The sequence below is a fragment of the Diabrotica virgifera genome, chromosome 5, assembly GCF_917563875.1.
Source record: "Diabrotica virgifera virgifera chromosome 5, PGI_DIABVI_V3a".
Taxonomy (NCBI): domain Eukaryota; kingdom Metazoa; phylum Arthropoda; class Insecta; order Coleoptera; family Chrysomelidae; genus Diabrotica; species Diabrotica virgifera.
In genome coordinates, this window is record NC_065447.1 from 199,054,330 (window position 1) to 199,126,418 (window position 72,089).

A 72,089-nucleotide genomic window follows, 5' to 3' on the forward strand; every position below is an offset into this window, starting at 1 on the left:
GCAGAATACTGTCTGAAATCGTGTTATTTTTTTGGTGAAAAATAAACATTTTCAATCGCAAATAACTCGAAAAGTATTGACTTACTTAAAATATCTATTGAGCGACAGTTGCTTAGAATTAGTCAGTTTATCCATTTGCGGACTTATTTTAAACGCGCTTTTTTCACCCACGAAAAGGGGCGACTGTCACCCCCCAAGCAAAAGCAACCAGAGGCACAATTTCAACTTTGAAGTGGAGGGTAAGTACAACCTAAATCCAAATTTTCATGCAATTCGGAGTTGACCCTGAAATTTACCCGATATTGCCGTGTTTCCTGTTCATTTATTGGGCTAATATATTTCCGCCTTTATTCAAAATAAAATTCTTCGTCACTGGTTGATGGGATTTCGTTGGGAAATAGAAAAGTAGAGGAAAGTAGAGGAGTATTGGGAGTATATAAATAAAGAGAGCACTGAAAAAGGGCTGAGAAAAAATTTGGTGTTAAAAATTTACATTATTTTTATTTAACTACATGTTACAAAATTAATAAATAAAATATGAAATTATCTGTGACGTTTAAAAAAATCGGAACATCCACAAAAATAGTAGTCCGCGAGTTTTTATTTTTGTTGATTGGAAATTATTGGTTGTTATAACAATTAATATAATTTCTATATCAATGTGTCTTTATGGCATCGGTATATTGCAGGACTAGCAACTTTAAGTTTCTTTAGAATAAATCATCAGCGTTTGGAGTTCTGGAATGAGTCTTATAGGCCTTAATAAATTACTGCTTTCAGAAAAAAATATATTTGTGAGTACTTTACTGATTTACCATATAATCTAATTGAAAATATTCCTCAATTGACCTGAATTGAAAAATATAAGTAAATAATTATAAAATATATATGTAAATGATTATCTAACGAACCGACGAAAGGGATATTATATAAGATAAAATTATGGGAGTACTGGCCAGAGCGCAGTAAAGCAAAGCAAAAACTACACGAATCGGGTAGTAGAGATTACCAGTAAAGAATGAACTATGTAAATGGAAGAAAGCAAAAGGTAAATGAAAAAAAAAAGCATTCTCAAAAAACTACATTAACATGAAGGCAGGGATGAACCGAGGTAGATGATTTGGCACGAAAAATTTATATAAAAGAAGGAAAGCGAAACACAAATTAATAAAAGTAAAAATTAAGTCACGAAAGAACTGGTAAAAAAGGCTGTTTAATAAGAGGGGGCAGCCACCAAATGATTGTATTTTGAACTGATTCAAAAACAAAGTATATGGAAGGGACAAGTAAGTAATTTTTTCCAGGGCGATATAATATAACAATGGCAATATAATAGAACACAATTTAAGTTCAAAGAAGTTGAAAAGAACTTGAGTACTTAGCAACTGTCGTTATAAAAATAGTACCAGTAAAGAAGGAATACAGAGAAAAATTATATCGGGCAACTACGTCACATATGTTTTCAATATATAAATAAATCAACAAAAACTATTTCGATAAGTAAATCTAAGGACCTAATAAATCGATATAAAATTTACCATGAAGTATGTTGGGTCTGCTTCTGAAATATGGGTCGCAACAAAAAATACCCAAATTGGTTATTGGTGTAGGTGCAAAAAATACTGCGCAAAATCTTTGGTGAACAAAATTTAAATGGGCAATAAATAAGAAAAAAAAATATAGAGCTTACTGAGCTCTATCAAGATCGTAATGTAGGTTTCTGAACAGAGTTTCTTACTAAGAGTGGTTATTGGTTTAGGTGCGCAAAATGCTTAGAAGAAAAACTTATATGGACAATGGATAAGAAGAACCAACACAAAAGAACTAACTGAGCTCTACCAACAATCTTACATGATAGCAGTAATTAAGGCACACAGTCCTAGATGGTTGGCCATTTTCAGAGGATGGTTCAATCTAGAAAGACGGAGATCAAAATGGTGCAAAGAAATTAAAGAAGATTTTAGGACTTTACTGAGCTAAAATATTATTTTTAATATTATAAGGCAATATGATAACTACTTAAATTATATGCAAATTAATAAATTGATCAATGTTGGGATTAGTTTAAAATGTCATATCTAAATATTTACAGCAAGCCATATTTTTTTAAAATAGGTTTTATCCTTTTAGTCAAATCAGTATATAAGAATTTTAATTTGCAAATTTCATTGAAATTTAAATTTGAAATATCATCAAAAAAGTTTTCACAATTTTCTTGTACAATATTTTGTTCCTGGATACTTTTTATTTTCTCGATGTCATATAACGCATGTTTGCAAAATCGCTGAAAATCAGATTTAGTTGTTACGAAATTTTCGAATCTCTTATCTTCTTCTTTCATTTTCTGTGAATCTTCAATACACATTGTAACTTTCCTGTTACTAAGTCGAAACTCTTTCATAAGTACTACAAGTTTTTTCTCTATACCTGACGAAGACTCACTTGCAGTAACAGTAAGAATTCCGTCTCTATCCAAATGGAAACTGACAGTAACCCTAACTCCACCTGCTTTTTTAGGAGGTAGGTCGGTTATAATTAATTCTCCTAGTTTATTATTATATAAAGTGTTTAATCTTTCTCCTTCAAAAATTGGAATTAACATTAGGTTTGGTTATTATTGACTGTTATTAATGTGTTAGTTTTAGTAATAGGTAGTCTACTATTACGCGGAATATAAAACGTCATGAGAGATCTTAATCTTTCTAATCCAAGAGATAAAGGTGTAACTTCACTTATTCTAGACGATTCGACTCCTCCTTGATCGTATTTGTATCGAAAAGCTTGAAGAGAAGCTCCTGCAGCTACTGCTTCATCTGGATTAAGATCTGTTGTAAAATCCACATTATTAAAAAATTGCTTTATTCTTTCCTTAATTTTTGGTATTCTAGTTGTACCCCCAACCAACAAGACTCGATTTATTTCAGTCATTTTAAAACAGGCTTGGTCTAAGGCAGTAATTACAACATTCATTGCTCTATCCAGAAGATTTTTGTTTATATTTTCAAATTGTTTCTTCGTTAACGTAATTTTGTAATCCTCACAGTTGTCGTAACCATCAACAAACATAGTAGCAACTACATCACTAGAAAGTTTCTTCTTTAATTTAATACAAGCTTTCATTAACTTGTTAATGGACCGTTCTTTTTTAATACGTTTTTTATGAAAATGTTGAAACAGTTGATTATCAAAATCTCTTCCTCCTAGTGATGTATCTCCGTAAACAGATTGTACTTCAAATGCTTTATTGTTAACACTTACTAACGAAACATCCAATGTGCCACCTCCCCAATCAAAAACCATTATATTTCCTTGTACGTACCGGGTGTCCCAATAAGAATGGCTCTCGGCCATATCTCAGGAACCGTTTATAGTAGAGCTTTGAAATAAAAAATTTTATAACAAAAGTTACCTCAGGAAAAGCCTGGAAATTATTTTCATAATTGTGGGTCCACCGCTAGAGGGCGTAATTGAATATCAAAAATAAAAAAATCTAAATTTTACAAAATTTTCCTAATGAAGGGGCACTGGAAATCCGATTATTGTATTCTTCATCAAATTCTGCGCATATTTGATTTAACAAGTTTAACTCTACCTTTGCAAATAAGAGGTGGGGGTGAGTGGGAACCTTGTTATGAAAAAATGGCTGTAAGTCCGGTTCTGCTAAATCAAATTTTGAAAACTGGGTCTTGTTGAAGACAGATCTTTTTCTTCAATGTAAGCGTGATAATTTTGAACCATCCTAATAAGTAATAAGCCAGCTGGGAGGCGTTATTTAAATTTTTTCAGAAGTCTAGTTTTCTTTGGAAAATATTAAATACAAGTATGCATTTTTAATCATACTTTATAAAATTAGATTAAATTAACAATAGAATAGCGAAAACCGCATGTCGATACCTTTTTTCTTTCTCAAGATATCTCGAGAAACGTGTAAATTTTATACATAATAATTGTTACTATCACCGGTAAATTAAGTTAATGAAAAGTAGTGTGCTGTGGAAAAAAAACAAAATAACATTTTCCAGATGTCAACATATAAAAATATAATTAATTAAAACAACAATATAAAGAGAAATAATGCTATAAAAATTAAATATAACACAGAACAAAAAGAACTACTTAGTGACGACCTAAATATTCAAATTGTTGCCCATCATACACTACTCTGGAATACATTATCCAGAGAATACTAAACGCCATTCAAAGCATATCGAGAGCAGAAATTGAGACTGCTGTTCAATCTACTCTTGAAAGAGTAAATGTTTGCAACGAAAATGATGGGCAAAAATTTGAACGTTTATGTCATCACTAAATAGTTATTTTTATTTCTTTGTAATAGGGCTTTTCAACGCTTCTCATTTGTTTCGAGCCTCTGTCATATGCCGTATAATCCGTGTATATTATTAATATACGAGATATGAACGAGGCTCGAAACAAATGAGAAACGTTGAAAAGACCTAATATACGTTGACAGCTGGAAAATGCTTCTTTGTTGTTTCCATAGCACACTACTTTTAATGAATTTCGTTTACCGGTGACAGTAACAGTTATGTTTTTAAATTTACACGTTTTGTAAGATATCTCGAGATAGAAAAAAGGTATTAACATGCGGTTTTCGCTATTCTGTTGCTAATTTTGTTTAATTTTGAAATATGTTATTAAAAATGCATGTTTGTATTTAATATTTTGCAAGGAACACTAGATTTCTGAAAAAATTAAATAACGCCTTCTAGCTGGCATATTACTCAGTAAGTTGGTTCGAAATCATAACTTTTACATTGACGAAAAAGATCTGTCTTCAACAAGACCAAGTTTGCAAAATTTGATTAAGCAGAACCGGACTCACAGCCAGTTTTTCATAACAAGGTTCCACTCACCCCCACCTCTTATTTCCAAAGGTAGACCTAAACTTGTCAAATCAAATATGCGTAGAATTTTATGAAGAATACGACGATCGGATTTCCAGTGCCCCTTTATTAGGAAAATTTTGTAAAATTAGATTTTTTAATTTTTGATATTCAATTACGCCCTCTAGCGGTGGTCCCACAATTATGAAAATAATTTACAGGCTTTTCCTGAGGCAACTTTTCTTATAAAATTTTTTATTTCAAAGCTCTACTATAAAAGGTTCCTGAGATATGGCCGAGAGCCATTCTTATTGGGACACCCGGTATATATTGCCAAAATAATGTACACCTGCTGCTGACGGTTCTGAAATAAATCGTATTAAGCTTAATCCTGCCAAGTCCACAGCTTTTTGTGTAGCTTTTTTTTGGGCGTTGCTAAAGTTTGCAGGTATCGATATTACTACTTTAAAAATTTTTTTGCCTAAAAAAGATTCTGCCATTTCTTTAAGATGCTTTAATATTTCAGCACTAACTTCTTCTGGGGTTTTTGTGACGCTTTTGTTATTAATTTTAATCTTAAAGGCAGTCTTCTCATAAAGTCCCTTTTCCAGTTTGTATTGAACATATTTTCTGGAAATGTATTCTTGAACGAAACAGTCATCACATTTTCGACCAATAATGCGTTTTGAATCTGAAAAAAAGTGTAGGTATTAAGACAATTAGAAAATTCATTTATTGGGAAGTATTTCTTTAAAAAACAGACCTACGCCCACACAAACACGCACATGTATTCGTTATTTGTCGCTCCGAGGGGACCTTAAGCAGTAACGCATACTTCAAACGAAAAATTTTATTTAGGGTGCTAAATATTGAAGATTTTTGCGATTTTTTTTTTTACCCAAAAAAAAAGAGCAAACTTTATTTTAAGCTTAACTCGCTTAGTTTTGATGCTAGAAACATGTATAAATAATCAAAATAAAGCTTTTTTCTTAAACACTTTAAAAAAGGTTTTAATGGGTTTTTCCAGAAAGTGCTTTACCTTTTGGTGATTTCACTTTGCTTTTACTGGGTTTATAGACTTTATTAATACACCTCTTTTTTCGTTTTTGTATGAGCTACATTTTTGCTAAGAATATTTTTTTCGATAAAGTACATACTTACTTTATCAGTCGTTGGCGATAAACCGCCTAAAAACGTGATTTTGTTGTCAAAAAATAATCAGTTTTAATCGAAAATAACTCGAAAAGTATTGACTTAAAAAAATCTATAGAACTTGAGTAAAAGCAACCAACGGCACAAGTTCAACTTTAAAGTGGAGGGTAAGTAAAACCTAAATCCAAATTTTCATGCAATTCGGAGTCGACCCCAAAATATTACACGGTATCGCCGTATTTCCGGTTCATTTACTGGGCTGCAGGTCTAGACTTGGTATTTGAAAGTACGTACCCTCACTGATTTTGAAAGAACATATTTTGCAATTGAAAAAGAACCACATGCTTTCGTTTAAGCATTCAAAAAATGAACACATTATCTGATGGGAAGGCTGATCTATCATAAATCAAAAATCGGTTTCATTTATGTTTAATACAAACCATACAAGTAAAATCAAAAATTAAAAAATTATGCGTTGGCATTTGGAGCTTACTTGTTTTAAATATGATTTTATTTATCTTCCAGGAAAAGCTAATGATGCAAGTGATGCACTGTCAAGAATATGCAATAATATAAATAATCTTCTTCTTTTTCAGCTTGTTTGCATCCACTCTTGGACAAAGGTCTGTATATGAGTTCTCCACCCTTCTCTGTTTTGTGTTATTTGATGTCAGTTTCTTCCTATGTTTGCTTTGATGTCATCTAGCCACCGTTGTTGTGGTCTTCCTCTACTATGACTGTGCTCGCGTGGTCTCTAATGTACAATGCTTCTAGTGGTAGCGGGTGGGTACCCCTCTATAATCCCGATAGAGGGTAGACTTACTTTGGTTAGGTAGCGTCCCTGCCCACGCTAGCTCCTGGTCTTTCCTCCACTCCCTTCTCAGAGGAAACCAGGCCCAAACCCCAGTATTATCCTACCCAAACCCAAAATTCCTTCCTTATACCCCTCTCACACTCGCCAACCCGTCTTGCCAGAGTGGTTAGCTATGGCTAACTCACCCCAAATGAGTGTTAAAACGACAGGATCTGGTCCCCAGGTGGGTGCTCAATCCCACATCTCTAAGGAGGTCAGACTCATAGAATCTGTGGGAGGAAAAAAACTCGTTAAAACACCTAAAGCAACATATTTATATTGCTAGATTTAATGCCAGAACCCTCAAAGCATTTGAACGAATGGATCAACGGCAAGAAGAACTAACTAGGATCAAGTGGGATATAAATTATACAAACAAGTTATATCAATTATTACATTAAAATTTATTGCATTTTGTAAAAATTCGAAATTTACCTTATTCTCTAGATCAGCGGTTCTCTAGATCAGTGGTACATGTACCACTGGTGGTGTATATCAAAGGCAGCATATATACAAAGGCAGCAAAAATCAGCACAACTGTTATACTTAATTACATTATCTAGCTAGATAGGTATTTCAGGTAGGTGGTACCCAAAATATTAAAAAGTATTTTGTGGTAAATATATGACTCAAAAAGATTGAAATCCACTGGTCTAGATGAAATTTGAAAAGTACCTAATTACCACTTATCCAATCTGCAAAAATTAAACCCAGGTTTTATAAGAAAGAAGAATATAAACATATAATTAAATCAAGAGCTCCGTTCGAAATATTGAACATTCACTTTAAAAGTCCAATACCCAGTTCTTCTAGAAATTCCTATATGCATACCATCATTGAAATATTTTCAATTTCCATGGGCCTTCCATGGTCAGATACATTTAGTCAGACAATAGATGAATACCGGTATCAACTCATCATTCTCTCTTTGACTTATCCCTATGCGGGGTCGGCTTCCCTAATTGCATTTCTCCACACAATTCTATCTTGGGTCATATCAATGTTAATCCCCTTTACCAACATGTCCTGCCTTATCGTCTCCCCCCAGGTCTTCTTTGGTCTTCCTCTCCTACTCCTTCCAGGAATCTGCACTTCAGCTATTCTTCGTATTGGGTGATTAACGTCTCGACGTTGAACATGACCAAACCATCTTAACCTATGCTCTCTCATTTTGGCATCATTTGGTGCCACACCTAGACTTCCCCTAATATACTCATTTCTAATTTTATCCTTCTTTGTCACTCCACTCATCCATCTAAGCATTCTCATTTCCGCCACATGCACTCGTTGTTCCTCTTTCTTTCTCACTGCCCAACATTCAGTTCCGTGCATCATAGCCGGTCTTATGGCTGTTTTATAGAATTTAACCTTCAGCTTCATTGGAATTTTTCTGTCACACAACACACCACTCGCTTCTTTCCACTTCATCCATCCAGCCCTAATTCTACTGCATGCATCTCCATCTATTTCTCCATTACTCTGTAATACCGATCCTAGGTACTTAAAACTATTGCTTTTCACAATCATGTCACCATCCAAAGATACCATTTTATTTGTAGTAACTCCATCTTTAAATGAACACATCCAAATACTCTGTTTTTGTCTTACTAAGTTTTAAACCTTTTTCCTCCAGAGCTTGTCTCCACTGTTCCAGTTTTTGTTCTAAGTCTCTTTCACTATTTCCTATTAACACTACATCATCAGCATACATTAGGCACCATGGAATACTACCCTGTAGTTTCGCTGTTCTGTTCCAAAATTAATGAGAATAAATAAGGACTAAGCACCGAGCCTTGGTGCAATCCTACTTTCACCTGAAATTTATCAGTCTCTCCCACACCTGTTCTAACACTAGTCGTTACTCCCTCATTCATATCTCTCACAATCTTTACATATTCGCCAGGGACTCCTTTCTTATTGAGTGCCCACCACAGAATCTCTCGAGGAGCTCTATCATATGCTTTCTCAAGATCATTGAATACCATATGAGCGTTGGTCTCTTTATTCCTGTATTTTCCATCAGTTGCCTTACAATGAAAATTGCATCTGTTGTTGATCTGCCCTGCATAAAGCAAAATTGAATACCGAATATTTCGGTTTCTTCACGTATCCGTCTATCAATTACTCTCTCCCATATTTTCATGGTGTGGCTAAGTAGTTTTATAGCCCTGTAGTTTGTGCATTGTTGTATGTCTCCCTTATTTTTGTAGACAGGTACCAATATACTGCTTATCCATTCGTCTGGCATTTGTCCAACTTCCATAACTCTATTAAATATACCTGCTAGCTAACGTGTTCCTGTCTCTCCCAATGCTCTCCATACTTTCCCAGGAATATCATCTGGTCCGACTGCTTTTCCTTTCTTTATTTTTTGAAGCGCTTGAGCCACTTCCTCGTTTGTCATTCTGGTAACCATTGCTGTTACTGTCTCCGTTAACTCCACAGGCTGTCTGTCAAATTCTTTATTTAATAAACTGTCAAAATACTTTCTCCATTTCTTTTTGACATCCTTTTCGTGAATTAGTATTTTATTATTTTCATCTCGGATACATCTAATATGATTAAAATCTCTTGATTTCTTTGCTCTCTGTTTGGCTATTTTATATATCTTTGCTTCGTATTCCCTGGTGTCAAGTTGATCGTATAGGTTTGAATACGCTTCTGCTTTAGCTTTTGCTACTGCTACTTTCTCTTCCTTTTTGGCGACCATATAGTTTTGAAGATCTATATCCGATCTGGTTTCTTGCCAATTTTTATATAATTTTCTCTTCTCTTTTATTTTTCCTTGTAATTCATTTGACCACCACCAAGTCTCTTTATCCTCAAACTTATTTCCTGACGTTTTCCCAAGTATTTCAATAGGCGTCTCTCTAATAATATTGGCCATTTTTCTCCAAATTGTGTTAGGGCTTCCTTTCATGTTCCAACATATTTTTTCTACTATTCTTTCCCTGAATAGACCTTACTTCTCATCTTTTAGCATCCACCACTTGATTTTTTGTGGTCCTCTCCGATATTTTTGTTTAGTTTCGCTTTTTTACTTCGATGTCCAGAACAAGCAGCTTATGTTGTTGACTTACTGTCTCACTAACTATTACCTAGCAGTCCTTGCATTCACGTATGTTTTCTTTCCTTATCATGAAGTAGTCTATTTGGGATTTATGTTGTCCACTTTTGTAGGTATTAAGTTGAGTTTCTCTCTTTTTAAAGAATGTGTTAACAATCGCCATATCCAATGCTGTTGCTAATTCCAGCATGCCATCTCCAGCTACATTTCTAGTTCCAAAGCCGGTATCAACTCTGTTGTTTTTATGGAATTCCGACATATATACTATTGTGTTTCAAATTATCAATCAAAGATAGAATAAAAAATTTATTTTTTATATAACACGGGCACATAAATTTGATCCACCCTGTATATTGATTTGTAAATATTTATTAGAAGTTAGCGAGCATGTAAGTGGATTTCTCCTTTAATGAGTTTTTCGATGAAGATTTAAAGACTTTTGTGAATAATTAAAGTGAAAGGAAGATTTATTTAGGATTATAATGTAAAAATATTGTTTATTACGGGAAAGGTAGAATCTACAGGTAAAGGTAATTATTAGTTTCTAGAAAAATAGTTTAAAGAAAGTTTGGAATTTTAATCCCTTTTTGTTTAACCCCGAGTAAATGTTGTAGAATTCCCCGAAAAAAATTATTATGATGGTAGGAATATTTTTGAAAGAATGACTGTTTGTTTTAGAATGAAAAGAGAGGAAGGTGGGGAGATAAATGTTTTTGATTGGCTAGGCACTTTGGAATGGGAAAAGAAAAGCTTGAAAGTTGAGACAGTTTTACCGCTGAAGAGCAGTAAACGTTTTCGTGGATAGTTAGAAAGCAAGTACCAGTGGTTCTTTGATAGTGAAGGATAGAGCTGAAAAGTGGAATGAGAGACAGATCAAATTGAGACGAAATACCTCTTTGATTTTGTATTATTGTGAGAAGGAGAGGAGAGAATTTTTGGAGCTGTTTGAATCGAGTGCTGGTTAAAAGAGTCCGGGCTCGTTGTTTTTGTTGGAGAATTGGTGCTGGTGTGCTGCTAGATTGAAACTTGAGAACGGAGAGGGCTTTGATGGGTAGCCTAACATAGTCAACAAGGGAGAGCTGCTTTGGATCAAGAGAAGACGTCAGAGTGAATGAAGCAAAAGGTCAGTCAATTTATGTGAAAGATATTTTTATGTTCGGAAACTAAAATTTTGAGTAAAAGCATATGAATTAAGATTCCAATATTTCAAAACTTAAATAGGAAGTATAAGTAATTTTGCGAATACCTAAATTTGTTTGTTTAGCTTGTTTTATCAAAGTCATCGGGAACAAACCGATAAATTGTTATTTGAACTAGAATAAATTTAAGTGGTAAAAATTTCATTCGGACAGCTGTGTCCACAGGTTTTAATTTGATCAATTTTTAGAGTATTGATTTTGATAATAAAAGACAATTCTGTATGCTTATTTTATATTTCGATATAATTTCTTTTCCTAATATTTTTCCCGATTAGAACCAACTAAGAAATACTGAAGCCACGAGAGAAGATAAGTATAACATAAGATAATTTAGATATTTTTTTTGTATTATAAAAAGGCACCCTGAGATTTTTTTTTTAATTTTTTTGTATGATTTGTGAAAATTGGATAATTGCTTAAATAATTAATTGGAGTAATCAAATAAAGACTAATTGATATAAAAGTAATAAAAAGTAGATCATAACAACATGGAGCCCAACGTGGGGCGTGAAAGTATCTCTGGTTGTGAATTTGAAAGGATAGGAAACGGAAAAACAGGTGAAGGAAATTTATTTGCCCGTCGGAAAAAGTTGATATATTTACAATTTATGAAACATTTTGTTAGAGTTATTTTTTATCTAGGTACAATTTTGCATATTTATTTTATTTTTGATTGATTTGAATTTTGATAAATTTGAAAATATATGTGATAAATTGATTATATTTGGGGAGAGGAAAATTTTCGTCTCTACAGCATACAATTTATTTTCGAATTTCGTATCAGGCGGGGAAAAAATTTTAACTACATGCCGACCACCAGAAGCAAAAGCAAAGAAAACAGAAAACAAGAGGAACATTTGGAAGGAACATGGCAACCGAAAAACAGGAATTATCAGGAATAGATAAATTATTACAACTGATGCAACTCCAGTCACAAAAAATGGAAGAAAATCAAAGGGAAACATCAAATAAACTGGATAAAACACAACAAAAATGGATGAATCACAGCAAAAAATGGATGAAATATAAAAAAAATGGATAAAATGCAAGAAAATCAGGAAGAAACAAAACGAGTAATGAAAGAAAATCAGGAGGAAACAAAACAAGCAATAGAAGAGAACAATAAGAAAATAGAGGAACGCATAGAAAAGTATGAAAAGGAAATTAAAGGATGTTTGACAACAATGAAAAACGAGATAGAACAACAAGAAATGAAAATTAAGGATCACATAAAAGAACAAGAAAAGAAAATTCAAATTAAAATGGAGGAGTTAAAAAATTGCCAGAAAAAGGAACTAGAAAATTTGGAAAATAAGTTGGAAAATGCTATTCAAGTAGACAGAGAAGAAGTGGAAAAAAGAATCACAGAAATAGAAAAACAAGTCACCGAAAACAGGACGCAACAGTATTTCGGAGAAAGAAGGGAATCGATTATCCATAGTACAGAGGATGTGAAAAGAAGATTTGGCGGGGATGTAAAAAAATTACACCCAGTAATTTTCATAAATAATTTAAAAAAGAAAGTAAAATACATCCGTAACTTCGAAACAGCCAAAGAAACGATAAGGAACCATCTTAAAGATGGGGCGAGTTTATGGTTTGATAGCGTTATATACCAATTAATTATTTATATATTTCGTTAAACGAAATAAGAATAAATCAAGAAGATCTGGAGGAAAAAGAAAAAAGAAGAGCGGAAAGGGAAAATGATATATTCTTCAAAAGAATCGATGGAAAGTAACTATATTTGGTAACACAGACATTGGCAGAGAGGATCATACAAAAATTACACGATGACAATGGGCATATCGGTAGCAGGAAGGTTTGGCTGGTTTTTCGAGAAAACTATAAATAGTTTAAATAGTTTAAATAATTAATAGGTTAAATAGTTTAAATAATTAATTGGAGTAATCAAATAAAGACTAATTGATATAAAAGTAATAAAAAGTAGATCGTAACAATACCTACAATCTGACAGATGAACTAGCTTTACTTCACAAGAATTTATTAATTATCTATACTCTAAAGGAATAGCTATTTGTATAACAAGGGAGGAAAGTGCTACTTTTCCTCCCGAGAATGAAGTTTACTGCCCGACGCGTAGCGGAGGGCAGTAATCATTCAAGGGAGGAAAAGGCACTTTACTCCCATGTTATACATATGGTTTTTCCATCTTCCTCAAATAGCAAGTCATTTTTTCATTTTTACTTAATTTATTTTTGTAACTAACCAACAAAATTTATTAGAACTAAAACTAATAAGTAGGTACAATATAACTGTCAACTGTCAAATATAAGTCAAATTATTAATGTAAACATTGTTAAATCGGAATAACAATTTACTGTTTTTTACCATTCTGCAAAATACAGAGTGTTTTTAAATAAACGTTAAAATGTATAGATAATTACGTAATAGAAAAAGATATTGTACAGGGCGTCAATAAGTTATATTTCATGAATGAAATACCATGACGTCACTTTTACTTTTCCTCCCTAGGGAGGAAAAATATTTTCCTCCCTAGGGAGGAAAAGTACAACTTTGCTCCCTAAAATCAGGCCCGGAAAAGTATACTTTCAATAGAGGTAGGTGGAAATACATATTTTCAAGTATTACAACACCACAACCCTGAACGATATAAACCCATTTATCTGCAACCGCGAGGAGAAGACACGATAGACGTTCGTTGATGCGGTACAAGTGACCTTGAGCGTTTCAGCTAAATCTGTTCAGCTATACCTGATGATAATCATGAACCACAATTGAAAAATTCGGATTTTCAATCTAGCCGTAAATCAGTTAGAACTAAAATAAACCAAGATATTTGCAAGATTTTGTTCAAAAATAAGGCAGTGTGAATGTTAAGTGTTATGCGAATAAAATACTAATTCTGCAAAAGGTATTTTACTAAAATACTTAGACCAGGCTGTATCGTCGCCCCCGTTGGATAAATTATTCTGATTTCTTTTTTTTTGCACAAACCTACTCAAAAAGAGGCATAACAAATTCACAGGGTTATAGGCTATTGATTAAGTATTTTAGAAAGGAACTACAACGTTAACGAGGTTTTATTGTTTCATATAGTCAATGGACCTCTAAATATGACAAATCCGTGGAGTAATACCATTTAAAGGGGTGTGTTTTTGAGAAAGGGGTGAATTAGTCCCTAGGCACAGGGCGATTTAAGGTGAGTTCTATGCACGTTTGATACAAAGACGTCTACTGGAAAATTTTTCCAGGTTACATTTACTATCGAAATATCATATTTTAAAGTCAAATATATTTTATTTTACAAAAATACATTCAAATGAAACGCAAGGAAAAAACTTGAAGAATAGCAATTTTGTTTCTTGCCCCATAACTTTTTTCCACGGAGATGTAGGTATAGGTATTTCTTCACAGAAAAAAACTTCTATCCATCCTATTTAAAATAACGTTTAGTTGAACTATCTATAGTCTACAGTTTTCATAATATGATTTTTCAAATTTCGCCACTCAAAGAGATTTTTGGCCATTTTCCTTGTTGTTTCGCAAACATTGTTCTGTAACTTTTTTTACGCAGCTTTAGGTATATGCAGTGTTACATTTAATAGGAACAAAAGTCAATTACCTTTAAAGCGGTCAATTGTAAACGACTGTATGACTATTTTTAAGCAAGATATGGTTTTTCAAAATTTTATACTTTTAATGATTTTTTTATATATTTTACAAGAATAAAAAACCGCCAAACGCCGTAAAAATGAATGGCGCATACAATATTCCAGCTACAAAAGATCTGATATGAATATTACGTGGCGCGAAAATGTATTTTCATTTTGATACAAAACAAAATTCTAGTTTTATTTTAAAAGATTTTTCCATAATATTTGCTCAATTTGGAGCAAAACGCGCCACAAAAGATTAACTTTGATACAGTTTGAATTTTGAAACTCTTTTGTGGCGTGTTGACTTAGCAAATATTATGGAAAAATCTATTAAAATAAAACTAGAATTTTGTTTTGCATCAAAATGAAAATACATTCTCGCGCCACGTAATATTCATATTAGATCTTTTGTAGCTCGAATATTGTATGCGCCACTCCTTTTTACGGCGTTTAGCGGTTTTTTATTCTTGTATCAGGTGTTTTTCAAAGTTATTTATAAATTAAATGTATGAAGCTGAATGCAATGTTTCTCGATTACACGTTAAGTTTTATAAATGGGCGCCTTTGTCGCATTATCTCCAAAATAATCTAGTGTCCATCGAATGTACCCTAGATTTTTTTCTATTCGAAATAGAAAAAAATATTGGGATGGCCGGTAAATGAACTCGGATTGCCCGTTGCCATCAAATTTAGCTTCGTAACCACCACAACTACATACACCATTTCGGTAATAATTGTTAACTGGGTTATATTTTGTAGCTAATAACTTCTAAACGGCTTAACCGATTTTGATCACTAAACATGAGTTTGAAACATATTGACAAGTAGTATCTGACGCATCTAAGTCCAAGTATGATTACTAAAGCTATTATAGGAATTATTGAGGTTGAAAAACCGTTTTTCCATAGAAAATAGATTTGATCATACTTATGAAGCCTATAACTTAAAAATTCAAATTTTTTCGGATATGAGGTATACACCATTAGATTTGTCTAGAGTACTTCTACAAACGCTTAGGTATTGGCGCAATTCGTAGGTGGAAATTTTGAGTAATTGACCAAAAACCAAAATTTTCAAGTTTAGTTTTTCAGTTTTTCGGTTATACTGAGCCGTGTGTAAGTGTATGTCTGATCCTGACGGCTTAAACACCGTTTTAAAGCTTAACTCAGCACTATTAATCTTGTGTACTTGCGGTTCTCCTGTCTCTTCTTGAACCGAAGATATATACCCCCAAGGAATATGCCGTTTTGTACCTACCAAGTCCTATATCTGGCGTATGGGTGGTCAAAAGTCACAAACTATTCCGGTTATGAATTTACCCTGGTCCCCTCTTCAATCACAGAAAAAAAATTCAGATTGGTTTACTTTTTCCACACACATACATACACTCATACCTACATCCACAAACATTTTCTCTCTTTTAAATAGAAATTAATTCCTATTTCTGAGCTCGGTAACTTATGAATGGTATAACCGATTTTCAAAGTTAGACATGCGTTGGAAAGGTAATGATCAGTACTATTAGAAGCTGCAAAGGTCGGACTTACATTTTTAAAGTTTCTGTAAATTTTTGGGACGAGAACGAAAAACAGACCCTAAATAAGAAGGGCAGTAAAATCCACACCCTTATACCAAAATGGATGATTGACATATGAGTGGGCGAGTCTTTTCCTGATCTTTAAGATGGAACTTGGCCCAATTTTCAATTCAGTCAGACTTAGAAAATCGAAAAATTCGAGTATATAGTGTCGCGTGTAGGGGGGGTTGTGCGCCACTGGCGAGAACTGCCGTTCTCTGGTAATTATTTTTAAATTTCTCATTACTTTTTTTATTGCATATTTAGGTATATTAGTCCTGTCACCAGTGGGGGTACAACGGCCTCCTTAATTCAGATGGACTTACCCTTACCTTAATTCAGATGGAAGTTTTTTTATGTATTTTGACACGTAGAATACGAATTTTTTAGGTAGCAGTTGATCCGGATGTCGATAAGATTGTTATAAACAAAGAACTTGAGGAATCACATAACAGCGATTTTTCGCAAAACAGAACATTTTTTTGTATTTTTTGGGTGATTCTAAGCAAAAAATATTTTTACAAGTTTTTTCGTAGGATGCATAGTTTTCGTAGGATGCATAAATGCCGTTAAACTTTCAAAAAATCGAAAAATTCCAATTTTTGAACCCGAGTAAATTTTGATTTAAGTGGCTGATTTTTTGGTGTAGGCTTTATTTAAGGGCAATTGCAAATTTTTAAATTAAAGGGTGTAACATTAAAAAAAACCTTTTTATACCATCTGAACCGCCTATGCTAGAGTAAAAAAACTCTCAGCGATTATCCAGGTATAAGTGTTATTTAAAAATTTCTATAATGCACCCACATTTTTTCTGGAACCACCCAAAAAAATAAGAATTAGTAAAGAAAGTGATTTTCTTGAAATCCTTCACACACCATGCCCTTTATTAAAATGCTTCATATATCATTTTGTGCACGTTCTTGTTACCCATGCATGGACAGCAAAAGCGATTTCTTGATACAACCCTTGTAGCAAAAAAAATAAATAAGGGGGAGGGGGGGTTGAAAAAAAATATTTTTTTGCTTTTTGACCCATATGGACATACGCTCCATCAATAGGGTTTTTCATAAACATATATGATTATTGCAACATCCCTGCAGAAACTACCCCTATCCCTCGGAGAGCATGTTTTTGCGATTTTCTCATTACCTATGCATTTTTTTAAAACAAAACTTATACAGAATTAAAGACCATTATTTTCTCTACAAATAAGGTTCTATGCATTTTTTTCGTATAAGCAACCGTTACGGCACAGTGGCGCCGTTAACCTCAGAAATGCTTTGGCGGGCTCCAGTTCTTGTTTTTTTTTCGTCACCTATTCATTTTATTGATAACGTACTTACGGAAAATAAAAAAACACACTGTCTGCTACACATTATGACCTATGCATATTTTATTTTCTTTGCACCCTAAAGCCACAGTGGTGGCCCAAAGTCAATTTTTGATTATGTTCTTTATTAATTTTCCTCTTTTTCTTTGGGGTGGTCCCGGGAAAAATATGGGGGTGCATTATACAAATTTGTAAATAACACGAGTAAATGGATAATCGCTAAAAGTTTTTTTATTCTAGCATAGGCGGTTCAGATGGTATAAAAAGGGGTTTTTTAAAATCTAACACCCTGTAATTTAAAAATTGCAATTGTCCTTAAATGAAACCTATACCAAAAAATCCGCCACTTATTTGTGATTAATTTCCGCAGGGTTTCTTCTTAATTTTCATTACAGTTAGGAAAAAAAAATATATTTTTTAAACACCTTTTTTAAAAATTTGTCAATTTTAGGGCGCCAACTCATAGACATATGCTGTCGGGAAATAAATAGTAGGAAATATAGTCCTCTTCATTATACTATTAAGTAAATTTTTTGCAAAACCTACCGGAAGGGCTACGTTTCGCAAAAACCACAAATTACCCCCTTTAAAAGGATGAAAAAGGGGGTTCTGGGACGAAATTTGTTAAGAAAAAAGTTAGTCTCATAATAAGCACCCTCTTGATATACCAGAAAAAAAAATAAAACCGGATTTGTGTCCATTTTGTAAGGTTCAACCTCTGTGTCCTACACTACTAAACAAGATACGCTTTTTCAAAGTTTGACATATACATACACATGCAATAGGTCCCACTAAATTGGAACCATATGGAAAACTTTTTTTATTATTAACTTTATGAAAAAAATTATTGTTTATAAAATTCTCTACATAGTCTAAGAGCTAAGATGTAAACATCAAATATAAAATTTTATTAATAGTGTACGAGGTGTGTTAAAAAATATGAATTTCGCTCAAGAGTAACGTACCTTTATTTTTTACAATATTAAAAAGTGTTATTAAGAAAAGTTATTTAGAATTAAAAATGATGTTATAATATGCAATTATTATATTCTTTTATTTGAAAAAAACGAAAAAATTTAAAATATTTCTCAAATTACGGATACTCTTGGATATCCTACTGATATCTTGTTTAAAAATGAGCTTTTTTATTCACAAGCTAAAAAAGAACAAGAAAATAATTTATAATGAGAAATTTAAAAAATAATTATAAAAAATATCAAAAATCATTAAAAGTATAAAATCTTAAAAAATCATTACTTGCTTAAAAATAGTCGCACAACCTTTAGACCAGGACTAATCTGTAAAAGAACGTCTATTGAACGTCTGCAGATAAAGTTAGGTGACACCTTCAGTAATAATAATTGACTTATGCTCCTTCTCAAATATGCCCGGAACATTAATAAAAAAATTAAAATATTTAAAAATTTCGAAAAACATCGATTTTTTTCAGTTTTCTTTGCTTATAACTTTAAAACGATTCGTTTTGTAACAAAGTCGTAGTGAAATAAAATAAAGATAATTGAATTTTGTATGACATACGACTGGTGAAAAATGTCTAAGGTATTACCTTTTCTGCAATATAGCAATAAATACAAAATAAGGGGGCAAAATTTGCCTGTTTTTATTCAATGTTTCTTAACCATTTTGGTGGCACTTATAACTTTAGTAATTCGCTTAGAAAATTCTTATGACTTAAAACGGTCTACCAAATTTCATTAAAATCGACCAAATAGATTTTGCATAGTACATTTGCAATCTAAATATTTTTAAAAAAGTTTAAATTCTTAAAATCGTTCTGAACAAAAAGTAGACCATTTAGAAGTTGGCTAATGTTTTTACATATAAAGAGGTGCTCTACCTATCTAATACACTTTACAGAATTAAAATCGGATTATTTAAGGGGCAACAGCAATGTTTTAAAATTATAAACAATTTTTGGCTTATAAACAAATAGCTTGGTTTAATAATCAAAAAATTAATTTTTAGCAAATCCAAATAATTAAAATCGGTATAATTTGGCTTAAACTTTTAAATGCTGTCAGCAGAATTGCTATTTTATTTTTTAATCAAAAGTTATTCGCGTTCAAAAATTGCAATTTTTCGATTTTTTGAAAGTTCCACCGCGTTTATCTCGAAAACTATGCATCTTACGAAAAAACTTTTAAGAACATCTTTTGTTCCTAACCCAAGAAATACAAAAAAATGTTTTATTTTGCGAAAAATCGATGTTATGTAATTCCTCAAGTTCTTTGTTTATAACAATATTATCGATGTCCGGATCAACTGTTACCCAAAAAATTCGTGTTCTACGGGTCAAAACACATAAAAAAACTTAGGTAAGTCCATCTAAATAAAGGAGCCCGTAGCACCCCCACCTGGCCACTGCACTAATTTGTTTATAAGCCAAAAAATTGTTTATAACTTTAAAACATTGCTGAGGCTGCTTAAATAATCCGATTTCAATTATGTAAAATGCATTATATAGGTGGAGTGCTTATTTATACGTAAAAAAATTGTATTTTAATCTTTATATGTTCTAGTTTTTGTTGTGCAAGATTTTATTATGCAAAATCTAGTAAGTCAATATTAAATTTAGTGGACGGTTTTATCACATTAATAAAAATTTTCTTAGAGGAGTGTATATAAATTTTCACTTCGGAAAAAATCAAACAAGATATGTAGTACTTGTTGTAATTTCATTAAGAAATGTTTAATAAACAACATATCAAAAAGTTCTACTCGAGAAGTGGGTGCTTCATTTTTTATTAAACAAATTAACTACGGAATTAGATGTCTTTTGAATAACTCCGAAAATATAAATTTTAGGAAAAAAACTGATTTATTTGACCATTGAAAAATTCAGAAAATTTTACAAAATAACTTTATATAAAGAATTTTCTAAAATTGAATCTGTATATTCTATAATTTTTTATTTATAACGCTAAAGTCACCCTTCTCACAAACATTGGCGCACTGTAAACTAACGTACGGCTAAGTGCATGGTTGAGTTATTTTAATATAATTCTTTAACTAATGGATCAAATGAAATTTTACAAATTGAACGTGAAAGAAGAATAATTAAGCTATCTTATGGTTATAATAGAAAGAAATAAAATATATGGGCATAAGTACGGTGTGGGCGAAAATGAGCCTTATATGAATTTTGTTTAAAAATTATTTAAAAATGTGTAACTAATACAATTTTTCTTATAAAGCTCTCAATTTTGCACAACTTACCTTTAAATCACCTTACTAAATGATGTTTCATTCAAAAGAAAATCTCAAAAATGTAATTCAAATAATATGACGTCCCAAAAAATGTAATTTTTGAGATCTTCGTAGTTTTATAGAATTACCACCAATTTAAAACGGTATTACTCAAGTTTGAAGAGATCTATTATAGTTTTGTAAGTGCTTTTTTAAAGCTTATGATGTAGTCTTTAAAATGCACTGAATTATTTTCCTTTAGAAATGAAGTAAAATATTTCTTTTTAAGAAAATTTAGAAAGATAACAAAAATGTAATACAAAAACCGAAAATTACCAGTTAAAAAAATGTTTATACCGAGTGATCAAAACATTTTTCTGTAAAATTTACCTAAAATACATTTAATAATAAGCTTCAACGATAATAAATGTTCAGCAAAAAATGTTTTTTTTAGCTCTTATACAGTATGTCTGCGTAACTTGGCACATATTGATAACTTTTTTATTATCAGTTTTACGATAAAAAGTTATTCCTTATAAAATATTCTACATCTTATATAATCTAAGATGAAATCATCAAATATCAAATTTAATTAATGTTATACGAGGTATGTCAAAAAATATGAATTTCACTCAAGAGTAAAGTACCTTTACATTTCACAATATCGAAAATTGTTATTAATAAAAGTTGTTTAGAATTAAAAAATGTGTTTTAGTGTTCAATAACATCCTTATAATTAATATTTTATGAATAATAACGGCACTTAACTCTTAGAAATTATTTACATACCTCGTATAAAATTAAATAAGTTTGATATCTGATAATTGTATCTTAGATTTTATACCAGGTCGAGCATTTTATGAAGAATAACTTTTTTTCGTAAAAGTGATAATAAAATAGTTATGATAATTGAAATAACATGATGATGAGTATCCGTAATTTGAGAAAAAATTGAATTTTTTTTTTCGATTAGAATGATGTAATTTTGTATTTAGACATAATTTCTGATTTCAAACAACTTTTCAGAGCAGCATTTTTTGATATTCAGGAATATAAAGGTACTTTACTATTTAACGAAATTCATATTTTTGACATAACTCGTATAAAATTGATAACATTTGATATCTGATGGTTTAGTTTTAGATTTTTGACTGTCCAGAGCATTTTATTAAGAATAACTTTTTGTCGTAAAATTGATAATAAAAAAGTTTTTCATGTGGTTCCTAGCTACGCAGACACACTGTATAAGAGATTCTGTATAAGAATTTTCAAGTTTCAATGCCATATTCAGATTCAGCATAATCAAAAACAAAATAAAATCATATTTGATCAAAGTAAACTAATGAATTTAACGATATTTTTATAATTATTTATACAAAACAATTGTTATTGTTTAAACAATTAATAAACAATTAGAGGCCAAATCTGCGAGTAGAACTTTTTACTTTAACATGTATATAAAATAACAAAAAAGTTTTAGAAAAATATAAGCTTGTTTGAATTTTTCCGAAACAATGCATATTTTCGTTCTAATTGCACTCCCCTATCTAAGCGAATTAGGAAGGTTCCAAGTGTAACCTAAGTGATGGAAAAACATTGAATAAGGACAGGATTGCTTTGCCCCCTTATTTTATATTTATTGCTATTTTGCAGCAAGGGTGATAATATAAAACATTTTTAGCCAATCTTATCTGATAGAATATTTTTAATTATCTTTGTTTAATTCCTATACGACTTTGTTTCAAAATGAATCGTTTTAAAGATATAAGCAAAGAAAATAGAAAAAAAAAACGAAATTTTTGGAAGTTTTTAAATATTTCATTTTTTTTTTCTATTAATGTTCCGGGCATATTTGAGAAGAAGCATAAGTCAATTATTATTAACGAAGTTATCACCTAACTTTATCCGCAAAAATCCGACTGCCACCTCTCACATCCACCTAAAAACAGATCATTCCTTGTCTAATTATGCAACAGACCATTTTAAAGGTTATTGACTTTGCTTTCTACTAAATGTACCATGTACCATTGCATATACCTAGAAATGCGTAGAAAAAAGTTACAGAACAATGTTTGCGAAATAATGGAGAAAATGGCTCAAAAATGCAGTGAGCGGCTAACTTTGAAAAATCCTATTTTGGAGACTATAAACTCTAGAGTCTTCTGCCAAACGTCGTTTTAAAGAGGAAGAATGGAATATATTTTTCGCTGAAGCAATGCCTATACCTACATTCCTGTGGAAAAAAGTTATGGGGCAAAAAACAAAATTGTTTTCTTTCCTGTTTTTTTCTTGCCATTTCAAAAATTACCTTAAATAAAATTACCTTTGACTTTAAAATATGATATTTCGACAGTAAATTTAACCTGGAACAATTTTATTGTAGATGTATTTGTACCAAAAATGAATAGAACTCACTCCAATTCACCATGTGCCTAGGGACTAATTCACTCCTTTCTCAAAAACGCGCCCATTTAATGGTGGCACAGCGGTTTTCTCAAATTTAGAGGTCCATTGACCATATGAGACAATAAAATCACGTTAACGTTGTAGTTCCTTTTAGCTCTCTTATTTTGAACATAATCAATAGGGAGGTAGCGCGGTCGGGAAATTGTTTAAACAATTTTTTTAAATAAATTCAAAAAATCTATTTTTTACTTCGTACAATTTTTTTTAGATTCTTGTGGTCAATACGAGAAAAAAAGTTCTCTTGTGACTTTTCTCTAAAATAGGTCATTGTTAGTTATTGTTAAGTTATACGCGATTTAAAATTTGAAAAACGCGAAACTGGCCGTTTTTAAGGCTTAATAAGTTAATAATTATCATTATGAAAGTCAGAAGGTGACTAAGTTTAAGTTTAAAGCTTTCTCTATACGATACTGAAGAAATGTGTGTCTTTTAGAAGACACATTTGTGTCTTTTAAGAAATTAATTTATTACTAAGCTGTTATTTTTAATTATTAACAATGAGCGCTAACAGCGTATTGCCGTAACCGTCAATGTGAGTGTGAAAGAGATGAACCATTCCCGAAGTCCAATGGTGCATCGTACTCGCACTCATATTGACGGCCGCCTCAATACCCTGTTAGCGCTCCAAGTTACCCATTAAGCCTTGAAAATGGCCATTTTCGCGTTTTTCAAATTTTAAACCACGTAGGTATAACTCGACAACAATTAATTTTAGAGAAAAATCAAAAGAGACCTTTTTTGCTCACACTGACCCAAAGTATATAAAAAAAATGTACGAAGTGAAAATTTTTTTTGTTGAGTTTGTGTGAAAAAAAATGTTTAAACAATTTTCGGACCCCGGCACGTCCCGCACCCTGTGGATTTATTACGAGGACCTCTTTTTAAATAAGCTTGTCAGTTTACAAAATGTTAAAAAATCCGATTTTCGAGGAACTGATTATTTTTAACAGCTGTATCTTAGATTCTACTAGTAGTAAAGTATAGTTGATCCAGAAGATAACCCAGACATCCAAAATGAAAGTTATCTTTAAACACCAAATTGTTCTATATGGTCAACACAATGTCCAGAAAAAAGTCACACCATTTTGAGCGTCAGGTTTGGGGGGGGGGGGGGGAGGGGGGAGAAATCGGTAAATTCGTAGTTTTTTAAGTTTTTTGTCAATATTTCTAAAACTATGCTTTGGCGTAAACAATGTTATACACAAAAATGTTCTACATGCAATTTAAAACAAAAAATGTTCTACACATAATTGTTATAAAATCAACGGTTCCAGAGTTACGAAGGGTGAAATGTCGAGGTTTTCGATACTTTTTATATTTTTTGGGCAATATTTATGATATAACTATACCAAAAACCCAGACACCCAAAGTAAAAGTTATTCTCCAACACCAAATTGTTCTATATGGTCCACATAATGTTCAGAAAAAAGTCACACCATTTTGAGCGTCGGCTTTAGGGGGGAGAGGAGGGAGAAATCGGTAAATATAAAAAGTACCGAAAACCTCCACCTTTCACCCTCCGTAACTCTGGAACCGTTGATTTTATAACAATTATGTGTAGAACCTTTTGTGTTTTAAATTTTATGTAGAACATTCTTCTATAGAACATTCCTTACGCTAAAGCATAGTTTTAGAAATATTGACGAAAAACTTAAAAAACTACTAATTTACGGACTTCTCCCCCATCTCCCCCATCTCCCCCCCAAACCGGACGTTCAAAATGGTGTAACTTTTTACTGAATAATATGTGGACCATATAGAACAATTTGGTGTTGAAGGAAAACTTTTACTTTGGATGTCTGGGTTAGGCCTTTTTTGGACCAATTATACTATACTACCTCCGTAACTTTGGAACCGTTCATTTTAGAAGGGTTATGCATAGAGCCTTTTTTATTTCAAATTTAATGTAGAACAATTTTCTGTAGACGGTTGTTCATGCTAAACCGCTTAGTTTTATAAATATTGACGAAAAGCCTAAAAAACTACGAATTTGCAGATTTTTCCCCCTCTCCCCCCAAACCCGACGCTCAAAATGGTGTGACTTTTTTCTGAACATTATGTGGACCATATAGAACAATTTGGTGTTGGAGGATAACTTTCACTTTGGATGTCTGGGTTTGGGTCTAACTATACCATACTATAGTATTTAATTTACAAAAAATGTTCATTTGAAAGGTTTTTATAAGCACTATAATTTGCCGGTTTACAATTTGTTTTCCTCAGTGGGTTAAATTTGGAAATAAATTGAAATTCGTCAAATTTTTTTAGTTCTTCTTGAATTATAAAATAAAACTTATCTTATTCAGTCTTGCCAGTTATTTATTAAAAATTTGACATTGTTAGAAGAAAAATGACATTTACCTCTTATGCAGTTTCCAATGCACCTCGGGCCCTCGTCTTCAGCAGCTTTGCCCACCAATATTCTATCTCTATTCTCAGGATCATAAAAAACTACAGATGGTACAAGCCTGTCGCCATTTTTGTCAGGAATAATTTCTGCTTTGCCGTTTCCATAAACTGCTATACATGAAAACGTTGTTCCCAAGTCGATACCAATGGGATCATCATCAAAAACACTCTAGAAATGAATGGTAATTTAATAATTCAGATTAAAATTGGCTGAAAATTAAAAGTTGAGTCAGTATGACATGATTTAGTGTATAATACAGATAGTTTCAAAAGTTAAGCATCACCTCTCTTATTCACGATGTTTATGCTTTTATAAATCCGTATCTTTATCACATATTTAATGGGCCTTTTTTATAAAAAATATACATTTTTTGGTTTTTTATTTTATTTGAATACCCATTTAATAACCCTAGTTTTGCCAAGGTGTAAACATTTGAAAATTTTATTCTGGTGAAATTTTTGAAAACGTGATTAAAAATGAATCGTACTTTAATTTCTAAGTTGGACCGTATATAAATTATCGATTTAGTTAAAGAAGGCCATTCACAGCGGTTCCTGGCGGAAAAAGTGGGTGTTTCTCAGAGTGATGTCTAGGGGATATGGAATAGGTTCCTGGAGGCAAACTCGATACGAAATAGAGCTCGGTCTGGTAGACCCCGAGTTACCAATGATCGACAGAATAAATATATCAGAATTTCCATCCGTAGAAATTCTTCTATGTCGGTGCCACCTCTCCAAAGATAATTCAGGCATGCTGCAGGAGTCAGAGTATCGTTGGCTACAATAAGAAGAAGAATTTTAGTTACAGTTAGAAGCTTCGAAATATACTTATTTTTCAATTTGTAATTTGCATTTTGCACTAATTTTACAATATCTTGAGTTATAATTGTTGGATTTAAGTTTAGTAAACGTTTTTTCTTCGGTTTTTATTAACGAACAAATTTTACTTAAAACATTCTTTTTTGTCTCTTATAGTTAATGAGCCAGAGCTTTATAAACAATTTATAAGCAATTAAATTGTTTATAACAATTTTTTGACCACTCGTATCGAAATTCACCCTCGAAATTCGTACTGAGCAGCCAAAAATCCATAGGAAACCGTTGAGTTTGTCCATCAAAATTGAAAAGGACACGGTGGCGTCTAGACTATATAACCTGTGGGCAATTTCTCAATCTAGTGTTCCATTTTTCGTTATGTAGGAGCTAAGCAATTGAAATTCTCCTACTTGTCCGGATTTCTATCCAGCAATTCCATGTCCCCAACCATTCCTGTTCGTTCCAACCACATATACTCCATTTTCGACCTGCTAACCTCAAGTCAAAAAATGGTGAGATAACAAGAGACAGACACAAAATACTAGATATAGTCGAAGAGTTCTACACTATATTATACACAAACTAAGTTAACAATGTCATAAATCCAGAAAATAGACACAAGGTACAAAATCAGAGATCTGAGGATATTCCAGAAATTACTCAAGATGAGATACAATATGCACTCCAAAAAATGAAAAACAACAAGGCTCCGGGAGATGATGGAATAGTTAGAGAAGCTATAAAACTTGGCGGAACTTCTCTTCTGAAAAAAATACAAGACCTCTTCAATCACTGCTTGTATAGTGGAAAAATTCCTATAGCTTGGAATAACTCAATTACAATTCTTCTGCATAAAAAGGGTGACAACATGAACCTAGAGAATTACAGGCCAATTTCTCTACTCAACCATTTATATAAACTGTACACCAGAATAATAACCAATTAACTGGAAGCAAAATTTGAGCTGTACCAACCAAATGAACAAGCTGGTTTTCGCCCCAACTACGGTACAAATAACCACCTACAGTGCACCAAGGTCTTGATTGAAAAATCAATTGAATACAATATACCTCTAGTTCCAACGTTTATAGACTTCTATAAAGCGTTTGATACTGTCGAACTACCCGCACTATTTAAGGCATTGGAAGAGTGTCGAATTGATCATAAGTACACCAATATTATAGAAAATATATACAGAAATGCTGCAACAACTATAAATCTACACGGTCCTACCAATAAGGTATATATCAGGAGAGGTATTCGACAAAAAGATACTATGTCGCCTAAGTTGTTCATTACTGTACTTAAACATGCTTTGAAATCACTGGAATGGGAAAATAAAGGAATAAATATTGATGGTGAGATGCTTAGTTGTCTAAAATTCGCAGATGATATTGTTCTGATTTCAGATGACCTAAAAACTGCCAATGATATGTTGAATGAACTCCGCGATGCAGCACGTAAAGTAGGTCTAAATATTAATTACCAAAAGACCAAAATGATGACGAATTTAGTTCCGAGCCATCCTTTAAAGGTAGAAGACGTCGAAACTGAAGTTGTTGACAGCTACATATACCTTGGACATACGGTAAAAATTAGCAGAGACAATCAAACTGCTGAGCTGCTAAGAAGAATAACTCTGGGGATGGGCAGCATATGGAAGACTACGTGATGTTTTTAAAGGTGATATACATATCAGCTTAAAAAGAAGAAACTTTAATCAATGTGTCCTGCCTCTTCTTACATATGGCGCAGAGACACTTACCCTAACAAGGACATCTGCACGAAAACTACAAGTGACGCAACGTAGAATGGAAAGATCATTGTTGGGCATAACGTTAAGAGATAGGGTAAGAAACGAAGAAATTCGTAGAAGAGGTGGTAGAAGACATGTCGCTAGAATGAAAGATGATAGGTGAGCCAAAAAAATCTTGGAATGGAGACCGAGACCGGATAGACGAAACCAGGGAAGACCACACACAAGATGGACTGACGACATAAAGAGGATTTGTACCAACTGGATTGCAGCAGCGCAGGATATATCTGAATGGAAGTTTTTCAAGGAGGCCTATGTTCAGCAGTGGACGACTATGGGCTGATGATGATGATGATGAACCTCAAGTCGCCTCAAGTAACCTCAACCCGCCTTAGCTCTCTTGTCAGTACATCCATAATGAGATTAAACACAATAATATGATAGTGTAATATTTGTGAAAAGTCAAGGACTGTCATAGTTGTGACATATCCAGAGACAAGAAAATGCTAAAACAGCAAAGAAAATATTACAATGTAAGCCGATAAGGAGACAAAAAAACGGAAGACCCAGAACGAGATGGTTGGATGACATGGAAGGCGATCTGAAAATCATGAATATAAGACAATGGAGGAGATAGTCCTGTCGCCAGGGAGGGTACAACGGCCTCCTTAATTCAGATGGACTTACCCAAGTATTTTGAAGATATTCTTCTTTAGCGGCGAATCGATTGAGGGTAAAATTTGATTGATCCGCCCGCATGCGCACACCGACAGTATGGTATCATTTGTTATACAGGCTCTGATTGGGTGTTGAAATTTTGAAATAATCTGTCAATAATTGTTCAATATGGAGGTTATCAGTAAACAAAAATATTGTATAAAATTAGTTTTTATTGATGTGTGGACAGAAATAAAATCAAATTTATAATTATAGTGAATTTTTAAATAGTTTTGAAAAGCTACAGGTACGTAATTCTAAATGTTTCAGTTGGAAATACCTAATAGTTTCAATACCTGTCTATTTGGAAAATATAAACAAAATAATGTAGTTACCTATTAGTGGGCAATGCTTTAATTTGCATAATCTGATTACGAACAAACTTTCTACAAATCTTCATCTTATACATCGTTCTCTTACTCTATATTTTGTTGTATTTTATTTCGACAAAAATCAAACTAATAATTTTATTAAATTCATATAAATTTATGGTGTAAACTTTTAGTTTGTATATATTCCCACATGACGTATACGAGAGTTTGGTGCAGTTTTAAATGGCGTCAACTTTCGTACGGCGCGGTAGACGTGAAATGGGTTCAAGCACCAAGCAAGCTATTTTTTTTTTATTTTTTTATGGATTTTATGATTGTAAGTGTATTATTATATAATTTTTGAAGATATTCTTCTTTTTTGAAAGTGGTAGAAAAGAAAGTTAGTTTGATTTTTAAATAAAATAAGTACAAATAACCTTTTATATATATTTACTTCGTTTAAATTACCTATAATATAATAGAAGAATATCTTCTTATGTGCGTACAAAGTACACACATATTCATTTTTTATGTATTTTGACCCGTAGAACACGAATTTTTTGGGTAACAGTCGATCCGGATGTCGATAAGATTGTTATAAGCAAAGAACTTGAGGAATCGCATAACAGCGATTTTTCACAAAACAAAATATTTTTTTGTATTTTTTTTTGGTCATTCTAAGCAAAAAATGTTTTTAAAAGTTTTTTCGTAGGATGCATAGTTTTCGACATAAACGCGGTTGAACTTTCAAAAAATCGAAAAAACAAATTTTTTTACCCGAATAAGTTTTAATTGAAATATAAAATAGCAATTCTGCTTACCGCTTTTGAAAATTCAAGTCATATTCTATCTGATTTGATTACTTTCATTGCTAAAAATTAATTTTTTTATTGTTAAATAAAGCTATAAACATATAGTGATTGAATGATGTTTTCAATGCATTTCTCATTTGAAATCGAACGAGTAGGCTCGCATACACACACATTCTACGAAGATTACGTACATTAAAACGTATGCATTGGGCACGCGAAACATTATGTGTTTATGGCTTTGTTTAACAAATAAAAACTTACTTTTTAGCAATGAAAATAATCAAAACCAATAGAACTTGAATTGAATTTTCAAATGCAGTAAGCAGAATTGCTATTTTATTTTTTAATCAAAAGTTATTCGGGTTCAAAAATTGCACTTTTTCGATTTTCTTTAAGTTCAACCGCGTTTATCTCGAAAACTATGCATACTACGAAAAAACTTGTAGGACCATTTTTTGCTGAAAATCACCCAAAGAATACAAAAAAATGTTTCGTTTTGCGAAAAATCGCTGCTATGCTATTCCTCAAGTTTTTGGTTTATAACAATCTTATCGACATCCGGATCGACTGTTACCCAAAAAATTCGTGTTCTACGGGTCAAAATGCATAAAATAAATTGGGTAAGTCCATCTGAATAGAGGAGGCCGTTGTACCCCTCCTGGCGACAGGACTAAGAAGGGCACGACAAAATATAATGGAAGGGCATAGCCAAACAGACAAATACCCAACCAAGGTTATGATGCCGAAAGAAGAAGAACAATTCTCAGTACAAGAAGTACAATAATCTATAAAGGAACAAAAATAAATATCGATGGGTTTTTGACAAAACATCGTAACCGACAAAACGCACATTTTACAGGAGACGACTTTTTCGGCTACCGACTTTTTGGTTAATATAATTAAAATTTAGAAACTGTGATAAATTTGTACATAAAAAAATTTTAAATTAAGAGAAAAAAAACTGTAATATAACATTTTTTTTATTAAATTATGTAACATACGATACTTTGTCAGACCTTGTCTGTGTAAATTTTAGTTGAAGCTTGTCGCTTAAGATAAACATACGATAGTTGCAAGGTATCATTATATAAATGAATATTCATAAATAACGTAAGTATCTTAACAGAAAAAATATTATTAATAATAAAAATCGACAAAGAAAAATAAAATTTAATACGTATGACGTGTATTAATCTGTGACATTGTACTAAATGATGTACTATTCACAATTATGTACTATTAAAAAAAATCTCAAAAATTTAATTCAAATGATACGACGTCCCAAAAAATGTAATTTTTGAGAACTCCATAGTTTTACAGAATTACTACCAACTTTAGAGGGTATTACTTAAATTTGAACAGATATTACAATTTTATAGGTGTTTTTAAAGCTTAAGATGTAATATTTAAAATGCACTAAACTATTTTGTTTTAGACGTAAAATAAACAAATTCTTTTTGAGAAAATTAAGAAAGATATAAAAAAATAATACAATAACCCAAAAATATCAGTTAAAAAACTGTTTGTACAAAGTCATCAAAACCTTTTTCTGTACAATTTACCTAAAATACATTTAATAACAAGCTTTTTTTGAGCTCTTATACAGTATGTCTGCGTAACTTGAAACCTATTGATAACTTTTTATTATCAGTTTATATAAAATTATCAGATATTAAATTTTATTAATTTCATACGAGGTATGTCAAAAAATATGAATCTTGTTCAAGAGTAAAGTAGCTTTATCAATATCGAAAATTGCTAATAAAAAAAGTTGTTTGGAATTAAAAACTGTGTTTCAATATTCGTTCTTTATTGACTCCCCTACATTTGTTTCAGGTTTCAGTGAACGTACTATAAGTTGATATATTTTTGTTGCAAATATAATATTTATGATATTTGCACAAGAACAACTAAAAATATAGGTTATGTCATTACCAAATTAGTAAATTAGACTTAAAATTCTATTAAAAAGACCATAAACCATAAAAACAAGTATTAAAACCGCATCTATTGAATAAGAGGATTTATCAAAACTACCACTATTTTCGTTTTAAATTGTTCTAGCGAAATAAAAAATTTGCACTGACTGAGTTCTAACACATTTAAGATAACACTGAGTAATCCTCCTAACGGTCATTTTGGTCATGAATCTTATCGTAAGCGGCAAAACATGCAAACGTAACCGACAAGATTTATGGCGCTTACTATAATCTGTTGGTGCTACCTTGCCGTTTACGATACCAAAGTCACAAAACGAGCTTGAACTGCGGTGGTTACGATAAAAGTTAAATTCAATTTTAGACACTTAGGATGGTATTATGGGAAAAATAATTTTAAATTAACTGTAAACTATCGTAAGGAACCATTTAAGATAAAAATCCCATTTTCGAAAAATTGATGCTTACGATAATTTGTCAAAAACCCTTCGATATGTATATAAAATGAAGCGGCACATACTATGGGTCTAAAAGGTAATATCTCAAAGAAAAAACACATAAAAACCACTCTGGAAAAAGTGCAAACGAAAGGCATATATCTTTGAGCGAGAAAAATTTTTTAAAACGTATACCTATTAAAACATTTCAAATTAATAGTTACAGAAGGAAAAGTGATGAGGTAGCAGCGAGAATTTCAGTTGGAAACAAATGCTTCTACAACCTAAGGAATACTAAAGTCAAAATTAATAGTAATAGTAGCTATTAACTCGAAAATAAAAATATACACGCCAATTCTGAGGCCCGTAGTAATGTATGCATCAGAAATATGGACTTTGACTAGTGAAAAAGAGGAAAAATTTCTTAGGTAGGAAGGAAAAATTTTAAGGAAAATATATATAGCCCATTAAAATGTTACATTTTTAAGCCCTACCTTGCATTTGTTAGAGGAGTCAATTTTATTTCTTTAGTGTGTAGGGGGATCAGCAGAAGCTTAAGTTCAAGTTTTTGGGGTCGCCACCCTTGTCCCTCGGCAGCCATCTTGGAAACGGGGTGCAAAGGGATTTCGCGCTATATCTCGTAAACTACCAACCCTACGGAAAATCTAATTAAACATAAAACGTAGAAAATTAAATTTTATACAATTTTATTTCTAATACTTTTTATCGTCATGTGACCAACAAAAAAGATGTAAACAAAAATATGTAAAAATTTTTTAACAAGTTTCTTTGGAGGTTATAACTGTTTTCAATTCATTTTAAAATAAAATAACATTATAAAAATGTTGTAGAGGGTTTTTCAGTGAACATTTTACACTATAAATTTGTTTAAGTTTATTTATTTATATAGGTTTACAGCGCTCCAAATTGACCAGATTCTCGAATGCTCATAGGGATAAAATAAAAACAAAAGTTAGGCTTACTTTTCTATCTATATATATTTTTTATTCATACAATTTATGATGATTTTAACATACCTATGCTATTATTAATCTGATTTCGACCTTTCTCCCCACTATAAAACTTATAACCCTAAGCATATATAAAAAAAGGCCTAAGAAGTTGTTTAAGGACAAATTCGCCGGTTCACAAGAAGAATGACGCAACCGCAAAATGCAAAATTCTTAAGAAGAGCAAAAAACGATTTTTGATATCAAAATCATAAAGCATGATCAAAATTAGCCATTCACCACACCGTGGTCAGGATCTCGAGATATATGCGTTTTTTGGGGTGTGCCGCTTGTCTATGAAGTAACATAACTTTTTTCCTATTGTATATTTTGACTTAAAATTTTCCAAAAACTTCTTCATGTACTATATTTTATTGTTGTGTTGGTTAAAATTTTATACTAAAAAGTTTGTTACTCAACTTTTTTAAGTAAACATGAAACTAACGAAATATGATGACAACATGTTTAGAAATTAGCAACTCCTTTTTTAATGTGCTTAAACATTTTGGACAGATTTCATTGTCATCTACATGCTTCAAAGATGACACAGTAAAATTTTCAAAAGGAAATTTTTAGAGCGACCAAAGATATAGCGAGGTAAATTTGAAAAATCATCAAAATTTATTTTTGGCATATTTGTATAAAATTTAATTTTTGAACATGTTCCACAAAATTTAGATAAAAATAAACTTTATATTCGGATTCAGCGACCTTGAAAACATAAAAATAGACCAAAATTGGTCATTCACCTTAAATTTGATTATCGTGGTCGGCATAACGGTTGATGCCGCTCGCCTAATACCGGGTGTCCACTTATATTTTCCCCCATTTTAACTGCCTATAACTTCTAAACGGCTAAAGATAGAAATATACGGTTAAGTTTTGTCTGAATGGATTGAATTTTTTATATCGCTTTCAAATACGAAAAAAAGGCGGATTTTTGAGAAAAATGTTGTTGACTTTTTTTAATGGAACACCCAGTATATTTTTTTGAAAGTTGAAAGAAAGGTCATTCACCTATCCAGCGATATAACGTTTTTCAAAATCGGTTGTCAAATCACTGAGTAATTAATTTTTAAAATGAGAGGTGCAACGTGGATATCACATACCTAAATAACATAACTAAGCAAATTGATATTATTTTATGTGATTTTCACATTGCATCTCTCATTTTAAAATTTAATTTCTCAGTCATTTGGCAACCGATTTTTAAAATTTTTATATCGCTGGTTAGGTAAATGACCGTTTTTTTTTAAGTTTTTAGGTAAATATCTATTTTCTATATCGCTTTTAAATAAAAAATGGCGGATTTTTGAAAAAAAAACGTTGTTGACTTTGTTTTATTAAAACACCAAGTATATTTTTTTGTATCTTGAAAAAGCGGTCATTTACCTATCCAGTGATATAAATTTTTTTAAATTGGTTGTGAAATGACTGAGCAATTAATTTTTAAAATGAGAGATGCAAATTTTAATTGCTTAGTTATGTTATTTAGGTAGAGTATGTGATATCCACGCTGCAACTCTCATTTTAAAAACTAATTACTTAGTGATTTGAAAACAGATTTTGAAAAATTTTATATCGGTGGATAGGTAAATTACCATTCTTCCAATTTATAAAAAAATATACTGGGTGTTCTATTAAAAAAAAGTCAACAACGTTTTTTTCAAAAATCCGCAATTTTTTTTTTCGTATTTGAAAGGGATATAAAAAATTCAATCCATTCAGACAAAACTTTTACTAAAATAAAATATTTCAACGAAAACCGCATGTTTCTATCTTGAGCCGTTTAGAAGTTATAGGCAGTTAAAATGGGGGAAAATATAAGTGGACACCCGGTATATAGATAGAAAAGTATTGTTTTTATTGTATTCCTATGAGAATTCGAGAATCTGGTCAAGTTTGAAGCGCTCTAAAACCTAGATAATAAATAAAATTAAACAACTTTGTAGTGAATATTTTTCATTGAAAAATCCACTACAAAATCACTATGATGTTACTTTATTGTGAAATGAACGGAAAAAAAGTTATAACCTCCAAAAGGAAACTTCTTACAAAATTATCTCTTATTTTTGTTTATAACTTTTTTGTTGGTCACTTGACGATAAAAAGTAATATACATAAAATGGTAGAAAATTTAATTTGCTACATTTCAGGTGTAATTAAATTTTATGTAGGATTGCTAGTTTAGAAGATAAAGAGCGAAAGCCCTTTGCACCCCTTTCTCCAATATGGCGGCCTGGGGACAAGGGTGGCGACCCCAAAAACTTGAACTTAAGCTGCTTCTACTGAACCCCCCACACATTAAAAAAATAAAATTGACTCCTCTAAGAAATGCAACCCTAAATGTAACATTTCAATGGAGTAACAAACCTTTACAGGAGAATGGGGAATGGCGTAAAATAATGAACCACGAAATAAATCGAATATTTAATAGACTGTCACAAAAGGAAGACGAAGTAAACGAATGAGTTGGTTGGGACACGCGGACACGTAGAAACGATGGATGATAGAAATACAAAAACAGTACTTAGGAAAGAATTAGACCGGAATAGACCAAGGCGTAGGCCCAAAACGGGATGGATTATTGGTACTAACCACACTAACAAGGATTTAAAAGAACTATTTAGAAAGACGTGAATATAAAAAACAATTAGGTACATTGTCAACTATGGGGCACCGGAGCCCTTTATGGGCTTTGGGCACAGATGATGATGACAAAAAATAAATTTTTATACAAAAATATCAAGTAAACACTGCGAGGCGTAAGTTAGGGATATAGAAAAATTATGCTCATTCTCAAAGTTGATTTTTTCCTGAACAGATTAACGGATTGCGCTTATTTTTTTATTATTTTAGATTTTTCTTTTGTATTTATGCAGTTGTGCACAGTTTTACTCAAAATTTCTTTTTTTTTTTTAATTATATCGGATGGAAGAAAAACGTGTTTTTATTTTGTTAAGTTTGAGACACCCTGTAAGGAGAACGAGGTATAAATGTGGGTATACGTAGAAATCATGTTGTAGTCTTATGTTTTGTGAATATTTTTGTTTTTGAATGTCCGTGATTTCTTTAAAAACAAAGAAAATGGATGGTTTTAGTTTTTAACGTGTGTTTTAACTGAAGCAAAACTAAAGTAACACTAAAAAAAACAGTTAACAAAACTAACAGTTAAAAACAAAAAATCACATAACGTAAATAATTCTTCTCGATATCTATAAGAGTTATTTGTCGACCGGGTAAGGGGTATGCATAGCGCAAATAAGAGAGGCGAGTTTGTTTAATGAAGGCTCTGTGATGTTTTGGGTTAGAATTTCCTTGACAGTAACTGGGGAGTTGGTATCTAAGTGGAGGCTCTTTAAACAGCGGAAGGTACATTTCACAGATTTTTTTCTTTGAACACTCCGTTTCTTTCACACTATATAATATAGAAAATAGTTTCATCTCAGTGGTATGATGAGACATGGCCACCTCACTAATCGCATGCCATCAGTTAAAACACATATTAAAGAGTAAAACCGTTTGTTTCTTTGTTATTAAAAATATCAGAAAAATTAAAAAAATAAAATGTTCACAAGATTTGAGACTACAACATAATATCGATGTATACCCACTCACCTTTTCCTCCCTACAGGATGTCTCACACTTTTTTTTTCGGTTAAAGCACATATCACACTACAAAAGCGTAGTATATTTTCTTTGTTTCTAAAGATATCATGGACATTCCAAAGCCAAAAAATGTTCACAAAACATAAGACTACAATATGATTTTGACGTTTACTCAAATTTGTACCCAGTTCTCCCTACAGGGTGTCTCAAACTGAACATAAGAAGAACACTTATTTTCTTCCATCCGGTATAAGTAAAAAAAAAGTTTGAATAAAACTTTGCACCACTGCGTAAATACTAAAGAAAAATCTAAAATAATAAAAAAAATAGCGGAATCCGTTAATTTGTTCTTGAAAAATCAACTTTGAAAATGAGCATAATTTTTCTATATCCCTTACTCTATATCCCTCGCCGTATAGATGGTTAAAACGGATAAAACAAGAAAAAATAATTACCTTAAACACATCAGACATTATACAAAAATTGGCACTATATATCATCAAACAGTATAAGATAATAAGTAGTTAACTTAGTTAAATAGACGTGGTCTTATCAAACGATTAAATTAAAAACAATACAGGTCTCAGTATCGATATTTAAAAACTAATTAACATAAATGAGATATAAAAATAACAAATACACTTTGTATTAGATTTCACATAAAGCTTTATAGTCCAGGAACTGGTTGCCAAAAACACGTGTATTTATATATTTTTTTTCAAACAGGTGAGCTGCGGCTGCGAAATAAGGTAAACAGAGAAAACCAGAATTAAATGATAATCTGAAAAAGAAGATGGCGATTTGAAAGTAAAAATGGAGATATTAGAATGAACTATAGAAGTATGCCAGAAAGAAAAAAAGAAAAACAAATTAATAATAAGTGAAGAGCAAACACATCAACTGAAGAGCAAATGAAAATGTATCACCCTACCACAGCATATAGAGGAACCTCTACACAGGGTGTAACAAAAATACAGGTCATAAATTTAATCACATATTCTGGGACCAAAAATAGTTCGATTGAACCTAACTTACCTTAGTACAAATGTGCACATAAAAAAAGTTACAGCCCTTTGAAATTACAAAATAAAAATCGATTTTTTCCAATAAATCGAAAACTATTTGAGATATTTTATTGAAAATGGACATGTGGCATTCTTATGCCAGTAGTATCTTAAGAAAAAAATATAGTGAATTTTAGACACCCCATAAAAGTTTTATGGGGGTTTTGTTCTTTTAAACCCCCCCAAACTTTTGTGTACGTTCGAATTTAATTACTATTGTAGTACCATTAGTTAAACACAATGTTTTAAAAATTTTTTGCCTCTTAGTACTTTTTCGAAAAGTCGAGTTTTTATCGAGATGTTTTGAATAATTTTCGAATCCACCACATATTTGTATATTATGGTTAAGTACGATTATGGAGACTTAGTAAGAATATGAAAATTTATTTATGATTTACATCTTTAGTTATATTTTGAACCATATTAAAAAAGAAGCCACATCTCGATAAAAGGTGCTTTATCGTAAAAATACAAAGAGGCAAAAAAGTTTTAAAACCACTGTGTTTAACTAATGGTATCGCAGTAATAGTTTAATTGGAACGTACACAAACATTTGGGGGGTTTAAAGGAACAAACCCCCATAAAATTTTTATGTAAACATATTAAAAAAGAAGCCGCAACTCGATAAAAACTGCCTGATCGAAAAAATACTAAGAGCCAAAAAAGTTTTAAAAATATTGAATTTAACTAATGGTACCAAAATAATCATTTAATTGGAACGTACACAAAAGTTTCGGGGGGTTTAAGGGAACAAACCCCCATTAAATTTTTATGGGGTGCACAAATTTCACTATAATTTTTCTTTAAAATGTTCCTGCCATTAGATTGCCACATGTCCATTTTTGTTTAAAAATCTCTAATAATTTTCGATATATTTGAAAAAATCGATTTTCATTTTGTAACTTCAAAGGGCTGTAACTTTGTTTATGTTCATATTAATACTAAGGTAAGTTAGGTTCATTCGAACTATTTTTGTTCCCAGAATATGTGATTTAACTTATGACCTGTATTTTTGTTACACCCTGTATACTGTGATCATATCATAGTGATAAACAAAAAACAGGCCATTTTAAAAATGAAAACATGGAATATAATAATTTGCATAAACAGGAAAGAAATAGAACTTAAGAAAGAAATAGCTTAGAATATTCAAGAGGTAGCTATAACAAAAACAAAAGGAAAAGGAAGATGAACCACGATATTGGGAAATGGCAAGAAGAAGATAATATTGAAGTAGTGTCTATAACAGAAAAAAAAGGGAAAATAAGAGGAACCACGATATTGGAAATATAAAATTTATAATTAGTAATATATTAGTGAAGTAAAACAGAAAAAGAGAGTTCAGGCAGGGGAAAAGGGATAGAGGGGAAGATTTCATATAGCCAGTAGTTATTCTACATGTTTCATTTAATGCCGTGGTAACTTGATGGGCGTGTGTAGATCTACACCAGACGGGACAAGCATTATCCCTTGTTGTGAAACATAAGGCCTTAGCCGTTGACTTTGAGAGGTGTTAGTTTGCATTACTTGTAGGAACCTGGCTCCCTACAAGTTTCCGGAGAAGGCAAGGTTGTTCCTCGTAGTAACCTTTTGGTTTGTACTCTGACAGTGGCATTTATATGTTATTGACCAGCCTAGTATGACTCAAAGATATTTGAGCCTATCAGTATGTTCCAAATGTTGTCCTTTCCAAGATATATTCAGTGTACGTGTACCAAATTGTTGTTGATATGAAATGCAACCTACTAGGGTTTGGTTTTAATGAGTTTTGTTTGTAGTGTCTCTGCCATTGGAGACTCTACTTGTGTAAGAGTTTGCCCTTTTATAGCGATATCAAGGTCCTCAGTGTAAAGAAAAGTCTTAGTTTGGAGGTGCATTGGCTGGTCGTTGGTGTTGACGTTAAATGGGGGCAGTGCCAGAGCGTCCTTCAGGGAGGCAATTTTTTTTAAATTTTACATTTGTTCGTCTTTTCATCTAGCACAATGTAGACGCTGCTATTACACAACAGTAATTTAATGATCTTTCATAGTCAAGCACATTGTTATAGATCTTAGGTATTATTTTGGATCCCAATCATACTTATTATTCTCAAGTAATTATTCCAAACAAAACCATAATTGAAATTTTATTTTATAAATACAGAAGCAAACTGAAAATGCAAACTCACACCAGCCAGAAACAATTAAGATTTATTATAATATTTTGTTGAAAAGGTATTTGTAATCATAATATTTACATAAGAAGTTATCTGGTTGAAGTAGACGCAAACATCATCTATTTTTCACACTTGACTCTTGACATTGAAAGTGGGTGAATGACTTTTTCTGATTACCAAAAATAATGTTCTGACTATGAATATCGAATTACACATTACGAATACGAATCTCCAAAGTATCTTAGTTAAAAAGGTTCTGTGGTTTACTGTATCGAATGCCGCTGTGAGGTCTATCATGGCTACTCCCACTATCTCTTTCTGCTAAAATCGCTCCTCTAGTGTATTGATCACGATTTACTTTACCTGAAGCATGCTTGTTGCTGGAATAGATTTTCATCTAATTTTTACGGGATGTGGTTCAAAATGAGGCGTTCATAGAATTTATACAGGTGGCATAGCAGAGATATCTGACAATAGCGACGCGGTAGTTCAGGGTCTTTGCCGGATTCCCAGGTTTTAGAAGGGCTACCACTTTTGATTTATCCCACAGGTTTGGAATCAGGTAGATAGTCTGACATATGTTAAATAGATTAATGTAGTTGGTGTCACCGTTCAGAGGGCCATTCCGGTTCAGTTGTCACCTAAACTCTGTCATGTAAGGTCCTACCTACAAATTTCCAACCAATATGGTTGATGTCTTGTGATACCAGGAGTTAATCTGGAAATATTTTTAACATCCTTTAAAATCGTATAATATCCTCAACTGTTTAAGAACAACTCAATGGTATTTACCCGTATATTTTGGTGGCTTAAAGCATGTGAACCTGTGATAGCACTGATGATGGAATACTGATTCCGAAAACGTTTTGTTGTGATACAGCCCTTTTTAGGGATTTTAAATAAATATACCTTTTACAAGATAAGGTTTTTATTTTTAGAGCAGCCATAATATTTAACCATCCGATATCGATTTTATAGATTGAGTCTTTGGTTACTCAGAAATGTCCTCATCTTCAAAAAGGCTGTTCTTGATTGCTTTAATCTTGATCAAATTTCTGATTTAGGATTAAGATTTTCAGTAAGATAGACTCCTAAATAGTTTTTGTTCACTTATTTAATATCCTCATTTTTATGTGGATACTTGTTATGATTTTACCCCTCTTAATGGTAACCATACTTTTTGTTTTCTTTATGTTTATTATTAAACCAAACTGTTTCCCATTATCAAAAATTGTGTTTAGTAACGTCTGAAGATCTTTTTCATTTTCAGCGATAATGACTGTATCATCGGCATAACAAATGTTATCTATATTTTCAGCATTTGTCTTGATACCTTCTGTAAAGTTTTGACGTGCTTGTTTAAATATTTCTTCGGAGTATACAGAATGTCCCAAAAAGATTGGTCAAAAATTATACCACAGATTCTGGGGTCAAAAATAGGTTGATTGCACCTCACTGACGTATATACAATAGTGCACACAAAAAAGTTACATCCCTTTGAAGTTACAAAATTAAAATCGGTTTTTTTTTCAGATATCGAAAACTCTTAGAGATTTTTTTATTGAAAATGACATGTGGCATTCTTATAGCAGCAACATTCTTAAAAAATAAAAGCGAAATTTGTGCACCCCATTTTATGGGGGTTTTCTTCTTTTAAACCCTTCCAAACTTTTGTGTACGTTTCAATTAAATTATTATTGTCGCACCATTCGTTAAACCCAATGTTCTTAAAACTTTTTGCCTATTAGTACTTTTCGATAAGCCAGTGTTTATCGGCATTTTTTAATATTCGTCGAATCCACCACATATTATTTGTATAATATGGTTAAGTACAATAATTATAGAGACTAATCTGTTAATAATCTGAAAATTTATTTATAATTTACATTTTTAGGTATATTTTGAAAAAGAAGCCACATCTCGATAAAAGGTGACTTGTCAAAAAAAAGACTAAGAGGCAAAAAGTTTCAAAAACATTGTGTTTAACTAATGGTACCGCACTAATAGTTTAATTGGAACGTACACAAATATTTGGGGGTTTAAAAGAACCAAATCCCCATAAAATTTTTATGTAGATATTAAAAAAAACGCATCTCGATAAAAACTGGTTTATCGAAAAAAATACTAAGAGGCAAAAAAGTTTTAAAACGTTGCAACGTACACAGAAGTTTAAGGGGGTTTAAGGAAACAAAACCCCCATAACATTTTGTAGGGTCATAAACTTCACTATAATTTTGTTTTAAGATGTTCCTGCCATAAGAATGGTACATGTCCATTTTCAATAAAAAATCTCTAATAGTTTTCGATATATTGAAAAAAATCCATTTTCATTTTGTAACTTCAAAGGGCTGTAACTTTTTTTATGAGCACATTTATTTTGTACTAAGGTAAGTTAGGTTCAATCGAACTATTTTTGACCCCAGCATGTGTGGTATAATTTATGACCAATCTTTTCGGGATACCCTGTATATTAAATAGTAATGGTGAAAGTAAACAGCCATGTCTAACACCTGTACTTATATAAATGTTGCGCATCCGTGCTATTTTTATCTAATGTTACCACGGCCGGCCTGTTGGTTCCAATAGAGATTTCTCATTGCTAATATCATTTTTTGTCGAGTTATTTTCGCTTTAAATATTCCATGAGAATGATAGGTTTATGTAACTTAGTAGGATTAAATAAATAACGGGCAATTTTAATGATATAGCTTCAACAATAAGGTCGCTATTATAGCCTAATAAAATAAAAAAAATCAAAATGTAATTCCGTACAGGTTGGAATAAATTTTATATCAAATTTTAGGTGAATACAAAAGATATTTTCAAAAAAGTATCCAAATCGTATGAGGGGATCATTGTTTAAATAATTAAAAAGGGGTCATTTTTGCACAATATTTACTTTTTTTAACTGCTGAGGTAATTTATATTTTAATAACGGAAAAAAGACTAAGTTTCACTCTAATGGCATACAAAACAACATAATGCTCTTCTACATACCACCAGAATGAAAACAATGGGAACCTTCTCTGGTTACACCTCCTAGGCTTCTACAATTTGCAAGCCATACGGATGCTGAGACTAAGGAAGATGAGGGAATTCTACAATTTACAATTCACGTCCCATCTGCTCAGCGCGGTAAAGTTCCAACGAGAATGGTTCCCTTCATACTCCACACAGAGTAAATGTAAATCAAAAATGAATAACCATTTTCAATTTCGTTGCAAAACGAAAATACGGCATCTATGCCATTTCGTTCGTTGCAATCCGGGACTGCACGCTGGGGTTTGTTTTGGTTGGATCAGGGAGAGCAGCATATGTGCCTCCTGATGAGAGACTAATAAGTTTCGAAACCGGTAGAGGTGCTTGCAGCACTCTCTGATTGGACTAGAATATGGTTCGGCTGTATTTTCGTTTTGCAACGAAATTGAAAATGGTTATTCATTTTTGATTTACATTTACTCTGTGTGGAGTATGAAGGGAACCATTCCCGTTGGAACTTTACTGCGCTGAGCAGATGGGACGTGAATTGTAAATTGTAGAATTCCCTCATCTTCCTTAGTCTCAGCATCCGTATGGCTTGCAAATTGTAGAAGCCTCGGAGGTGTAACCAGAGAAGGTTCCCATTGTTTTCATTCTGGTGGTATGTAGAATAGCATTATGTTGTTTTGTATGCCATTAGAGTGAAAACTTAGTCTTTTTGCTAGCAGTTGCCGCTAGGGCATCTATGCCATTTCGTTCGTTGCAATCCGGGACTGCACGCTGGGGTTTGTTTTGGTTGGATCAGGGAGAGCAGCATATGTGCCTCCTGATAAGAGACTAATAAGTTTCGAAACCGGTAGAGGTGCTTGCAGCACTCTCTGATTGGACTAGAATATGGTTCGGCTGTATTTTCGTTTTGCAACGAAATTGAAAATGGTTATTCATTTTTAATAAAGGTCTTTAGGATTTTTTCTACAAACCTGAAGGATAAATTTTTACCTAAGACTTAGTAAATTATATAGCACAGCCACAAAATATAACAATAGGAGAATACAATATCGAGGGGGTAAAAAACTTAACACACTTGGGATCCCTAGTCACGTCTGATAATAACGTTGAGGAGGAAGTGAAGAGGCGAATATTTATTGCTAATAAAAGTTACCATGGCTTAATTCGGCAACTAAGATCAGATAACGCCGCAAGAAAAACAAAATGCCAATATACAAAACCTTAATAAGACCGGTACTCACATACGGCTCAGAAACCTGGACACACTAAAAGAGAGGAAACATTGCTAGCCACCTTTGAAATAAAAATCTTGCGACACATATATAAGGGCACAAAAGAAAACGGAATTTGGCGAAGAAGGTACAACTTTAAACTATACAAAATATACCAGGATCCGGATTTCATAACATTCATTAAAATAGGACGGCTGCGTTGGATGGGACATGTTGGAAGAAAGCGAAATACCAAACAACATATTCAAACAGATGCCAGTAGGAAAGAGAACAAGAGGAAGACCGAAGCTGAGATATTTAGAACAAATAGAACATGATATTTATAATAACCTTAAAAATAAAAAACTCTAACATGAAGTAAAAAACCACTTCTATGTAATTGGTATATTTATTAAAATTTAAAAAATCCCAATGGATTGAATAAAATGTGTCCAACTCAGAACGTTTTCAGACTTATCGGTCCATCATCAGTGAATCTACGATAATATAAGTAATCCCACTATTAAAATTAAAAGATGGTTGAAATTTTGAAAGTTAGAAAAGTGTGGTTATGATTACTTACTTGAATACTTGCTAAATAGCCCAAGAACCAAACAATGGTTGAATATATAATTCGATTTACATTATTTAAAAGTAATATTAAACAGGCTAAACGCCGATTTTACAAGATATAATGTCCGGGAATATGGTGAAACCCTACCAGGAAACTTAAGCAACCATCTTAGGCCAACGCTGACTATCAAGTGTCAAAAGTGTGTAAGGAACTGTTTGGAGTGACGTTGACAGTAGAGAAAAAGGTAGTCGATTTTCAAAGGTTATTAATAAAAGGTCATGATCAAAAACCATGATAATATTATAAAGATTTTAATATCTGAAAATATCTAACATTTTAAATCTGTTGTTTTTTGAAAAGAAAATTGTGATTTACAAAATTTATTTAGGATATAAAATTATTTTATGTTGACAATAACATTAAATTGATCAAATTGATAAAAAGGAAGTATGAGCTGCTATTAATAATGATAAACAAAAGATAAAAACAGGTGATGGTGAGAGAGGAGAAAGAATAAATATTAGTTGGAATATTATTGTAAAAATGAATTAATAGGTAGGCAAGTTATTTAAATCTATATTGTATTGGTGGTTGTATATGTAAAAGGAAAATTATTGTTGTCTAAATGTAAATGGAAATTGTTAAAATAATGGACTTGATTTAGGATACAGTCAATATACTTAATAGTAATAATAGTATGAAATATGTAAATGAAGAGGATTGTAATTATTATGAGATGTTTTTTTTTTAAATTTGAGAGAATTCTTGTGAAAAAGTGGAGGTATGTGAAATTGGAGATAAAGAAATGTATGATTATAGCTGAGTCCAGTTGATACAAGAATGAAATTAATATTGAAAATGTTTTTTTTCCTCTGATTCTGGCCTTGGTTTAGAACTAGAACTTTTAGCCACGTAATTGTCTATTTTATCACTAACTCAGATGTAACGTGTGGTGTGTGTGTTGAGTAAGTGTCTTGTTACTTTGCAAAGTCGACATCATTTTCTTTGCAAAGAGACGCTAATTGTATCCGAACGTCTACGGTCCCTCCGGTGAGTACATAATATATTGAAAATGTACTGAATAAAATAAAATTAGTAACACAAAGTAAGAAAACGAATATTGATATAATTTAATTGTAATAAAAATAATGGGTCTGAATGTGAGAACTGAGCAGTTCTCACATTCAGACCCATTATTATTACAATTAAATTATATCAATATTCGTTTTCTTACTTTGTTTTACTAATTTTATTTTATTCAGTACATTTTCAATATCAATTTCATTTTAATTTCATTCTTGTATCAACTGGACTCAGCCAGCTATAATCATACATTTCTTTATCTTCAATTTCACATACCCCCACTTTGTCATAAGAATTCTCCCAATTTTTTTTTTAAAACATCTCATAATAATTACAATCCTCTTCATTTACATATTCCATACTATGAAGTATATTGACTGTATCCTAACTCAAATCCATTATTTTAACAATTTCCATTTACATTTAGATAACAATAATTTTCCTTTTACATATACAACCACCAATACAATATAGATTTAAATAACTTGCCTACCTATTAATTCATTTGAACAATAATATTCCAACTAATATTTATTCTTTCTCCTTTCTCACCATCACCTGTTTTTATCTTTTGTTTATCATTATTAATACCAGCTCATACTTCCTTTTTATGAATTTGATCAATTTAATGTTATAGTATACAGTCAACATAAAATAATTTTATATTCTAAATAAATTTTGTAAATCACAATCTTCTTTTAAAAAAATAATAGATTTAAAATGTTAGACATTTTCAGATATTAAAATCTTTATCATATATTATCATTGTTTTGGATAATGACCTTTTGTTAATAACCTTTGAAAATAGACTACCTTTTTCTCTACTGTCAATGTCACTCCAAACAGTTCCTTACACACTTTTGACACTTGATAGTCAGCGTTGGCCTAAGATGGTTGCTTAAGTTTCCTGGTAGGGTTTCACCATGTTCCCGGACGTTATATCTTGTAACATCGGCGTTTAGCCTGTTTAATATTACTTTTAAATATTGTAAATCGAATTATAAATTGAACCATTGTTTGGTTCTGGGGCTATTTAGCAAGTATTCAAGTAAGTAATCATAACCACACTTTTCTAACTTTTAAAATTTCAACCATCTTTCAATTTTAATAGTGGGATTACTTATTTTATTGTAGATTCACTGATGATGGACCGGTAAGTCTAAAAACGTTCTGAATTGGACACATTTTATTCAATCCATTGGGATTTTTTAAATTTCAATAAATATACCAATTACATAGAAGTGGTTTTTTACTTCATATTAGTTTTTTAACTCTATGGTATACGGCTAACCTAGGGAACTTCCCTTTTAGTTTAAAAATAAAAAACTGGAGAAAAAAGCACGAAACAGATCAGAATGGGGAAGAATCCTGGAACAGGCCAAGAGCCAGAAAGGGTTGTGGGCCAGTGATGATGATGATGATATTTTCCATTGCAAAAAAGCGGTTATTACCAAAAAAATATAAATTTATCTAAAACCTCATTACTTTTATTTTTATGTATGTTTTCGTAAATTCAAATTTAAATTTAGCTCCCCTCTAAAATGACATTTTGAAATTGTTCTAATTTGTTTTTTTAATAAAGTCGCGGGGATTTTGATATGTTTCACAGAACACAAAGGGTTTTTAACAATAGAAAAACAGACACTTCAACATACGCACTTCACCTTCTAGATCATAATCATTCTTTTAATGAACAGTTTCAAATTCTGCATATTCAAAATAAAGGCCTTAAACTATCTTTATAAAATCTATGGAAATTAATAAATTGAAGAATACAGATATAATTCTGGATGACCCACTCGAGACAAACAGCTCCCCACTCCTCAACCTCTTCAGTTAAAGACTTTAAAAAGACAAACCCATAGTGATCTGAATGGCTTGAGAAAGACACTCTGCAGAAACAGCTGTATTCACATAGTTGTAATAAATTTTGTGGAAGTATAGAAAACAAACGTTTTCAGTGTTTTATTGTTAGAGAATTTTGAAATGCTCTTCCGATAATCGGGTTCATAGGAATTGTTCACTATTTTACAATTTTTTTGTCGTTTTTTTCTTCTTTTTTTTTCCTTATAATAAAATATAGTGTTTTGCTTATAGAGGGGTTTCATTACAAATGTCCAATCTCTGAGTTGTAGATGCTACACCTAAAAATATTAATAGATAACCAAAATCGCTTAAATAAAATATGGTTGCTTATTGAGTTACAAGGTGTTAATAGTTAAAGATGTATTTAAAAAGAAAAAAAAATATTTTTGCTCAGTATTTTAAAACTATTCGACGTATCCTTTTCATACTTGGTAGAAAGTGTAAGTACCATACACCCTATGATATTTTGTTAAACAGGAGTTTCCGACTATTACCAGAGGCGTATGAAAGGGGACAGTAAATGGTTAACCCTTCCCAAATTCTACGTTACTGGTGAAATTGCCATTTTAGCACAATTTTCAGACTCTCCTATACTCTCTATGTCAATAATATCATCTCTACTCGTAACGATAAAGTCATTAGTTTTTCGAGATATTTGATGTTAAACATGTAACGGCACAGTTATTTAGTTAATTTGATTAATATATTGTGCCTCTTAATTTTTAGTTTCAAATATCTTGAAAACTAATGATTTTATCGTTAAAAATGAATAATATACTCTTCAGTCTTAACGATTAAATCATTAGCTTTCGAGATATTTGAAATTAAAAATTAAGCGGCACAAAACGTTAATCAAAATAACCGTGCCGTTACATGTTTAACTTCAAATATCTCTAAAACTAATGACATTATTGTTAGGAATGAGGAGTAAGTTATTTACATAGAGAGTATTGGAGAATCTAAAATTTGCGCTAAAATAGCAATTTCGCCAGTGACTTAGAATTTGGGAAGGGTCAACCATTTGCATCCCCCTGTCATACGCCTCTGGTAATAGCCGGAAACCTGCACTTAACATAATTATATAGGGTGAATAGTACCTACACTTTCTGTCAAGTATGAAAAGGATACGTCGAATGGTTATAAAATACTGAGCAAAAATAATTTTTAAATTTTTAAATAAAACACCCTGTAACTCAATAAGGAGCCATATTTTATTTAAGTGATTTTAGTTAAGTCTTAATATTTTGAGGCCTAGAATCGACAACTCAGAGCTTGGACATTCTTTATGAAACCCCCTCTATAAGCAAAACTATATATATTTTACTAATAGGAAAAAAAAGGAGGAAACGACAAAAAAATTTTGTTAATTAGTGAAAAATTTCCAGGAATCCGATTATTGGAACAGCATTTCAAAATGTTTAATCCCCTCGACATTATTAATATAACAAATTTAAACAAATTAGAACAACTTTAAAATGTCATTTTAGAGTGGAGTTAAACTGAAATTTGAATTTATCAATACATTTATCGAAAACATACATAAAATTAAAAGTAATGAGATTTTAAACAGGTTTATATTCTTTTGGTAACAACCGCGTTTTTGCAATTGAAAATATAATAATATTTGATAAACAAATTAAATATCATAAATTATTAAATATTTTTTAACCACTTTTTTGCTTTATGCTGGTAACATAGCGCAATTTCTCCTATTAAATAAAATAATTTATAGTGCTTATATAAAACGCAAAAAATATTTTTTTGCAAATGTGATTTTTAAATTTTATATAGGATTATTTAAATAAATAGAAGGTCAAATTTAATTTAGTAAGTCTTAGGTGAAAGATTTGTCCTTCAGCTTTGTAGAAAAAAAGGCATAAAGATCTTTATTAAAATGTAAATTACCTCAGCAGTTAAAAATAAATATTGTGCAAAAATGACCACTTTTTAATTATTTAAACAATGAACCCCTTATATGATTTGGATACTTTTTTTGAAAATATCTTTTGTACTCACCTAAACTTTGATTAAAATTTATTCCAACCTGTACGAATTTACATTTTGATTTACATGTAGTGTAATCTTATTTTACTAGACTATTATACCAACTGTCAAAGTTCTGAAGTCCCTATTAGAAGACTCTATATATTAAGAATATATTTTGTATTACTCGAGATATTTTATAACCTTTGTTTGTACCATTTGATAAAAGTTGAATTGTAATATAAAGAGCAGTTTTATTGTCGATAGTATATTTTTTATATTTTAGTCGATTGTGTTTAGAAGATTTTTATTCAATATAGAAATTTTGGCAAAATTTCTCAATGGCTTCGTATCAATTCTCCAGTAACGATTGGCGGAATAGGTTTCCATCGTGATCTGAAGAGACATATTAGCATCTGAACTGGGTAGGTGAACGGCAGAGCTTTCTTTGATGTTTCCTCCATATTCAAAGAGATCGTTTGGAGAAAGAATGTCTGCACGTCGTTATATTCCCGATATCAAAAGAATAAAATTTAAATTGGAAATGTAAGTTGAATTAAATTTTCGGTAACACGATTCCACTCTAGATCAAGGCCCATATCAAATTTCGCTTTTTTATTTGTATTTCTGTTTATAATACGAGCTCTAATTTCGCAGGCTGATAAATTATTCATTTTATTAGTGGAGAACTGTAAAAACATTGCTCGAACGTTATTGACTGGAAATATAAGGCTATATTATTTTGAATACAATACATAACTAACACGTCGACTGCCGCGACAATTTTTAGAAATCTGGCCTAAAATGACACTCTGATTTCTTCTTCTTCCTTTTTTTAGCCCATTTGTATCCAACTTTGGATATAGGCCTTTCCCAAATCTTTCCATTTCCGTCTGTCCTTGGCTGCGCTTTTCCAGTTAGTTCCTGCAGCTTTAACAATATCGTCCTTCCATCGCATCTGAGGTCTTCCTCTTCTTCCTGTCCACGGTCTCCAGTTTTGTATTTCAGCATTCCATCCTTTATCTTCGTGTCTCGCATTGTGGCCCACAAATCTCCATTTTAACCCTGTTATATGTTCAGTTACATTTTTTACTTTTGTTTTCTCTCTTATCTATTTGTTTGATTTTCTGTCTTGTAGTTTTATTTCCACCATGGATCTTTCCATTTTTCTCTGAGTTATTTCTATTTTGTTTATGTTGGCCTTTATTAATGTCCATGTTTCTAAGCCATGTGTCAAAACAGGAAGGATGCACTGGTCAAATATACGGGTTTTTAGGGACTGTTTTATCTTTGTGCATTTTAGTATCTATCTTAACTTTCCAAACGCTGTCCACGCCAATCGGATTCTTCTCTGTACCTCAATTGTTTGGTTCTCTTTATTAGCTTTGATTATTTGACCCAGATATATATATTCGTCAACAACCTCAATATTGACATTATTTATATTTATATTTATTCTGTCATTTGTATTTTTAATGATTTTTGTTTTATTCATGTTCATTCTTAATCCTATCTTCTCTTATGCTTGTGCTAGTTGAGTCAGCATTGTGGCTAGTTTTTCTTGGTTGGTTGTAATAAGGACAACTTCATCGCAATATCTGAGGTGATTCTTCTCTTATGTTGATACCCAGGTCTTCCCATTCCAGTTCTTTAAAGACGTCTTCCAGAGCTAAGTTGAAGAGTTTTGGGGATAATACATCTCCTTGTCTTACGCCGCTACGCATTTCTATGGGATTAGTTTTGTTTGTTTTCTTTTCCCATTCGACTATCATAGTTGCTATTTTATAGATATTATGTAAGAGTGCCTGTACCTGGAGTCTATTCTGCTGTTATTTAGAGCTTTTTCTATAGCCCATATCTCGACAATATCGAACGCTTTTTCATAGTCTACAAAGTCTAAACATAAATCTAGGTTGTATTCGTTTGCCTTCTCTATCAATATTTTCATAGTGAGGAGATCATCTATGGTACTACACTCTTTTCTGAAACCTGCTTGCTCAACTGGCTGATAACTGTCCATTTTATTTCTTAGTCTATTGGTTATAATTCTAATAAAGAGTTTGTACATTTGTGAGAGCAGTGAGATAGGTCTGTAGTTTTTTAAGTCTCTTTTGTCTCCTTTTTTGAATAGCAGTATTGTAATACTCTCATTCAAATCATGAGGTATTTTTGTCTTGTATAGACATATATGAAATAGGAGTTTTAGCTCCTCTATAATAGCTTGGTTACCTTCCTTAAGCATTTCAGCAACGATACCATCTATTCTGGTAGACGGCAAAGAAACAGACAAAATTTGCATTCAAAGAGGTGTCAGACAGGTTGTGTGTTATCCCCAACTTTGTTTAACGTACCTATATTCAGAAATAATTTTTAATGAAGCCTTGGAAGAACAATGTGGAGTTCGAATGGGGGGAGAAACTATTAACAACATCAGATATGCAGACGACTCCGCGATCATGGCTGAAACTATCGAAGATCTTCAATTCCTTATAGATCGAGTCACTAGAGAATGCTCCAATAACGGACTTAATATAAATGCAACAAAGACAAAGTTACTTGTAGTTAGTAAACAAGACGTCGGCCCTATGCAACTAGTTATCAGTGATGAACCAATAACAAAAGTTAACCATTTTAAATAACTAGGATGTTGGATAAACGAGACACTAAATCCGGATGAAGAAATTAAAACTCGTATAGAAATTGCAAGAGGAGCATTTATGAAACTTAGATCTATTCTGAGCAACACTCAGCTGAACTTACAACTAAGAATCCAGTTCCTTAAATGTTATGTGTATCCTGTATTACTATATGGATGTGAAACCTGGATCGTGAACGTTAATATGATGAACAAATTAGAAGCCTTTGAGATGTGGTCGTATCGTAGAATGCTCAGAATATCTTGGGTTCAACGCATTTTAAACAGAGAAGTCTTAAACCGAGAAGTCTTAAACCGAGTTGGTCAAGGCGAGTTGATTTAACCAAGATGATAAAAAACAGAAAACTTGAATATCTGGGGTATTTAATGAGAGGTAGCAGATACAGGATGCTGCAGTTAATACTCAATGGAAAGATCGACGGAAAAAGAGGAATTGGTCGGAAGAAATATTCATGGCACCGAAACCTTCGTCAATGGACTGGATTTTCAGCAGATCAATTGTTACATGCCGCACAAGATCGAGAAAGATATCGGTAAATTGTTATGGAAGCTACCCACGTCTAAAAAATTTGGGCACGGTACTAAAAGAAGAACACCATCTGGATTGGCAACTTTGTTATTTTTCATTTGAGATAGGGCGGTTTCGATTTCATGGACGTGTATATCGGGTATTTCAGAGTTGACATTTCTAATTATTTTTTATGGATTTTCCTTTGAGTTATTATCAGGCTCCTGAATTGTATAAATACAGAAAGCAAAAATTCGGTTATACAGTGATAACTAAACATGTGGCAGAACTCATACGTCGTATAGAATTAAACTATAAAGCGTTTAGTGAATTAAACCAGATAAATATTTAAATAGGAACTACCCATCCGCCTCAAGAAGAACATTTTTAACCAGTCTATGTTACCTAAACTCACTTACGGAGCAGAAACATTAGTACTCACAAAAAGGCAGGAAACAAGATTTGCAGGACTCAGAGAGCTATAGAGCGCCAACTGTTGGCTGTCTCTATGAAAGACCGAATCGCAAACGAACAAATACGTCGGAAAATAAATACAACAGCTGGTATAGAAAGAATTACGCATACGGAAGGACACTTCGTCAGATTATCTGTCATGACGGACATAACGAATTGTCGAGTAAAGGTCAAGACAAGAAGCAACACAGAGCACAAACCGTCCACCAACCAAATGGACTGACGATATCAAGCTTGGACTGACGAGAAAACTGGATGCAAGCTGCACAAGATAGAAACAATACATAAACAGACAAAAAATAATGGGAGACCTTTGTCCAGCAGTGGCCGCGAACCATTAGTCCAAATTATAAAGACAAAAACAAAGACAAAAGTGACTTACGAATAATAACAAACCTTGGAATCAAAGAGCACAAATTGTAATGTCTAACGAACCCAGTCCAGAAATTCAAATCAGGAGAGGAGTTAGGCAGGGATGTATTATGTCTTCATTACTCTTTAATGCATATAGTGAAGCCATTTTTGAAGAAGCATTACTATCTCAAAGTTAAGGAATAATAATTAACGGAAGATGTATTAACAAAATTATGCAGATTACACCGTAATTATGGCAAGCTCTGCTGAACAAGTCCAATTATTACTAAACAAAACAAACAGTTTCTGTGAAGAATATGGACTAAAAATGAATGTAAATAAGACCAAATACATAACAATAACTAAGAAAACAAACATACAAACAAGCATACATTTGGGAAATGTACCGATAGAAAGGGTTGATAAATACGAATACCTAGGAACCTGGATTTCAGAGAAAATCGATCAAACAATAGAAATAAGGACCAGGATAGAAATAGCAAGAAATGCGTTTGTAAAAATGAAAACAATTCTCTCCAACAAATACCTTAGCTTAGAATTGAAAGTAAGAGCTTTGAGATGTTATTCTTTGAGATTGTCTTCTCGATACGGCAATATGGACTTGAAAGCTGAAAATTGAAGCAAGAACACAGAAATAAGCTACAGTCATTTGAAATGTGGTGTTACAGAAGGATGCTCAGAATAGCATGGATGCAGAAGAAAACGAATATGGAATTATTGCGAGAAATGGTTAAATAATGCGAAATAATAAACACAATCAAAATAAAAAGTAGGGGACAACGATATGACATGCTAAGACTGATAATACAGGGAAAGATAAGAGGCGAAAGGAGTATAGGAAGAAGGAGAGTGTCATGGTTGAAGAATTTAAGGGATTGGTTTAAATGCAGTTATATAGAACTCTTCAGAGCAGCGGTAGATAGATTAAATGATAGTGATGATGATATTTAACCTCCGATTCGGAGACGGCACTTAAAAAAGAAAGAAGAAGGACGCGAACCGGTTGATGATGATGATGATACCGATGGAACAAAGGAAAAATATTCATAAAAATAGCTTTATTATGTTTTAGCTATTATATATTATTTACATATCTTTCATTTGGGCTCGAAAAGCCGTTCTTCCTCGGATTTTTCATTAAATAAATCGTAAGTTGTATTGATGCTCATTGCACTCTACGTTATTTGGTTTAAGAAAATGTATATTTTCTAATCCACTTTTTAGTTTCTGCTGAAAGTGAGCCTTGTTCAAAAGATTTGTTATGTAAATTACAGCTTTATGACCAGTTTTTAAAATGCAGATTTCACAGTATAACAAAAGCTTTGTGCAGCGTGCAAATACTCAGTTCTTGCAAAATAAAATCTATCTTCAAAATTGTTTTCCTAACAAGTTTTAAATAATTAATTTAGTTCAGAGAGCCAGCGGAAAATTTTGAATGTTATGAGGGACAGAACTATTAATTAAATTCTGGGAGACTCTCAAAATTACCAGGGAAAATTATGAAAATTTTAGTATCTACAACTGGTGTAGAGATGGAATATTTTGTCTTGGTAAACATAATAACAGTTAAATAGAAGCTATTCCGATCATAATATTTAGATTTATAAAAATAGAAGATTTATAAAAAAACATTGTAATATTTTGAATAATATAATATACTTTTGCATTGAATAAATAGGTCTGGATCCCGCGTATGAAAAAAAAGTTGATTAATAGCAAGCTGAAAATTTGTTAATAGCTTAACGGTGTTTAGTCGGACAAAAGTTGATATATGGGAACACTGGAACAGGGGAAGTTTTAATTGTGGAACAGGTTAAAAATTTGGAACGGCCAGACCACGAAAACGGCACATGTATTTTGTCCGACAGAACAGACTTAAACTCTCCGAACAGAGATTAAACAAATAGCAGTCTGATTTTTGCATGAGAGTTTAATCTCTGTTCGGAGAGTTTAGTATATTCTGTCGGACAAAATAAATGTGCCGTTTTCGTGGTCTGACCGTTTTAAATTTTTAACCTGTTCCACAATTAAAACTGCACTTGTTCCAGTGTTCCCATATATCAAAGTTTATCCGACTAGACACCCTTAAGCTATCAACAAATTTTCAGCTTGCTATTAATCTTTTTTTTTATATATATAACCCCTAATGGATTCTGCAATCTGCCGGAAGGGCAATAAGCGTTTGCTTTGACAAATGTGAGATTGATATGTAGAGTATCACTCCAGTGAGTGATCTCCTTTAAAGAACTAGCTAAATTTAAATTTAGGTTTTTTTTGACAATGAAAGTACTTATTGGTGTATATATGTCCTTAAAAGCTAAAACTTATCTGAGTCCTGTAGACAGGTCGGCAGGCAGCAGGCGTCCAAATCTACGCACTTCGTTGACATCGGGCACGTTTAGGCGGTTGGCCAACACGTTAGGATGCACTGACACTGTAACGAACACTGAACTGGTAGATCACTTCCTTGATGGATTCCAACTTGACGTCGTGTAGAATGACCCTGTTGGGGATGTAGAAAGGTGCATCGACGATGGTTCGCAACACTTTGTTTTGGAATCTTTGAAGGATGTCAATGTTGGAATTACTGGCGGTTCCCCAAAGTTGTATACTATATGTCCACACAGGTTTGAGAATGGCCTTATACAACAGTATTTTGTTGTCCAATGATAATTTAGATTTGCGTTCAATCAGCCAATACATTTTGCTAAATTTAAGGCCTAGCTGTTTTCTTTTGGTGAATATATGTTTCTTCCAAGTCATCAGTTAGTCCAAATGCATGCCAAGATATTTAGCATCGTTAGCTTGTGGGAGGTAGCAGTCGTTGATTTCTACTGGTGGACATGTTTCTCTGCGTAAAGTGAATGTCACTTGTGTAGATTTCGTTTCATTAACTCTGATACGCCATCTTTGTAGCCACTTTTGGATTTTATCAAGGTTTGTCTGAAGGTTCTTTGAGGCTGAGGCCAGATTGGTGTGGGATACCAAGACCGCTGTGTCATCAGCGAATGTTGCTACAGTGGTGGTTCTTGTTCTTGGCAGATCAGCTGTATAAAGGAGAAACAATATAGGTCCTAAGACGCTGCCTTGAGAAACGCCAGAATATATTGGATGTAATGCAGTAAGTTCACTCCCTTGTTTCACGAAGGAATGTCTGTCTGAAAGGTAGGATTTTGGTAGTAGATAGTGGGGATAGGGTAAGAGTTCTTTCAATTTAAAATGTAAGCCGCTATGCCATATTTTGTCAAATGCGTGTGATATATCCAAGTAGGCTGCTGAGCAATATCTTTTACCGTTCAGATCCCTGTAGATTTGGTTAGCTAATATGTGCACCTGCTCAATTGTTCCGTGCTTTTTTCGAAATCCAAACTGATGACCTGGAATCAATTTTTTTGAATTTGTTATTATTTCGAGTCTACTGGCGTAGAGCTTTTCGAAAACTTTGGATAACATTGGGAGCAGGCTTATTGGCCTATATGAGGAGACGACTTCGGGTTTTTTTTCCAGGCTTAGGGATCATGATGATTTGTGCAACCTTCCAGGTGCAGGTGCTATTAATCAACTTTTTGTTCATACGCGGGATCCAGTCCTAAAAATGCAACTTGCCATATCAGGAGACTAGGTCATAAAAAATTAAAGTGACTAAAATACTGAAATAAATGAAAATATATTTTATAGCTTAACCCCCGTAAGGCGGTGCGGGGAGCGGTTGCACCCCAGACCTCGTTTTCTCCACCTATCTTTTTTAATAAATTTTTTGATTTTTGTCCATTTTTTTATTCGCATTAAATTCAATTCTAAACGCATTCCACCCATTACAGCATTTAAAATTATTTGCGTTTACGTGCTTTTTTGGAAAAATGACTGTAGTAAGGTGCAAAATGATGAAAATTTCTGCAAATTCGGTTCAATCCTCAATTGAGCTTTTCTGATGTTCCACCTGGAGCTAGCAGAGCTACGGGACAAGGTCGGTGTTATGTCTGACTTATGTCAGAGAAAAAGCCCGAAAGTCCCTGCATAACTGTATTGTGTGCAAAATCTTTGTGTTGCTCACTCTGAAAAATTTCATGTGTTTGTCTTGCAACGATAATAATTTTTTTTTTTTTTAAGAAATGAATACTTTGTAAAATTATGTTTCATAGTATAAAAACCAAGTCCTAATTATCTTTCAAATCAATTTCCCCGACGTTCATTTATAAAAAAAATGGATATACAGATGGGGTGCAAATGCACCCCGCACCATTGTTTACGTAAGAATCTAAGCACCGCCTTACGATGGTTAACCCTTAACCACTGACATGCGGTATGTCATACCATAACGAAAATATATTTTTTCTATGGATAAAATATGCAACTTCTCTCAATACTTACATACATTCAAAATGAAGAATTCCTCATGCAGTGAAAAAAGTCGGCCATTGCAGTAGGAAATATTTTTTCTCACAGGTTCTCCTACGGTCTTCCATACTGTGGTCGCCGTTTCTATGGTAACATGCACAATAAAAACACAATTAATGTTGTCTAATAAATATGTTAAAGAAAGTCTTACCAGGAATTACCTTTCAAAACTGTTCAGAACTAACTGTTAATTAGAATTTTAAAAAATAAGGTATGTGTATAAATTTTAAAAATATTAAATACCTACATGTATACGTATTTTATTTTAATTTATGCATATAATATACCTAAAAGGACCTAAATTATTTAATTTTGAAGCTTGAACTCTGAAGTAAGAAAACCGCATCCATAGAAAAAGTACAGTGTACAACACATGAGCAAATGACACATTTCTCCCTCGCTTGATTTGCAGCCCTCGCCTCGTGCCTCGGCTTGTTTCAACAAACTTCTGCGCTCGTGAGAAATATGTCTGTTTTCTCACTTGTTGTATAATATACTATTGTTGTATAACGTGTTTTATAAAAGATTTCTAGAACAGCTATATACCTTCAATTGGTGTGTAATTGTACTTGCTCCCAACTGCAGCAGTTTTAGTATGGTTTATTTTTTGAGTTACTTTGACGTAAAGTTTTTCGTGATATCACTTATTGCATGTCAGTGTTTGCGTTTCTATAGTTAAAAGTAGTCCAGTGTATTCTTTAGCTATTAGTATCGCAGCAAGTTTATCCAGTTTTTATAGTTTCAAGTGGAAAATATTATTTTACTATTTTTGAGTCACCAATACTCAAGTTTTTCTGTACCTACTTCAGTTTATAAAATATTTTGTTACAACCTCCACCATTTTTTAAATAATATGCAGGCGTTAATAATTTTCTTGAAAAAGTAAAGTTTATTTTATTTGTAGCAATATTTTTCTCTAGAGCAGTATGAAGAATCATTCCGTAGTTGATGTATAAAACAAATACAGTGATATAAGACACATTCATATTGAAAACAAAGGAGAATAACCGACGGTATGACATACCGCATGACAGAGTCTACGTCCTGAAACATTCACGTAAGTAGTCAGTAGGGACAAATATCAAAGACTAAAAATATCTGAAAGAAAGCCAACCAAATCAAATATTTCACAATAAAACACTGAAAACTTTTGTTTTCTATACTTCCACAAAATTTATTATTTACAACTATGTGACTACAGCTGTTTCGGCAGAGTGCCTTTCTCAAGTGATATAGTTTACAATATGTTTGCCTTTTTAAGTCTCTAACGGAAGAGGTTGAGGAGTGGGGAGCTGTTTGTCTCGACTTGGTCATTCAGAATTATATCTGTAATTTTCAGTTTATTAATTTCCATAGATTCTAAAAAAGATATCTTAAGGCTTTTATTTTGGATATGCAGAATTTGAAACTCTTCATTGAAAGAATGATTATGATCTAGAAGGTGAAGTGCGTATGTAGAAGTGTCTGTTTTTCTATTGTTGAAAGCCCTTTTGTGTTCTGCTATCCGTTTGTCAAAATTTCTGCCAGTTTGGCCGATGTACGTTTTCGGACAGTCACCACAAGTTAGTTTGTACACACCACTCTGTAGTTGCTTTTTCTTTCGGCTTTAATTGTTCTTAATATATTTGCTTAAGTTGTTGTTAGTTCTGAAAGCTAGTATTATTCCTATCTTTTTTATGTATCTGGCTATTTTTGTTGTTATCTTGCCAGTATATGTGAGGTATACTGGGTTCTTTCTATGGTGGTGGATACACTAATTTCAGGGCTTTCTTATGGAGTTTTTGATTTAAAATTTTGTTAACTGTTTGTTCGTTATAGCCGTTGTTTACTGCTATTTGTTTAATGATATTTAGTTCTATTTCGAAGTTATTTTTTGTCATGGGAATTTCTGTCAGTCTATGTATCATGCTATGGTAGGCTGCTAATTTGTGTTGTGTAGGATGGGATGATGAATTGTGTATAGTTGTGTCAGTATGGGTAGGTTTATGATATACGGAGAACTCATGTTTGTTGTGTAGTCTGGTAATCGTTACATCTAGAGAGTTTATGGAATTATTCTGTTCTGTTTCTATTGTAAACTCAATATTACTATGAAGTGAATTAGTGTATGATAGAAATTGCTCAAGTTGTCTGTTAGTTCCTGTAAAGCATACTAGTATATCATCCACGTATCTCCACCAATATAAGAACTGTTTAAATACGGGATGTTCAGAAATTGTTGTTTCAAGTTGGTTCATAAATATATCTGATAGTAATGGGCTTAGAGGATTACCCATAATAAGTCCTGCACTGTTGTTTGTGTATATTTGATTATTGAATTCAAAATAGTCTTGATTTATTTCACATTTTTTGACATACAAATAAAAAAATTATATTCACCATTGGCGTGCATACAGGTAATATGACAAAGTAATATGACCCGTATGCACGACAACGGTGAATATAAAATACATGATTGTATGTTAAAAAATGCGCAATAACTGCCTCTTAAAACCCACCAAATTTAATTTGCGTATCTCAACCGTTTTGAGAGCAATAAGTAAATCGTCAGTGTGTAAGAAAAAAATTAACATCCTGTATCTCGGAAAAGAAGCATTTGCAGAAATATGTTTATAAATCAAACGATCATTATTTTTTCATGCAGAATTACCCCTTAAAGTTTGTCGTACTTATTTAGAAACACCCTGTATTGATGAAGAACATGGCTAGTTGTCAAAGTACCTAACTTTTTCATTATCCAACATAAGTGAATGAGTCAAAAAGCAGAATATTAAGAAAGGCTAAGGCTACAATTGTGTTTTAGTTTCAATATTTTTTAAATTCTAGAATATTCCACAGGGTGTTACGAACTTTCAGGAAAAACACAGTATTATTGTTACACCCGGTATACAATAACATTTACCTGTTCAGCAACACTATTACTACATCCATATTCTTACAGAATAAGGCTTCTTCTTCTTAAGGTGCCGAGACCGCTTGTCGATCGTTGGCTCTCATGTTGCCCAGCATATTAACAATCATTGTCTTATTTACAGCCGCACGAAATAGTTCAGTGCTAGTTTTCCCAAACCATTGGCGTAGGTTTTTAAGCCAAGAAGTTGTACGGCGGCCCACACTTCTTTTTCCCATTATTTTACCTTGCATGACAAGGTGAAGTATGTCATATTTTTCTGGGTGACGCATTATATGACCAAAGTATTCCAATTTGCGCCTTTTAACCGTGTTCACTACTTCGCAACTTTTATTCAAACGTTGCAAAACCCTTTCGTTTGTGACTCTTTCTACCCAACTGATCTTTAGAATACGGCGGTAGACCCACATTTCAAATGCTTCTAGGTTTTTTAAAAGCGATTCTGTCAGTGTCCATGCTTCGACCCCGTAAAGTAGTACTGGGAATATATAACATCGGACCATTCTTATGCGAAGTTCCAAATTTAGATCATGACTGCACAGGATTTTCTTAAATTTCATAAGACTTGTTCTTGCTTTGGCAATTCTACTTTTTATTTCTGTACTAGGGTTCCAGCTTTCATTAATATGAGTACCCAGATATACAAGATTACTTACTCGTTCAATTGAGTCATTACCGATTGTTACGTTATAGTTATTATTATTTACGGCTGCCTGTTTACTAATGACCATAAACTTTGTTTTTCTTGCGTTGAGTTTGAGTCCATATATCGCGCAGAATGCCACCATTCGGTTCAATAACGCTTGAAGATGTTCAATTGATCCAGTCAGCAACAAGGTGTCATCTGCGTATCTGATATTGTTCATAAGCATACCATTAATGAGTATTCCCTCTTTTGCGTTTTCCAACACTTCATTTAAGATTGTTTCAGCGTAAAGATTAAACAACATTGGTGACAATATACAGCCTTGTCGAACTCCGCGCTTGATTTTTACTTCTTCAGAGCACTGATTCGCAACCCTAATACATGCAGCCTGGCCCCAATACAAATTTGCGATTATTCTAATGTCCCTACCGTCCAGACCGGTAGTTTTGAGAATATGTAGCATTTTTTCATGGCGAACTTTATCAAAGGCCTTTTCAAAATCAATCGCGCACATGAAAACGTCATGATTTACATCTCTGCATCTTTGAATTAAAACTTGAGTTGCGAATAGTGCATCACGCGTTCCAAGGCCACAGCGAAAACCGAATTGAGTACTTGAGATTCTTTTCTCAATTCTTCTATATGTTCTTTGATGAATTATTCTGAGAAACGTTTTCAATACATGACTCATTAGGCTGATGGTGCGATAGTCACTGCATTTTGTGGCTCTGTGTTTTTTTGGTAGTACAACAAATGAGGATTTAAGCCAATCTTTAGGAATTTTTCCGCTTTCGTAGATTAAGTTGAACAATTTCGTAAGTATCTTAATGCCCTCGGCACCTAAAAGCTTTAGTGTTTCTACGTAAATCCCATCTGGTCCGATCGCCTTGCCGTTTTTTGCGTTCTTTATAGCGTATTGCACTTCTTCCTTAGTTATTGGAGGACCGCTTATGTCATTTAGCGTTTCTAGTTCGCTTCTTTCATCATCGAATAATTCCTTTATATATTCTGTCCATCGTATTAGTTGACCTTCGATATCGATTATAATTTTTCCGTTTTTATCTTCGATTAGTGGAGGATTACATTTTTTATTCAGTCCTGCAACTTCTTTCAGTTTTTTGTGCATATTGAATGCGTCATAGATACGCTCGTAGTTCTCAATTTCTTTACATTGTTGTTTATGCCACTCTGATTTAGCTGATCTTATTTTTCTTCGAATCATACTGTTTAGCTTTTTGTATTCTGTCAGATTAGCATTCTTATATTTTCTTCTTACATCCATTAAATTCAATATCTCTTCTGTGATCCACTGTTGCTTATTCCTACGCTGATTTTCCATTAGATGGTCTTCTTGGACTTTTTCCAATGTTTCTTTGCATGACTCCCATAATTGTTCTTCTGAATTTTTATTCAGAATATAATTTATTATAGAATAAGGCTATAACATATTAATAAATCACTAAAATCGGACAAGTTTAGGAGATTGGAGAAATCAAAAATAACCCATTTTTAAGGTGTCTCGATTTTTTTTTTGGCCAGGAGTGTATAACATGGTGAAGTAAGAATTACATAGCTGGTGGCGAGGAAATTTTTTTATACGGATTTATTTTTAAAGGATTTTATCCTAGCTAATGGTAGGTGAAGGGAAAAAAAGTAGAGTGAGGCGACGAAGGAAGTGGTTTGATGCCGTCCGGACTGACCTAGAAGGAGTGGGTACAAGAGACTGGAGAGGACAAGTACAGAACCGCAAGAAGTGGAAGAAACTAGTCAAGACATCGATTAATTACCTAGATCATAATACAATAGCTACCTTTTCTGATGATTCTGTCGTCTTGGCCGTAGGTGAAGACCATGAAGGAGCAGCAAGAAAATTACAAGCCTATGTTAACAGACTTAGCAGCTGTACTAAATGCTGATGAATTAAATTAAATGAAGTGAAGTCAGTGCACAATAATTATACAAACAAAAAAACAATACCTGTTAATGTAAATGATATATGATACTCAAATACCATATATCGATGCCGCAAAATATATGGGTATTCCATTAGAGGATAGGCTATGTTGGAGGGCCCATGTTAAGAAGAAAAGAGAACAGCTTAACATGAAGTTTAAAAATATATTGGCTATTGTGAACACAATCCACTCTGTTAATAAACAACAAAATAATTTTGTATAAACAGATTCTAAAACCTGTATGGACATATGGCATCCCGCTGTGGGATTGTGCTAGTAATAGTACATTCGATATCATCCAGCGTTTCCGAAACAAAGTGCTATAGGGACTAGTGCTATTGTCAACGCTCCGTGGTACTATAGGAATAGCGACCTCCATAGGGACCTAGAAATGGATACTGTTAACCATTGAAAAATTTGCGAAGAGTCACGAACAACGACTTCTTCAACACGTAAATGTTGACAAAAACATCATCCAGCTCCTCGGCAACACGGATCTAGCTAGAAGCAGAGCCGGTTCTAGAGTTTTGAGCGCCCCGGGCAAAACAAGATTTGACGCCCTTTCATACGAAATATTATATATTGCAAATATAAAAAAATAGTAAAAAAAGGAAAAAATTTAAATTTCATTATAAAGAACTATGTAACAATATATTTAATCAAAAATAGTACAATAATCAGTTATTGTTTATAGCTGATGCAACATATGGCGTAGCATAACAAACGCATTTGAAATTCAAGCAACGAAGGAGCGAGACAAAAGATAAAGGTAAATGCAGATTGCCAACAAACAGAAAAAATGTATAACGTTGTACTTTTATAACACCAAAAAAAGATGTTGATTGTGCGCACTGCAAGCGCACAATCTGCATCCCCAATGACTAATGTTGTTCTGAAGCTATTTCCTTGTGGCATTTTTATAATTACGTATTTTTGATGGGAAATAAGCCACAATTTTACTAAAAAATGAATTTATTAACGTTTCGAAGCCCAAATCGGGTTTCGTTGTCAAAATACAAAATACTATTAAAATAAACAAACATGTTGTTGCTAAGTAAAAAAATTCTTCTATAATTTATTTAATCTGACTCATTTTTATTGGCAATTCAGACGTATATTATACATTTTAAAGAAGAAGACTTAAAATGATATCGTCAATATTTATGAGTTGCGTTCCTGGGACGACTTTACTAAAAGATAGTTCATTCGATTACATGAAATCAATCCCAACTCAAGAATATCCGTCGCAAAAAAATCATAGCATGTGATCTGTCTTTAAAAAGACAACCAAATGCAACGATGACAGTAAAATTCTCGCGTTAGAGATTCCATAGTAAATCACGAGGGAAAACCAGGAAAAAACCTCGTGATACTATCCCGACATCGTAAGTATTTGGTCTTACATTTAATCTACCTTCAAGAAAACTAATACCAAATTCTGACTTTAATATGTTTAAATTATAAATAATATGAATATTACATAGATATACAATAAGTAGTACTAAAATATAAAATTTGTACTAACTCGATATGTTATTGACTTACTAATCATGGTATTTTCTTTCTATTGACTTCCTCTTTCAGTATGGGTAACCACATCCTACTGCATTCTACCGAGGAATTTGCGACACAATTGGTTTCATTTAGCATAATTAGAGCCGCTTCTTTGATTTTTCTCTTTTTACTATCTGATTCTTTATGGTTACCCATACTGAAAGAGGAAGTCAATAGAAAGAAAATACCACGATTAGTAAGTCAATAACATATCGAGTTAGTACAAATTTTATATTTTGGTATTACTTATTGTATATCTATGTAATATTCATATTATTTATAATTTAAACATATTAAAGTCAGAATTTGGTATTAGTTTTCTTGAAGGTAGATTAAATGTAAGACCAAATACTTACGATGTCGGGATAGTATCACGAGGTTTTTTCCTGGTTTTCCCTCGTGATTTACTATGGAATCTCTAACGCGAGAATTTTACTGTCATCGTTGCATTTGGTTGTCTTTTTAAAGACAGATCACATGCTATGATTTTTTTGCGACGGATATTCTTGAGTTGGGATTGATTTCATGTAATCGAATGAACTTTCTTTTAGTAAAGTCGTCCCAGGAACGCAACTCATAAATATTGGCGATATCATTTTAAAGTCTTCTACTTTAAAATGTATAATATACGTCTGAATTGCCAATATAAATGAGTCAGATTAAATAAATTATAGAAGAATTTTTTTACTTAGCAACAACATGTTTGTTTATTTTAATAGTATTTTGTATTTTGGCAACGAAACCCGATTTGGGCTTCGAAACGTTAATAAATTCATTTTTTAGTAAAATTATGGCTTATTTCCCATAAAAAATACGTAACCCAATGACTAAATTGAGGGAGTGGAATCCACATAGCATAAAAAATAAGGAGGATATTTTTTGCAGACACGAGCCTGTACACCTTTATTTCTTCCCTTCATGTTAGAGCCGTTGTCATATCCTTGGCCTCTACAATCATCTAAATTCAATTGAAAATCATTCATTGTTCTACTATATAATGAGTTTGCCTATGCCTCGATACATAGAACTAAGACTATGGGAAACAATGGAAGACCTCGAAGTTCCACGAATATTAATAAAAGCAGTATAAGCACTATACAAGAAGAACAAACTAGCTATTAAAACGGGCAATGGAATATGCAGTTCATTTAAGACGAAAATTGGACTGCTACAGGGCTGTTCCATATCCCTTTCCTATTTTAAATATTCCAGGAAAAAACCCTGAAACCACGGAGAAGAAGTGCGAAGGAATGGGTACACCAGTAACAAAAGAATATGCTGGAAATAGACGAAGGTAAACAAATCAAAGGAACAGACAAGTACAAGTATTTACGTTTCATAATATCAAACAAAGGAACAACTGGAGAAGATAATATAAAACATAGACTAGGACAAACAAGTGACTGCATATGAAAATTTTGAAAATTAACCCGCTATTTTTGGACAAGAACATCAGTATAAAAACAAGAGGAAGAATATATCACACCATGACAAGAAGTATCCTAATTTATGGGTATGAAAATTGCATAATAAATAAGTAAACCAAAAACAAAATAAGAGCAACAGAGATGGAATTTCTAAGGAAAAGCTGTGAGTACCAGCTAAAGCTAAGAGCAACGAAAGAGATCGAATAAATAACACAGATACTAAGAAAATAATGGAAATAAACTTAGATATATAATAGACTACATAGAACAGAAGAAACTAACCTGGTACGAAGAAAAGCGTTGGACAACAGAATAATAAAGTGGAGCCCGATACGAAGAAAAAAGAAAGGCAGGCCCAAAGCTCTTTCCGAGGTGAAGTTGATGAAGCAATGGAAAGAAGAAATCTGCAAGAAGGGGACTGGCAAAACAGAAAGAACTGGAGAGAACGGTTGAGTGAAGGAATACACTGAAAACTATGGAAATTATAAAGGATACAGAGTGTTTCTAAATAAGTGCGACAAACTTTGAGGGATAATTCTACATGAAAAAATGATGACAGTTTGCTCTATAGACGTATGTCCGCAAATTTTTTGTTTCCGAGAAACGAGGTGTTATAATTTTTCTAACAAACAGATGATTTAATGATATTTCAAATAAAAAATCATTTTGGAATTCCTCGTTCAATTTGTGACAAAAAATATACCATTTTTTTCATACGACACGCCGTTTTTTATGCAAAAAATAACACATCTTAACACTTACAAAGTTTTCGAAATAGGTTTCCATACATTCATATGAAGAAGAACTTGTCATTCCTAATTCATACATACCCAGATTGGGAGAAAAAAGTTTTAAAATAAGAAATAAATCACTTTACAATGAAAGAATAGGTAAATTTAATTACTACGACCGATGAGAATATTAATTTTAAAAAATCACTTCAAATGTTCAAATTTCTCGTCATTTACCTCATGACCTCATGTGCAATAAGTTAATATGTATTATGATTTTCTACCATAGAATAATTTATTTTTTATTACGTGGATAGCTACTTACCAAAATTTATGTAACGGAAAAATAATAAAAATTCATTAATTCCACAACCAATATATTACAAAACTTTTTTTATTCCACTTTAAAGCACACGCGCCGGTGTTAATGCAAATTTACAGAAAAACAAAATTATTTAACCAAAGAGTTTTATGACACAGTAATACAGTAGGTATATAGTATCACTGACTATTCATAATTTTGTTGATTTGATCTTCGTCCATTTTTAAAGTAGATTGTTGACATAATGTGATACCTACGTGACAAATGACCCAAAAAAATGAACAACCTTTGTAGATCGTAAAAAGAATTTGTCTGCATTAATTTTGTATGAGTGATAAAAACCATAAGAATTCTTGGTGGTATTATATTTATTAGTGAGCTTTGGTTTTAGTCTATTAATCTTTTTTTGAGTTATGAATTCTCACTATAGATAGAACTATTTTTCTTTTAAATAATATTAGAATTATTCAAACAATGTCATAGGAAAAATGTTCAAAGTTAATATATAAAATCAAAAAAAAAATAATGAATGAAAAAAATATATACTTTTATATCGGCTTCCTTCAAAATTTAGCGCCCCTCAAAATTTGGCGCCCCGGGAGGTCGCCCGGCTCGCCCGCCCCTTTATCCGGCGCTGACTAGAAGACTCAGTTCGAGTTAAATAAGTGAAAACTAGAGTACAGTGCAACTGACGGTACAGGGTAATATTTATGCAATAAATTAATAGAACCTAATTGGTAATATGGTGTATTTTTAAACCAAGAGGAGTAAACTAAAAAAACAGATTCACACCCAAAAAAGTCACTAGACAATTCACCAAATACATCTTCTTTTTTTGGTTGATCATATCGGCTTTCGACGATAATCCATACATCTATTTTAGTCATAAAAAGAGTTCTAAAAACACATGTTTTTTATATACGCTCTGAGCTTCGCTGGTGTCGCTCCTAGCGGTTACTAATTCAACTTTCACCGGTAATTTTTAAATTTGTTATTTAATTGTTATCGCTTAATATTTACAACGCAAAAAATTAATTAAATTTTAATCGATTTTTTTAAGATTTTGCTAATCATTTTGACGTTCCATTGATAAAATATGAATTTCTTACTTTTGATACTTTCACAATTATCGTATAGATGGCGCTAAGATTGATAGATGGATTTATAAAATCAAATTACGGAACATTAAAAAAACTTAAATTCAGTATTTAAAACGTAAGTATATTTAAGTTAAAAATATATACCACAGCCTTGACCAACTAATATTTTCTATAATTAATGTTTTTAATTTTAATTTTAAATTAATCAGTTTGACATTTATGTCAAATTTCCGGTAAAGGTTTACAGACTTGTCACTACTGGCTCTCGCGAATTTGTAAATATCCCCTCTACGTACAAGCTCACAGCATATAAAAGTAGACTAAAATCTAAAGATCAAAGGAATAACGCAAAAAACACAAAAAATCGCGGATATAATTAATTAACCTATAAAATGACAGAAGTGTCAAAATTTTATAAATGTCATTAATGTCAAAATTTCGTAACAGTGGAGTAAACTTGCCTGAGGTTGGACCAATTACAAACAAGCATTACGGCGCGGTAAATTTGAATTACTCCTCTTGGTTAAAAAACAGACCATAGTGAGTTTGTCCTGAGTCTTAAGATTTTAGTTGTAATTTAGGCTAGAAAAAAGTTGCTCATCGATCGTATTATTTGATCAGATTGTATAGTATATTAAGTATGGAGTTATATTAAGTAAGGGTTTTATACCGATCGAAGACAATTGTTTGGAGGAGGAGGGGAGCGACGACTTCAATTATTGTCTGAGATCGGTTACCCTTAACGTTCGACATGCTTATAACGTTTTTTGCACGATTGATACCATTATAAATTATAAAATTAAACATTTTCGTCATATTTACTAGTTTCATTCATTTTATCAAGATAGATATTTTGGTTGTTAGGTAGTAACTAGGGTGCATAACAACAATGGAGAATTGAGTTTTTATTTAGTTGTCAATAATTTTAAGTACAATTTTTTTTTTCTCTGATTCTGGCTTTGGTTTAGAACTAGAACCTTTAGCCACGTAATTGTATAACTTATCACTAAGTCAGGGGAGTAATGTGTAGTGTGTGTGTTGAGTAAGTGTCTTGTTACTTTGCAAAGTCGACGTCATTTTCTTTGCAAAGAGACGCTAATTGTTTCCGAACGTCTGCGGTCCCTCCGGTGAGTACCGATCCCACAAGGACAGAAACTATTGTAAAATTTTGATTATTATAAATTAAAATATGAGACAAAGTGAATTTGAAGAAATTGAACGGGCTTGGGAAGAAGGGTGTTCCGCAATTATTCCCGAAAAATCCAAAATCCGTTATCAAAATACCTACCAAAGTTTTAAAAAATGGTGCGAAGGCAAGAATTTAAGAATCGAAGAAAAGACTCTATTGGCATATTTCGTTCAAAGACATATGCAGTTGAAAGCTCCTGGAAGCCTCTGGGCAGAATATTCAATGATTAAATCCACTGTTTTTCTTTATGATGGCATTGATATTTCCAAGTTTTCAACTTTGATCGCGTATTTGAAGAGAAAAAATGTTGGATACTACTAATGTATGCGATTCTGCAGGAGTTTCTGTTAGAAGTGAAACCACAGCCCAAACAAGTGGGATTTCATTAAATAATTTAACAAATTGTACCATAAGTTTCAATATTAATAAATAATTCGTTAGTTTTCTTTGTTCTTTCAAAAAATAAATTAAAATTAAGAGATTTTTTAACTCGACGGTAAGTGAATTACTTACCGTCGTGTTGGAGTACTTACCGTCGAGTTGGATTACTTACCGTCGAGTTGCTAGTAAATGTCACCTACTGACGTAAAGTCTGTCACGGTAAACAGTCAAAAATGATCAATCGTGCAAAAATGTTATTATGCATCTGATTGACGTTTATTAATAAAAAACATTGTTTGTAAACTGGACAATAGTGGCGATCTTTATATAACGGCCAGTAGTCATTTCATTTTTACTGGCTGTTATTAACAGGTTATACTGTAGAATAAATAAAACGGCTAAAAATATCAATTTACGTTATAAATTCTTTAAATAAGAACTTGCGCCCACCTCTATAATATATTGCAAGGACCAAAAAATTTTATCCTTACTAATGATAGGTTTTAACTTGCAGAGGGACACCTACCAACTTAATTTGAAAACCCCCAAACAAGAAAGTGCCGTAAAAGACGCGGTGTCGACTGAAGCGGTAACGCTACAACTACAAGTTGCGCCATCTGTGTGTGGGGAACACCGGGGGACAATTAGTGGCGTTCCTTTCCACAAAACAATATATTCCATGCCTGTGGTGGTCTAGCAACACCCGTTGGCAGGGCTGTAGAAGTAGGGAATTTCTTCAGAAATTTGTTGCTATTTTCATATTAAGTTTTCTATTTGAATATAAGAGTAAAAACAGATTACATAATATATTATCTGTACCTCAGAGCTAAACTGTATTAACTCACAAAATTGAAATTTTACAGGATAACAGTTTAAAAGAAATATAAACAGTAAATTTTAAATACAATTTTTATTTCTTTTTCTTCAAATATGTGATAAACACTATTTGATAAGTATAAACGATACCATATATTACTGTATTTGTTATTTTTATACCTCTTTAATTTTTTTAAAAAACTTGGAGTTAATACTGTTTGGCATGAAAACAATTACCATGTTCGGGAGTTAATATAATGTTAAGTTGACACACGTGAATAAATAATCTGGAGATAATACGATACATGAAACACAATTTAGTCAATAACACTTCTTTTTTTAAATTAAATGAAATAAACAATATCTATAAAACAAAATGAGTAAACAAAACCAACGAAAAACGAAACCCAAAGGATCATGAGTGTTGTTCACTTATAATTATTTTGGAAAATTTTTATAAATCCTCATCTACTTTATCGGAGTGGGATAAGTTTTTATAAAAATTATGAAATTCCTTTGGCTTATCGTGATTCACAGGCAGAGCCGCAGGAAACTCAACACGAATAGGATTTC

At 32.3% G+C, this 72,089-nt stretch overlaps 2 protein-coding genes across 2 annotated transcripts; both read right to left on the reverse strand.

Moving 5' to 3' along the window:
- Positions 1-2,601: 2,601 nt before the first annotated feature.
- Positions 2,602-3,300, reverse strand: LOC126885564 (heat shock cognate 71 kDa protein-like). Its single transcript, XM_050652151.1, has one exon. It carries the CDS (start codon positions 3,298-3,300, stop codon positions 2,602-2,604), a length of 699 nt encoding a protein of 232 aa, XP_050508108.1.
- A 1,794-nt stretch (positions 3,301-5,094) lies between these two features.
- LOC114324778 (uncharacterized) lies at positions 5,095-37,738 on the reverse strand. The gene is made up of 3 exons (XM_028272621.2): positions 37,605-37,738; positions 25,697-25,913; positions 5,095-5,535 (listed from the first exon to the last, which is right to left on the reverse strand). Exons 1-3 carry the CDS (start codon positions 37,647-37,649, stop codon positions 5,153-5,155), a joined length of 645 nt encoding a protein of 214 aa, XP_028128422.2. The 5' UTR covers positions 37,650-37,738; the 3' UTR covers positions 5,095-5,152.
- Positions 37,739-72,089: the final 34,351 nt, after the last annotated feature.

Bases quoted from the DNA above. Each gene is read 5' to 3' on its own strand.
- LOC126885564 (XM_050652151.1), bottom strand. From the start codon at position 3,300: ATGGTTTTTGATTGGGGAGGTGGCACATTGGATGTTTCGTTAGTAAGT.
- LOC114324778 (XM_028272621.2), bottom strand. From the start codon at position 37,649: ATGATATATAGTGCCAATTTTTGTATAATGTCTGATGTGTTTAAG. The intron at 25,914-37,604 runs GTAATTATTTTT...ATTCATTTCTAG, and splicing joins TAATGTCTGATGTGTTTAAG to AGTGTTTTTGATGATGATCC. The intron at 5,536-25,696 runs GTAAATGTCATT...ACTTTTTTTCAG, and splicing joins CATTGGAAACTGCATAAGAG to ATTCAAAACGCATTATTGGT.